The sequence below is a fragment of the Equus przewalskii genome, chromosome X (genome assembly GCF_037783145.1).
Source record: "Equus przewalskii isolate Varuska chromosome X, EquPr2, whole genome shotgun sequence".
Classification (NCBI taxonomy): domain Eukaryota; kingdom Metazoa; phylum Chordata; class Mammalia; order Perissodactyla; family Equidae; genus Equus; species Equus przewalskii.
The window spans coordinates 96,786,230-96,847,177 of NC_091863.1; the positions used below are offsets into that span (position 1 = coordinate 96,786,230).

At 40.9% G+C, this 60,948-nt stretch overlaps 2 protein-coding genes and 1 long non-coding RNA gene across 5 annotated transcripts; 1 reads left to right on the forward strand and 2 right to left on the reverse strand.

The window, feature by feature from the left end:
• Positions 1–10,451: 10,451 nt before the first annotated feature.
• LOC139081158 (testis-expressed protein 13D-like) lies at positions 10,452–14,712 on the forward strand. Its single transcript, XM_070606062.1, has 2 exons — positions 10,452–12,115; positions 12,927–14,712. Exons 1-2 carry the CDS (start codon positions 11,146–11,148, stop codon positions 13,364–13,366), a joined length of 1,410 nt encoding a protein of 469 aa, XP_070462163.1. The 5' UTR covers positions 10,452–11,145; the 3' UTR covers positions 13,367–14,712.
• Positions 14,713–16,510: 1,798 nt separating this feature from the next.
• On the reverse strand, positions 16,511–17,706 carry LOC139081159 (uncharacterized). Its single transcript, XR_011536221.1, has 2 exons — positions 17,575–17,706; positions 16,511–16,898 (listed from the first exon to the last, which is right to left on the reverse strand). It is a non-coding gene; the product is annotated as an uncharacterized lncRNA (long non-coding RNA).
• Positions 17,707–22,199: 4,493 nt separating this feature from the next.
• Positions 22,200–60,153, reverse strand: LAMP2 (lysosomal associated membrane protein 2). Of its 3 annotated transcripts, none has more exons than XM_070606063.1 (9): positions 59,635–60,022; positions 48,692–48,810; positions 47,558–47,771; positions 43,806–43,964; positions 42,648–42,853; positions 41,742–41,864; positions 38,036–38,099; positions 37,468–37,632; positions 22,200–25,252 (listed from the first exon to the last, which is right to left on the reverse strand). In XM_070606063.1, exons 1-9 carry the CDS (start codon positions 59,696–59,698, stop codon positions 25,110–25,112), a joined length of 1,257 nt encoding a protein of 418 aa, XP_070462164.1. In that variant the 5' UTR covers positions 59,699–60,022; the 3' UTR covers positions 22,200–25,109. The 3 variants fall into 3 exon arrangements, with proteins under 3 accessions (XP_070462164.1, XP_008538114.1, XP_008538113.1); XM_008539892.2 differs by lacking the exon at positions 22,200–25,252 and adding an exon at positions 27,527–34,931 and having other exon boundaries at positions 59,635–60,153; XM_008539891.2 differs by lacking the exon at positions 22,200–25,252 and adding an exon at positions 27,527–28,045 and having other exon boundaries at positions 59,635–60,024.
• Positions 60,154–60,948: the final 795 nt, after the last annotated feature.

Consider the following 60,948-nt stretch of genomic DNA (forward strand, 5'->3'; position numbering starts at 1 on the left):
TTATATTTTAGGTGGACTGAGAAATGTGTTCAGTCTGAGTCTAAATATCCTCCGCTACCAAGGCAAGAACCTCAGTACTGTACCCAATGTTCCATGAATTATGAGATTTTATGAATCTGGCTAAAGGGAACAGGCACCATTTCCAGTTCTATTTGTGTTCCAATCCTTTTGTGTGATTAATTCCTTAGCCTTGGGTAGTTTCCTCACATATGAGCACACATCAGTACCCAGGGGTACTCTCTGCAGGTCTCTGAAGTTCTCTTTCTATGTATACATCTCTCCTATCTGGTAGTGTCTTGCAAACTCTACCTGCCTTAGTCTCCCCAGATTCTCCACTCCATCTTCTCAACTCATGGAGTCTTTCATGTTCCACCTGAGTTCCCTCTCCTTATGCCATGGCCTGGAAACTCTCTCCAAGCTGTATGCTGAGCAAACATGGGGCTCACCTCATTTTTTTTCCATTTCACAGGGATCACTGTCCTTCATTACTTGATGTCCAGTGACGTGAAAACTGTTATTTCATATCTTTTGTCCATTTTTAAATTTTTGTTTATGGTGGGAGAGTGAATCCAGTCTCTATTATACCATCTTGGCCAGTAGTGGAAATCTACCTCCCTTTTTGTTAAATTTTATTTCAAAGTGTGTCAGTCAGGCTTCAATCAAAGTAGCAGAATTACTCTGTGTGTGTGTGTGCGCACGCACATGAGTGTATGTATATAGTGTTTAAGGGATTTGTTACAGAGATTTTACCTTACCCAATTGTGGGAACTGGTTAAGAAGTCTCTGTAAGGCTGTTGTCTTCACATCTGATACTGGAAATTGAAGTCCACAGTGCAGATAGTCAGGAAAGCAAGACGGACATAGATGTGAAGTGGGAGAGAACAAAAACAAACTGGAACCCATGAGCATGAGCTGGTGCCACCAAGGATAGACTGAAACCTGTGTCAGTTCTTGTTTCCTCTGACCTTGATGGAATGAGTATCATGCAGAGGCCAAGACACTTTGTCACAGAACTAAACTCACACACCTAGCCCAGGAGTCAGAGGAGCTAAAGGATAATCCAGGGGAAGGTGGAGCAGTTTTCAAACCAGCTGCTACCTTTTATCAATGAGGTGAGTCAGAGGAAAGCGGCAATGTGTTCAAGCTACAAAAATGGGTACCACTTCACTTGTGTCCTCCAAGTCTCCCACAATAATTTCTCTGTGTCCCACCTTAACTAGACATATAAAGGAAAGAAAATTCTGGGAAATGTAGCTGAACCTAAAGAAATTTACACATTACAAACCTACGACATGAAGCATTTTATAATTTGTCATTTTGGTGAATGAAATATTTCCCCCATTTCTATTTATCTCCATTTATTCCTGCTATAAAGAAAACATTTTTCTTTTATATTTAATTGTATCCAGCAACCTTTACAATGTTATTAATTGTAGTAGTATTCATTAGTGTCTCTTGGATTTTCTGGGTATATACTCACAACAGAAAAAGTTATGATTCTTTTTTTCAACATTTATTATACTAAATCATTTTCTTCCTTTATTTCATTTATTGGAATATCCAAGAATATGTGAAATAATAATTGTAATAGCATTCCTGTGTAATTCCTGATTATCTTGGGGATGTTTTTAGTGTTTCACCCTTTGGAAAGATATTTGTTGTTAGTTTTTAGTAAGGAGTATTTAAGTAAGTGCTTTCTATTCTCTTTTACCTTGTGTCTTTATTGGGGCTAGTTGCTGAATTTAATGAAAGCAGTTAAAGTGTATTATTAATATGTCCTATAATATTCTTCTTTAATTCATTTTGTTATGAATTGCAATGATAGATTTATTTATATTTGAACCACTTTTGCATTCCCTGAATATATAAAAAATGACAATAATTGATTATATCTTCGACAATGTATCAGTTCAGAATTATTTTGGCTGCAAGTATCAGACAGCCTAGCTAAAAATATCCCCAACCATAAAGACATTGAATTATTCAGCAATACTACAAGTTTGGAGCAGGTGGTTCCAAGGTCTTTTCAGAGGTTGAATAACATCCTCAAGGACCCAAGCTCTTTCACTTTTCCACACTGCCATCAAAAGCATATTGGATTAGAGTCTGATGCTCTTTTTCAGTGTTTGACTGCTGACAGCTTTTAGGCTTCACCCTCCCTTTTCCCTTAGAGCCACACATCTTGGCAAGCTGATAAGAAAGCCTGGATTCTCCTTCCTTTGGCACCAGCCATAGATTCAAACCATACAGGCCCTATCCCACGCCCAGGAACCTTCACTCCAGCCCACCACTTAACCACCATAAAAATCCTAAGCCAGTCTTCTTTCCTTGCTCTCTCAAGTCATTTTCAGATCAGTTTGAGATACTTGCCCTGATTGCCCCAGAAAGCCTCATTGTGTAAGTAATAAACTTTTCATATCCTCTAGATATATGTCAGTCTTAACATCCAAACCAAATTTTGCGTGGGGCTCCATCCTGCTTCTGTAGGGTGTCCACAATTGATACTGTGAGCAGGATGCTGCAACAATGACCACCATCACCAGGGGTCTGTCTTCTCTTGCTTTGACTTGCTAACTGACTCTCCTTGCTGCTGGCTAGCTTGCCTTTTGAGTAGTGCTGCTTTGTGCTGTATTTGCTGAGTTCTATTCAGCGCGTTATAGATTTAACTGACCTATGTCAGAAGTTTCAATAATTAATTGGTATTTAGGGACAGGAGTTATGGGATCAGGGCTCTCCTTAAAGTGACCCTGGGTTGTATGTCTTAGCCCAAAGCTATCTGTGTGTCTTAGAATGAATCATCTGTCTTGATTCTAGCAGAAGCTGTGACTAATGCTAGGCTCAGGGGAAAGTCTTACCCTGAGACCATTTGGTTGTGTGCCTAAACTAGGCCTCGGCTACTGTTCTTTAAAGCACTCATGGGAAAGACTATCCCCTGTACAATATATTAGTCCATTGGGTGGTTGCTCATTTGGAGCAAGATTAGTCACTATTTGAAAAGCAGCTATTATTTGAATATTTTAATTATTGAATCCACATTCCTAAAGACAGAGGGCTCACTAGGATTCTACAAAACGGCTTTATTGCTGTTGCTATTGTTGTAGCTTCTGCTGCCTATGCCACAACAAAGATCCTGATCCTCAGGGTTATAGGAAAAACCACCTATGGTACCCCTCTGGCACAGTGAAGGGGTAAATTCTAACGCAACTTAAGCTTGAGGTCCTTATGCTGTATAAAGCAACCATTGCCATGGAAGAGGCCCTAACACTGATGATACTTATCTGAGACTCTCTGGAGGAAGAAATTTATAAATATGAGCAGGGTAGAGAGAACTTCCCCAAAATATATCCAGTAATCACAAAACAAAGGAAAGAAAAGACAGAAAGCCAGGAAGGAAGGAAAGAAGGAAGAGAGGAAGGGAGGGATGAATCTGGATATCGGGGAGGAAACAAAATAAGTAAACAGAGGTCCACAATTTGACCCAATTGGAAATCCAAAATTTACTAGAAGAATTTTTTTTTTTGAGGAAGATTAGCTTTGAGCTAATATCCGCTGCCAATCCTCCTCTTTTTGCTGAGGAAGATTGGCCCTGAGCTAACATCTGTGCCCGTCTTCCTCTACTTTTTATATGTGGGATGCCCACCACAGCATGGCTTGATGAGTGGTGTGTGGGTCCATGCCCAGGATCCAAACCAGTGAACCCCAGGGTGCAGAAGCAGAGCACGCAATCTTAACCACCGTGCCACTGGGCCAGCCCCAACCAAAATAATTTATAAAACAAAAAGATGCAAGTGTACTGATCTGCTTTTGTGCCTCTACAACATAACTTCTGAATTAACTTTAATATCTGCTGAAATGCACCAGTTGGCAAACCTTGGCTTTAATGAATACTTGGATTCAAATTATAGTGATACCTGAGGATTCTTCTAAATTTGAATAACATAACCCCTATAATCTTAGAGGAGTTATTATAACATAAAACAGAGGATAAACAGTTGTGCCTCACCTTAACTATCAGAACAATAGCCTTACCTAAATTCTCCACGATGGCAGCACCCATTGCCCTAAAATATCCCATAGTGGGGGCATGGACACTCTGACCCAATGAGTAACAAATTAAAATTAAATCTTTGGCACTTACAAATTGGCTTTAAAAAATGGGACCACATGGACCTTCTCCTCTCCCTGTCTCTGTTAAAGTAGTTAATAAGGTCCAATGTAAATTTGAATAGGGCCTTCAAGGATTGAAACCCATTATACAAGACCTAGTTAGAGGGGCTGGCCTGGTGGCACAGCGGTTAAGTGCACACATTCCGCTTCCCGGCAGCCCGGGGTTCGCCGGTTCAGATCCCGGGTGCAGACATGGCACTGCTTGGCAAGCCATGCTGTGGTAGGCGTCCCACCTATAAAGTACGGGAACCTGGGCACGGATGTTAGCTCAGGGCCAGTTTTCCTCAGCAAAAAGAGGAGGATTGACAGCAGATGTTAGCTCAGGGCTAATCTTCCTCAAAAAAAAAAAATTAGTTAGAGAAGGAGTGGTTGTGACCACTGCTCCTTCATTTAACAATCCAATTTGGCTGGTTCTTAAACTTGGAAAGAATGAATGTGCCTCACAGTACATGACTGCAGCTTCAATGTTGTGGTCCCATTCATTAAGGCTGCCATACTCAAAATTATTGAAATTACTGACTCCATTCAATCAGCAAGTGGTAAATGAAGGTTTGGCTAATATGTTCTGTTCAGTGCCTATGTCAACAGCCTCTCACTTGCAGTTTGCATTCACCTCCTAAAGGACATGATACACCTTTACCTGGCTATCTATGGAGTAATTTAACAGCCTTGCCATCGCACACAATCTTTGCAGACGTGATCTTAACCACATCCAGCTTTCTCCAGGGGCACAGGTATGGCATTATATTCATGACATCCTCCTCTGAGGATATTCATTTGGCTTATTCAGGACATACAAATACTCCCAAGGGGGCTCAAAATAAAGGATGCACATAGTGCAAGGCCCCACCACCTCTGTAAATTCCCGAAAATTATTTGGTAAACCGAGAGTCCCTCCATACCTAACACTGTCAAGAAACAGCTATTGACCCTCTCAACTCACACAGTGTTAAAACAACCCAAACATTTTTTAGGCCTTTTGGGTTCTGAAAGTAACATATTTCTCATTTACAAATTTTATTTAAACCCATTTACACAGTTATTTGCACACCAGCCCATCCTGAATGGAGCCCCTTCCAACAAAAGGCGCTAGATTCTGTCAAAACTGCAATACAACAGCTACTCTACTTTACAAACTCTTGTTAGTGCCCCTCCACTAGACTCCTTTCATGGTAGAAGCTTAAGCAGTCTTCTTTCACGCCCCCTGGAATCTCTGGACTACCCATAATGGCCATAAGTTACCTATGGGCTTCCGATGCAAAAAAGACTGACCCCTCAGCCCTGTGCTGCATGCCATTAGAGCCGCAATTACTGGCTACATATTGGGCTTTCCTGGAAACAGAGGTCCTACAGGCCCTGAGTCCATATCCTTCCATATTCAGCTGCCCAGTATGCATTTGGTCAAGGGAGCAGCACCCCACAAGCTTGCCATGGCTACCAAGGCCTCCTTTGCTACAGAATAGAACCAAACCTAGGCCCTCTGGCATATCCCATCTGCAGGAGGGCTCACCTCCCCTGTCCTCAGTTCCTTGCCAGATGTCATAGTACTGGAGGAGGTCACCCTTCTACCAAACCCCTTGGCTACCTGAGGAGGTCCTTGGGATCAACTGAGTGAACAACAGTGGAAGTTGGCGCACTTTGCAGATGATGTAGTCACCATCACATGTGGCTGAAGTCCACTGGAGGGCTACTGCTTTACGTCCGTTAACCAGGACATCCTTGATAAAGGATGAGACCTAAGGGTCAACACAATTGGCCAAACTTCAGGCATGCATCTTAGCACTGTTTTCCCTGGCCAAAAATCTGTCCCATTTGTGCCATTTTACAAACTCTTAGACTGTTGCTGACAGTCTGACTCTCTGGTGCAGCCAATGGCAGCAATAATAATTCTTTGTCCAAGGTTTCCCCCTTTGGGGTAAAGAACTCTTGCCTCATAGATACCCCAAATATAAATCAAGGTCACATATGCCTGTACATACTGAAACCACAATAGAAGCCCTTACCAAAACACTCTTTATGCTCTTTGGAGTTCCAGACATTACTGATAGTGACCAAGGCATTCATTTCACTTCTCAGAATACCCAATACTGGGCTCTTGAACAGGAAATTCAATGGAACTTTCACCTTCCATAGAGGCTATAGACTAGAGGCCTCATAGAGTGACATAATGGCTTATTTAAACCAGTTCAAATTCAATTAAATGAATCATGGTACATTTTTGTCATCACTCAAACATCAGGGGTGAATTCTAATGAAGAGCCTGACTCCATTTTTTGATGTTTGACTACTGACAGCTTTTAAGCCTAACTCGCACTCTCCTCTTGCATCTCACATCTGGACAAGCTAATAAAAAAGCCTGACTGCTTCCTCCTTTGGTGCCAGCAGGACTTTCAAACCACACAAGCCCCTGCTCACACACAGGAACTGTCACCCCAGCCCCAACCTTAACTACAGTTAAAATCCCAAGCCAGTCTCCTTTCCTTGCTCTCTCAAGCCATTTTTGGACCAACTTGGGAGGCCTGGCTGTTCTCCCCAGAAAGCTCCATTACATAAGTAATAAACATTTTTATACTCTCTTAGCATGTATGTGGTGTCATCAGTCTTGACGTCTGAACCAAATTTTGGGTGGGGGCTTACCCTGATTTTGCATGATGGTCACAACATGTGCCTTCCACGTCTCCCCTCATGGTAACTTCTGCAACTCCAAACAACCCATCCTCATCCCAGCATCCCAGGGATGAGTGCTTGTAGTGAAAGGTTTTCACTGCATTGGTCCTCTATCTAATCACAAAGGAAAATCTTTCCCTGAAACATCAAGCAAATTTCCTGATATGTCTCATTGACCAGCACAGGGTTACATGCCCACCTCTAAACCAATCACTGACAAAGGGGAAAAAGATTGGCTGAGATCAATCATGAGAACTGCCCACAGCTTGACACATCACTGTCTAAGCAATGTAGAGGTTCTGTGGGCAAGAAAAAGAGTAGGATTTGCTGTTGGTTATTAACCAACAATATCTGCCACAGGAATGTTGATACAATCCCTTTTCAGATATTTTCTGTAGAATTTTTGCAGATGGGTCTGTGTGTTTGGTACTATATTATTTTGTACACTATTTTTCTGATTGGCTACTAAAATGTCATTGGCGGGGGCCAGCCTGGTGGTGCAGCAGTTAAGTTCACATGTTCTTCTTCGGCGGCCCAGGGTTTGCCTCTATGGATCCCGGTTGTGGACCTATGCACAGCTTGTCAAGCCACGCTGTGGCAGGCATCCCACATATAAAGTAGAGGAATAAGGGCACAGATGTTAGCTCAGGGCCAGTCTTCCTCAACAAAAAGAGGAGGATTGGTGGCAGATGTTAGCTCAGGGCTAATCTTCCTAAAAAAAAATAAGAATAATCTCATTGGTGGTCGGCCTGGTGGCCCCGGGTTCTCCAGTTCAGATCCTGGGTGTGGACCTACCTACTGCTTATCAAGCTCTGCTGTGGCAGGCGTCCCACATACAAAGTAGAGGAAGATGGGCACAGATGTTAGCTCAGGGCCAATCTTCCTCAGCAAAAAGAGGAAGATTAGTGGTGGATGTTAGCTCAGAGCTAATCTTCCTCAAAAATAAATAAATAAATAGATAACCTACTGTCAAATAAACTTTTAAATAAATAATAAATAAAATGTCATTGGCTTCACAAAATGAACTGGGGGCCTATCCACTTTTTCTGTGGTGTGGAATATACATCTTTAACTTACAATATGCATCTTTAACTTATCATAATATACCTTTAAGAGTTATCATACTCCTTCATGTATAATGCAAGAATCTCACAACAAGGAATTGCTCTTGGATATTAACCAAAAGTAACATAGAAATGTTGATACACTCTCTTTGCATCTATATTTATAAACAAGATGGGTCAATAGCATTCTTTTTGGTAATATATTTTTCTCATTGGTATTATAATGGCTATACAAAATGATCTGGGGGGCTTTTCATATTTTTATATGACTGAAATGGCATACATCATAATTATCTGATTTTAAAGGTCAGATAGGAATTAGCATGGAATCATTGTTGTGCTTTTAATGACTGACTATACTCTAGCTATGCTTCTATAAGTTGGAGTGCCCCAGGACTAAGTCCCCTGTTTTCTCCTCATCCCTCTTCTTAAGTGATCTCATTCAAATCCATGGTTGTTAAATACCATCAATTCACTGTTGATTTCCAAATGTATATTTTCAATCCAGTTTCTCCCCTGTGCTTCAGACCTGTATATCCCAGAAGACCTAATGATATCTCCACCCTACTCACTAAGAGACATCACAGACCACATCTCTGAAGCAGTACTCTTGCTTTTTCCTTTCTTCCCCCAGTCTTCTCCATCTCAGAAATGGTACCACTATCCACCCACTTGCTCAAGCCTAAAAACTAAGGGTCATCTTTGCCTCCTTTCTTTCTCTCAATCTTTACAACCCCCACCCAAACAATCTATAATACCTGTCAATTTAACTTTCAAAATATATTCTCAATCTCTCTCCCTATGTCCATATCCACTAACACCACTTCAGACTAAGCCAAATCACAATCATTTTTTGCTTGGTCAACTGCAACAGCTTCCAAACTGTTATCTCTATTTATATACTTGATCCCATATAATCTCTATTCTATGCAAGACCCAGAGTAAAACTTTTCAGATCTGACACTACCACTAGAAACACTACAATGTTGCCCCCTCATACCTAGAATAAAATTCACTCTTCTTAATATTGCTTCTGAGCCCATGCAAGATGACTCTTTTGTCTGTTTCCAACCTCATCTCATTCCACTCCCTTCCTAACTTACCATGCTCTCTTCACACCGGGATCTTTTCTATTCCTTGAAAAGCTGAAGCTTTTCTACACCAAGACTTTTGCCACTGGAGTTCTGGGTCTCAGCTCAAATGTTACCTTCTCACAGAGACCCTCCCTAAACTCCTTATTTACAGGGGACAATCTCAAATCCTCTGTAGTCCCTATCTCTCACATCAACTTATATATTAACTTGATAGCACATAGACATATCACAATTTATAATTACCTTGATTATTTATTTACTTTTTTTCATTTATTTTTCCAGGATGAGGGGTGGGAACTTTTCAGTATTTTTCACCACTTTTTGTCAAGTGAAGCTACCATGTGTTCAGTACCTATCAAAAAAAAATGTATGAATCTGATGATTAAGAGACAAGTCCAAGTTAGAAATATAGAGTTGTGATAGAGGTAGTATTTAAAATTATGAGAGTGAATAAGTTTATCTGAAGAGAGTATAGAGAATGAAAAGAGGAGGGGTCTGAAGACAAAACTGGGAAAACACCAACTTGGGGGCTGTGGGCAGAAGAGCAAGCAGTTCAAAGAAACTGAGAAAGATAAGCCAGAGGGACAGGAGGAACATCAGTAGAATTTGATGTCACAGAAACCAAGACAGGCTGGAGTGTCAAGGAGGGAGTGGTCAACAGAATCAAACCCTACTGAAAAAGCATGTGACAACTAACTTTCAAAGTATCCATTCACTTTCATACTGAGGTAGGGACTGCTGGTGACCTTATCAGAGAATTTTCACTCAAGTTTTGGAAGCTGAAAAGCAAAGTGCAGCAGACTGAATGGCGAAGGGAGTGCAATGAAGTGGACATAGTTTAGACCAATCTCTAATGAGAAGAGCGAGAGGTCAGGACACAGGGTAGAGGGAGGCTATTATTCTAAGCACAGAGGAAACTTGAACAGGTTTTCTATAAGGGAGAAAACTGTCCTGTAGCACAAGGGATGAGAGAGATGTAGGAAATACAGGAGGAATAAGATATACTGAAGTCCCTGAGGAAATGGAATAGGAAGGACCAGGATCTAGAGCATGAAGACAAGGTTTAGCAAGGAAAGCCAAGGGACTTCAAGGCTCAGTCACTTGGTTTCCTTGATAAGAGGAACTCCAGTCATCTGCTTGGGACTAGGAGGGAAGAACGCAGACACCTTGAGACTGTGTAGCGTGAAAATTAATAAACAGAAACCTCATTTAAAATGGAGTCAGGAGGCCAGAAGGGGGAGCTCGCACGCCCTACCAGATTGCAGAGCCGGATAGGAAGAAGAAAGATTCTTCTTCTTGCCCAGCAACAGCTCAGCTAATGAGAGACCGTCACAACTCAGCCAATGAAAAGCCATTACACTTCTTGAACTCTCAGTCTCCTCCAATGAACTTTTTGTTTACAATAACTCTCTCAAGTTCCTATTCCCCTCTATAAAAGTTTCTCCTCCCCTTGTTGCTCAGGGTTTGCACTGGCTCACCCTGGTTGCAGACCCCAAATTGCAATTCTTTGCCGATTGGAATTAACCCATTTTTGCTGGAGAAATAACTATTTGTTTAAGGTCAACAATAGAAAATTTGATATAACAACTGCGAGTTACGGGAGAGGGAGCTGAACCAAAAAGAGCCCACCCATGCGTCCGCTCACCTGACTCCCAGGTTAGAAATTCATTCTACGCGTCTGGGTGTTTTCCTTCAGAGGCTTTTGGAAACTAGAGTTGTCTCTGGGCTCACCGCAGTCCCCAGCACAGTCACTTAGCCGACCTGTCCTGTAGGAGGCGTTGTGCCAAGGAAAGTAGGTTCCAGGCAGAGCCCAGTGTAACCTCTCAACTTGCCCGCGGAGCAGGGGGCGCTTTGCCCAGGGAGATTTGTCCCAATACGCTTTGCGGCGTGACCCAGAGCCCATACTTCTGACGTGTTACCCCGTCGCCCGGGTAGGGGATTGGTGTGGTAAGTTAGGGGTTGATGTGATAAATGAATCGGCTTCACTCTTTGTTAGGAGAGCGAGTAGGTGAGAGAGGAGGGAGGCCCAAGAGGAGGCCAGGACTGGGCAAGGACTGAAGTAGGACTGAGGCAGGACGTGAGAGCGGATTAAGTTGGCGGCCACCGCTTACAACAGCCGCGGCGGCAAGTCCGCTGACTAGGCCACGGCGGCCATGGCCGTGGACTTAGGGGACCACAGGAGCGGTTTCCAGCACAGCGAGGTAGTCGTGTTTATCAACGAAGAGGTACTCAGTAATGGCGGTGGCCCAGACTTCTACTTGACCTTCTGCTCGAGGCCTTGGAACGAGATAGAGAACGAGCTGCGATCCATCCTGGCCGACCCGCAGGTGCCCTTTCCCATCAAGAGGGCCTGCGCCTGGAGCGCGCTGGCCTTGAGTGTGCGAGTGGCCGCGAGGCAGCGGGAGCAGCAGGCGCGCCGGGTCCGGCAGCTGCAGGAGCAGGTAGAGGAGCGCGAGACGGTAGTCTGGGCTCTGGCCTCCCAGCTGCAGCAGCTGCGGGCGGAGCGCGAGAAGATGGTCTCGCAGTTGCGTTGCGCGCGAGATGACCTGCGGCGGGTGCTGGAAGAGCGCGAAGTGCTGCGCGGGCAGCTGCTCCAGCCCAAGAGGTTGCCCCAGGAGGTCGCACGCAGGTCTCGAGCCCCGCAGCTCGGGATCGAGGTATGGCCCATGACTGCAGAGGAACGGAACAAGGTGCTGGCCGAAAGGTCTCAGCGTTGGCACGAGTCCCAGAGGGAGGAGGCCCAGATGGCCTCCACCACAGGTGTGCTTTACGTTCCAGAACCCCCGAGTCCCTGGGCCCAGGTCGTTCAACCCTCTCTGCCAATGCCATTCCCCACCCCACTGCCATACCCACCACCTCCCCTACCCAGAGTAGTCTCTGAAGCAGCAGCAGCAGCAGGAACAGCATTCCCACCCCGGATGCCTAACGGGGGGATCTACCCACCTGGCATGTGGCCTGCAGCTGGGTTCCAGGAGGAGACAGCCCTGCAGTGGCACCAGAGCAGCCAAGGCCAAAAGGAAGGTCCTGTGATGCCCCACTTCATAAACCCCTCAGTGTACAGCTGGAGCCAAGGAGACCCAAGGAACCAACAACCTCAGGGACAGATGCCCAGGCCACCAAAAGGTAAGAAAGCCTTTGAATCCCAGCAGGAGGAGAAACTTGTCCCAGACCTCAGGAGGAGGGATTGGGACTGCCTATGGTGTAGAGCATGATTAATTTTTCCTGACACTTGGCTTGTGACAAATGCAAGAAAATCTAGATACTAAGTGAGGTGGGAAGCCTTGATCCAAAACAAACTCCTCACTGAACTCAGGGGTGTAGAAAGAGAATGGAGATATATTCCAAAGAGAAATCCATTTTTGGAGGCCCCCTTCTGATCGAAAACTAACTCTTTTATTTACATCATAGAAAATTTGAAAACTGATGAAACAAAAATTTTCATTATCCTACCATCAAGCAATAACCATTTTTTAACACATTAATATGTTTCCACTAGGGATTTCTTTCCCCCAGCTTCATATTATACATGTATGTGTGTATATAACGTGTGTTGTTTTATAGAAAGATGACATTCTGTTGAATATGTTAATCTTTTAAAGCAAAATTTCTCCAATTGCATTTGCGTTCACAAGTGGTGAACTTAGGATGGCTGCTACCGACTGGTTGACACCCTGGAGAGGCTGATGTGATGAAACATTCTCCTTTTCTCCTTTCTATATTCTCCTTAACCATTTCTCTCCCACAATACCAGGTCTTTGGCTGAAAATAACCATGCTTTTAGAACATGAGATACATTGTATACATTGTATCTAGGAACACTGCTTTTCCTTGAGAATGCTATTGTTACGCTATAAACTGCAGCAGTGTTCATATTTCTTTCTTGATTTGTTTTTATAACATTCATAGGTGAGGGCCTCTTCTTTGTGTCTCTAAGCTCCAGGAACTTTGTCTGCAGCTGAGGAAGCTCCAGGAACTGCGTCTGCAGCTGAGGAAGCTCCAGAAACTGCGTCTGCAGCTGAGGAAGCTCCAGGAACTGCGTCTGCAGCTGAGGAAGCTCCAGGAACTGCGTCTGCAGCTGAGGAAGCTCCAGGAACTGCGTCTGCAGCTGAGGAAGCTCCAGGAACTGCGTCTGCTGCTGAGGAACCTCCAGGAACTTTGTCTGCAGCTGAGGAAGCTCCAGGAACTTTGTCTGCAGCTGAGGAAGCTCCAGGAACTTTGTCTGCTGCTGAGGAAGCTCCAGGAACTGCGTCTGCAGCTGAGGAAGCTCCAGGAACTGCGTCTGCAGCTGAGGAAGCTCCAGGAACTTTGTCTGCAGCTGAGGAAGCTCCAGGAACTACATCTGCAGCTGAAGAAGCTCCAGCTCCCAGTGTGTGAATCCTCATGAAATACCTTCTGGCTCTCAGCAGCTTTCACTTCAGTGAGACCTCAACTGGCTAGAGCTAAAAAGAATGTGAAGGAATCAGGGAAAAGGAGACATTTTGGCACACATCTTGGAACGAGAGCAGACAGATTTTGTTAGAACTTAGTCCTTCTGTTGTGGAAAAGGGATTGACGTAGCATAGTTCAAAGGGGGCTGGAAGGATAGTGTTAAATTTTAGAGGTTATAGCAAGTTTTTGAATTTCATTCATTAATTCACTGGACAAATAGCTATTGATTGCCTAGTATGTGTTAGGAACTACAATTATATGTTATTATCTGGTGCACACATTATAACCCAATTGGATGAGTTAGGTTATATGACAGGAGAGAGCCTAATTTGACATACAGTGAAGACCAGGTGTCTTCTTTGCCTAGCATGTAGTGTGGCTATTGGGTGAATCCAATTGAAAAAATGTCAAGATTCATTTCTACAATTCTGGGGGCAATGTCAAAGAGACTTTTATAGCAGGACTTGAATGACTGAATTGCTCATCAGATTACTCCCAGTGGAGATGAATGGGCAATGGCAAATATCGAGAAAGTAGCCTAACAAAAGTGCAGGCAGGACTTTTCTGATACTCGGCTGATTTCCTCCCTTGAGAGGGACAGCTATTCTCTTGGTTGTCTGAAAGACCACTGGGTGATGACTGACTTTTTTTTTTTTGGTAAGATTGGCCCTGAGCTAACATCTGTTGCCAATCTTCCTCTTTTTGTTTGAGGAAGATTGTCACTGAGCTAACATCTCTGCCAGTCTTCATCTATTGTGTATGTGGGATGCTGCCACAGCATGACTTGATGAGTGGTGTGTGGGTCCATGCCTGGGATCGGAACCGGCGGACCCAGGGCCGCTGAAGTCGAGTGCATGAACTGAACCAGCTCCCATGGGTGACTGCCTTAATGGACAGTGCCGGAGGAGTGTTGGCTACACACTCGAGCCCTCAGGCTCAGGTCACCACCATCCCAAGGTCCTTTTCAGTCAAGAGTGGATGAAGAACGAAATGGATTCCTGGGACTGACATCGTGCTGTGGATGGTGCTTCTCTTGGGAGGACTAACTGGATTAAAAACAGAACTGGACTGGGACAGGCACTCTTGAGAACGCCCCTGGGCCCCTTCTCTTGCACTTGGTGTGTTCTCTGTGGGCTCCCCCGAGGCAGGTGAAGACCAGGGGCTTGGGAGGAGTTAGATTAGCGTCCAATCTGAATAAAAGGTGTCCTGAGTTCCCCCACGAGATCCCGGCTCACCAAACTCAACCTTTGTCAGTTTTCTGATTCTAGCTAGTAATAAAGAGTGTGCGCTTGCCTGCTGTGTCTTGTGTAGTGTGCCTCTCAGGGCAGGTTTGCTCAGAGGTGGCAGCTTAAATCTGCATCTCCCTTTTATCCCACTGAGGTCAAGGAAAGTTCAATCTCATTCACTATTGAAGGGCCCCCCCTCTTCCTGTGGGTTACCAAAAAATGGGAGGGGAGGGGCTTCTATGGGGTCTTCAGTTCATTGTGATTGTCCCTGCTCCCCTCACTGTCCAAGTCCTCATGGTCCCTTGAAGGTGGGCATCTCGGCAGCTCCTGGGCTCGTGGGACACAACCAGTGAGGTGGGGAGGGGACTTCTGCCTAGACTGGGAGCCCTAATGCCTGGGGTCAAGCCTCCTTATCTGCACCAAGAAGCCGTTTTCTTGAGGCCCTGTCTCCCAGAGGCCCCACAAGCAGAAATTTCCTTCCTGCATTTCTGCCCTGCAAGGCACTGTTCCTTCCCTCCTATGCATAACCCCATCACGGTGCTCAGTATTCTAGAAAACAGCCAAGCTTAGATGGTCTGCTGATGAGATAAATATTTCATAGGACAAAGTGGGGTGGAGTCTGGCTACCTGCTTGGTATAGAGTCAGGGATGGGGCAGAGAACAGAAGTGATCCTGTCCCACCAGCTTACTCTCTTATCTTGGAGTCCTGACGACCAGGAGGCCTCGGTTACTTGGGAGGGCACTGGGGAGGAAGGGGACCATTAAGGGACGTCAGCCCAGAGGTAGGTTTTCTGCGTCAGAGACTGGTTTTGTGTGTGCTGATAGCTCCCTGGAATTTAGGGAGGATGGGACCAGATGAGATTTGGGAATATTATAGTACTTTTTAATCTGGTGGTTCTTTTTTTTTTTTTGCCTTTTTCTCCCCAAAGCCCCCCCAGTACATAGTTGTATATTCTTCGTTGTGGGTCCTTCTAGTTGTGGCATGTGGGACGCTGCCTCAGCGTGGTTTGATGAGCAGTGCCATGTCCGCGCCCAGGATTCGAACCAACAAAACACTAGGCTGCCTGCAGTGGAGCGCACGAACTTAACCACTCAGCCACGGGGCCAGCCCCTAATCTGGGGCTTCTTAATGTGTGGTTTCTGGACCAGCAGTATCAGGGTCACCTGGGAAGTTGTTACAAATGCAAATTCTTGAATCAGAATTCCTGACTTCAGAAGTTCTGGGGGTGAAGACTTAACAGGTGTTTCTGATGCCCGCTGAAGTTTGAGAACCTTTGTAACTCATAATGTAGTGTGAAAAAATCACCCCAGACCTCTTCATGGTTGATTCATTTAGGGCTTCACAACACACTCTGATGTCCACTGAATGTCTGTAGATCTCTATGAAAGCAGACTCATCCCCGGGCACAGCTCTTCCATAGCTCAATGTGATTACCCAATATTTCAGGACTGACTTTTTTCATTGCAACCTGCATGGATCTTTGGCCAGAATCGTTGGAGTTGGCTGTCAGTTATCCCTTCATTCTGGGCTGGGCACATGCAGGTAAAGCCAGTAAGTTGTTTAAGGGGAGAGCCTAGGCTTTGGAGCCAGAGAGACCTTGGTTTATATACCTGCTCTGCCATCTACTAGCTGTGCGACCTCAAACAAGCTACTGAATTGCTCCGATCCCCAAAAAGTGCTGGCTCCCTTTCCCTACCCTTAGGGTTCTGCTCTGTGATGATGGGTTCATGGGTATAAAGGATACCCATTGAGTGCCTACTCATACCACCGAGCACCTACCATGTGACATTGTGTGGCCATTATTCCACTGGTGACCATCACAGCTCTATAAACTATGGATATAATAGAGACGTCTACCAATAGTTCTTCAAGGAGGATGTTTTACTCCATTTTACAGATATGGCAACTCAATAATTTACCCAAAGTTATTCAGTTGGGTGTTGGTGAAGCCTGGGTTCTAACCCTAATCTGCTTGGCACCAAACTCCATGGCCTTTCTACTATATCACAGTGCCTCCAATTGTTACCCTTACCAATTAATAGCAGGTAACAGAGTCTGTCAATACCTTGACCAATAGAATTGACTATAATGGAAGGACTCTGAGTCACAGGGGCAGTCTGGTGGAGAGGAAAGTGGGTGGAGATGGCAAAAGAGTCAGACTTGGTCGCTGTGGAGTATTGGTGCTAGAAAAGAAGGTGTTGGAAGAAGAGGTTTGTGGACATGGCTCCTAGAGGTGTCAGCCAGGTGAAACCTGCAGAGACAGACATGCAGAAGATGGAGCAGCATGCAGTGGTTGATTATGCTCCCTGCCTCACCTCCACAGAGCCCCTTGCCAGCAACACTTCCACTCTCATTCGTCTCAACTACAGAAGTAGTGGCTCCAACCGGCCCCTTTCCTGTGGGGGCCTCTGCAGGCAGCCTGTGGAAAAGTGTAGGGATGGGGAGAAGCGCCTCTCAGGTGTCACTGGGGGCAACAACAGACCAATGACAAGTGTGCCTCTGCATCCCTTGGCAGGCAAGAGAGCTAATGATGCATGGTAAAGGCCAGGTGACTGGACTAATAAACAATGTAAAACAAAGGATTTTTTCTTTGACAAAAACATGTTTTAAACGAAGGGGGAGTCCTGATATCTGGTAGGAGTGGAAGCTTTGTCCTCTCACGGATCCAACTCTCATTTATGAGCAGAATGCAAGAGAGAGGCAAGGAGATGCAAAACCCGCTCCCTTGGGAAATCATTTTCTTGTGGTCCTTTCTGATTATCAAAGTAAATTGGATTCACCAAAACAGAAATGTGAAATCAATTAAAACCACCCACAATCCCAAAACCTGGTGGTGACTGCTGTTTATCTTTTAATGTAATAACTCTGTATACACACATACACATATATGCATATACATATATAACAAAACAGGATATGGTACATACTTTTTTTAGCCTCCTGAACTGTAGTAGTAGCTCCAATCTGGACCCCTCTTGTGGTGGACTCTGCACCCAGCATGGGGGAAGGTGTAGCGATGGGGAGAAGCACCTCTTGGGTGGCAGAGGACCAGCTATAGATGTATAGATGTAGACATAGATTTATTTTGTTGTTACGCGCTGCCAAGTCGGCTCAGACTACCGGCAACCCTATGAATGAGTGATGTCCACAATGTCCTGTCCTCAACAGCCCTACTCAGCTCCTGTAGACTCATGCCTATGGCTCCCTTTATGGAGTCAGTCCATCTCATATTTGGTCTTCCTCTTTTCCTGCTGCTTTCTACTTATCCCAGCATTATTGTCTTTCCCAAAGAGTCCTGCCTTCTCAGGATGTGCCCAAAGTAGGACAGCCTCAGTTTTGTCACTTTTGCCTCCAGCGAGAGTTCAGGCTTAATTTGCTCTAGGACACACTTGTTCATCTTTCTGGCAGCCCAGGATTAAAAATAGATTTATTTACCAAAACAGAATAATGGTACATATTTCTTTCCAACATTTGTTTTTCACTTAACAGACACAAGCAGAGTCTCATATTTATATTATTTGAGACTGTGATTTTAAATGGCTGCAGAACATTCTGTCATGTCAATGTTTCAATTTACTTAACTAGTTCTAATTGGGCATTTAGATTGTTTTCAAATTTTTATTTTCACTCTCAACATTATGTTAGTGTGCACAGTTTTCTGTACCATGGCCAAGAATGACTATTATCATTAAAAAAAATCTAACCAGTTTGAAAGCTGTCTTGTTTTAATGTTTCTTTCTTTGCTTACTGGGAAGATGGAACATTTCTTCAAGTCATCCATTTGTATTTCTTCTGTTATGAATTGGCTGTCATGCCTTACTCAAGTTTACTCATGGAATATTCATCTTATCTTGTTTTGTGACTGACTATTTGATAGTAAGGACATTAACTTAATAACCCTTTGTCATACCTAAGATGGCAAGTATTTTCTCTTGTTTGTAGTTTATCTTCAAATTTGTGTCTGGTGGCATCTTGATGGTGAGGAGAATTAAATTCTTACATATGAAAATCTTTTCTTTTCCACTGTCATTTCTTCTTTCTCTTCTCTTCTTAGGAAGGTCTTCTTTATTTTGAGATAATATATAGAGCCATCTACATTTGATTCTATATCTTTTATAGTTAAAAAATTTAACTCTTTAACCATCCTTGAATTTATTTTGGTACTTATTGTGAGGTAGGTGTCTAAATGTATTTTTCTCCAAAATAATTCACCTACAATCTCAGCATCACCGTTCTTTCCTCATTGATCTGAAAAGAACATCTGTATCAAATACCAACTACACACACACATATTGATATTAATGTGTGTGCTTGTGTGTGTATCTTGTCTGTTAAACTGGTCTATTGTTATATCCATCTAACATTTGATTCCGGCTTTCTAACACATTTTAATAAATGCAGTGTAAGTTATCACTCATTATTCATCTTTTTCTAAACTTGCCTGGTACTCATCACATGTTTATTCTCTCAGCTGAAGCTTTATAACTCTCTATTCCTTTGAGTCCCAGATGTACTTCCTTCAACTGGATTCTATGCAACCCTATAACCTCATAATTCATTCCTCTTTTTTAAACCTAGTTTGAGTGGATTTCTGTTCCTTAAGGTTTTATCTCAGCCCTATTCTCTCTTCACTTCCTCCTTCCGTGATCTTGTCTAAACATTTGACGTCTATCATCTTTAGAAAGATCCTGATGTGTATCATAAAAAAAGCTCGTGTTTATTGCTTACTATGTATTTGGAGGCATCATGTTATTTAATTCTCTTTAAAATCCTACAAGATAGGTAGTTGTATCATCTCCATTTTACAGATAAAGACACCCAGGCTCAGAAAAGCTAAGTAATTTGTCCGAGCTCACACTGCTACTGTGTGGTAAAAGCCAGGATTCACATTCTGTTCTGACACACCTGCCATGCTACACTATATAGCATTTAAAAGAAAGAAAATTGAATATTAAATATTCTGTCCGCTTTAAAATGGAAAATTATAGAAACCATAGATACAGACTTCTGTTTTGGGAATTGAAAATGACACAAGAACCAATATGCTGTACTAAAGGGAGGCTGTAATGGCAGAGTGCTTAAGGACATTGGCCCTGGCTGCTTGGGTCTGAAGCCCAGATGCACTCAGTGGATTAATGGCAGATGACAGAATCCATGTATAGCAGGCTCCACACTTCCTGGTACATAGCAATTCTAAGATACACATTTTTTCACATTTTAACATCTTTGAAACCAGTAGGCTTCTCACAACCAGTTCAATTGGCAGTATTTATCTTACAATTGATGGCATCTTAGATTTGATAAAACAAGGTATTAAAGGGCTGAATAAATGTTTAACTATTACACAAGACGACCACTCATCCATTCAGCAAATATTTATTCCATGTGAACTATGTGCCAGGAACTACTCCTCTAGGGACTGGAAGAGAGTAGTAAACACAGCAAAAATTCCTGCTCTCATCAAGTTTACCTTCTAGTGGAAGACACACATGAAATACAGATTAACAAGGAAAATACATAGTACCTCAGATGGTGATAGGTAATAAGTAATAAGTGAAACAGAGTAAGGGGAATGGAAAGTGGTGAGGGGTGGGAGTGTTATTTTAAATAGGGTGGTCAGGGAATGCTTCACTGACTGCGTGACATTTGAAGAGACCTGAATGAGATGGGAGGGTGAGCCATGAGGACAGCTCGGGCAAGATCTTTCCAGGTAGAAGGCAGAGCAAGCGCAACGGCCTTGAAGTGAGAGCACCGGCCAGCATGGCTGGAGTGGAGTGAGTACAGGAAAGTAGATGAGGTGGGGAGGGGGAGCGCTCCAGATTATGGCTGGAAACTTTAAGTATATGGGTAAGAATTCCTTGAAATCCTTTTAAAAGGCTCTAGATCTGAATAGGAACTGCGTATTGGGGCTCAGAACCACCTAGCAAGGATTGCTGAGTGTCATGGCTACACTGCATTTAAAGGTGGGGGGAGCTACGGGACAGCTAGGGGGTGGCAGTGGCATTAATTGAGCGAAAGCGAGGAGAGAGACAGTTCCATTTAGTCTCTTAAACACACTAATGCACAGTCAAAATGATTCATGGTGTAGAACAGTTTGAGGGCAGAATGATAATGATACGTGATCAGAATAATTAGATGAGGCTACTGTGAAAAAAGTGACATTCAAGGCTTAACATTACTGATGAGGCACAGCACAAACTGGCCTTGGTTTGATCTTTCAAAAGGCATGCTGCCACATCCATCCGTCCCTTGAGTGAGCTGGACAAAACGCCAGTTATTTTAAGAATACTGAAGAACATTTACAGGGTGATTATGTACAGGATAGAAGGGTACAGAAGTCAGATTTCTGTTACCATTTAACGTATGGTGTACATTTTTTAAAAATTTATTGTTTCTTAGAAACCAAGATGCATAGTGGTTAAGAGCATGGTCTTTGAAGGTAGACAGAGCTGGGCTCAAATGTCAGTTTTGTCACTTACTCCCTGTGCGACTTTGGTTAAGTAACCAACTCAAGCCTCAGTTACCTCATCTGTAAACTGGGAATGATACCACCCAAGCTCAAAGAGTTGCTGTGAAGATTAAATGAAAGAATGTGTGTACAGTGCACAGCATGGTGACTGCTTAATAGAACTGCAGCTGCTTCTTCCTACTGCAGATGCATCCTGTCCATTATGCTTACCCCTTGAAACAGAGGGACTTAAATTTACACCGCCATCAAATTACATAGGCTGGGGCCGGCCCGGTGGCGCAGCAGTTCAGTGCGCACGTTCCGCTTCTCGGCAGCCCGGGGTTCACCAGTTCGGATCCCGGGTGCGGACATGGCACCACTTGGCAAAAGCCATGCTGTGGTAGGCGTCCCACAGATAAAGCAGAGGAAGATGGGCACGGATCTTAGCTCAGGGCGAGTCTTCCTCAGCAAAAAGAGGAGGATTGGCAGCAGTTAGCTCAGGGCTAATCTTCCTCAAAAAAAATATATATGCAAAATAAAAAAATACATATGCAAAATAGTAAGACAGTAAAAGCAAAGAGAAAGTAAAACATTTCCTCAGGGTTCTAAAGGCAGTTCTAGCATTCAGAGTATACACGTTGAACTTAAAAAGAAAAGCCTCCAAGTTGACTTTTTAGATATCCAGTAAGTCTCACAGCAACATACAGAGCAGCACGCTTTTCGCCATCAGTAATCTTTCAGAGGCCCTGTGAGGTGCAGAGTTGTGAAGTAGCTCAGTGAAGCAGCTGAGACAAGAAAGACAGGTTCTATTGAGAACTCCCCCACCAGTCCCACAAATGCAAGGTGTGGCCGTTTTTTTTTTTTTTTTTTTTTTTTACTTAATTAGAAGCCATTAAACGTCTAACAATCAGAAAACTCCCTCACATAAAAAGAAGTGTGTTGTCATTTAATCCAATCATATAACCTTTGATCATTAGGCCGGGTTGTCAGGAATTTTCAGAGAATGGACAGCTCCCCCTCTAAGCAGGGCTAGATACGCCTCAGGGATGTCTTGCTCAGAACGGAATGAACTTCAACAATGAGTACAGTTCAACAGTGCACACAGACATTGCTGAAAGTACATTTATTAGAAAGCTCTTACATTCGTTAGGTTTCCATATTTTATTTTCAATGTTTTCTTGGAATTTTCAGGGCCACATAGGCCCCCATATTTGAAGTGTTTGTACTAAAGCTTCTAATGCCTTCTTAATGACGGCGCTTGGTTAGTCTGCAGACCTATGAGATCATATGATTCCTACTGACAATTCAAGAGACTAGAATTTGAGAAACTTAGATTAAACAAATCAATCCAAGCTCTTAAGGCTGAGCACATGGAAGAAAAATGAACTTATCCATAGTGATATGGATTGTATGATCTTTATTATTTTTTAATCCATTAATCTAAAAATCATACATATCAGATCAAACAGGAGTACCACAGTATGCTTTATTTTGCAGGTATTAATTAGTTCACTAAATTGATATATCCAAAACTTTAGGTAGCAGCAAGGATCAGTTCTTCCAAAGAAGCTTCAGTAAAAACCAATTCTTTATATTCATGAGTTCAAAGTCCTTCTGTCTGATCCACGGCTGTACTGACGTAAAAATGAATTCACTGAGCCTAGCTAATTGAATACTCAGGTCATAGATTTGGGGCTTCCCGTATTTTACTGGAGTTGAAGCAGCTTTTGTTTTAACTCTCTGTTGATATTTTGTATTTTAATCTTAATTCTCAAAGAAGAATTAAACATATGTTTGCTAATTCTCTAGGATAACAGCCAGGATACCTAATGAAGAATTAGTGATATTAGTCTCCTACCCAAATGGCAGAAAAACGTTTAAATGAACCCATAATTTTGAATGTATCCGTATTTCCAATTCACATACTTAACAAGGTCACAAGCTGATTTAAATAATCTGGCTTCTAGACATTCATCTCAAAAATATTTATTGAAATGAAGCCACTGTTCTTTATGGTGCCATCATTTTGACCAAATAACAAATAAGCAATTGTTTTCACAGGAGATTTTAAAAGAAAACACTCTTTATATACTTAGCAAATCGTGGAGAGCTTGAGTCTGCAAGTCAGAGCTAGAGCGTTCTAAGGGAGGTGTAATTGAGCAATCTGACTTGCTACTCCAGTTTGGAACACATGCTTTCGAGATGAACACATAGACGAACAGTGAAGAAAGATGTTGATGTCTTTTCTTTCTTTTTAACAAAAGTTTCTAATTCCAATGATTGGCAAAGAGCTCTGGCATCAGTTAATGGCAGCAACACAGTGGTGAGCATCTGCCTTGTGCTGAGAGGTAGTTTGGGACTTAATCCTTGGATTTAATAACAAACTTTATTTAAGGTTTACGCTTAATTTTTTAATCCATGGAACATTTTGAGCTAAAAGCAGAGATCTTTGGAAACTTTTGGTTTTAGTCATATAGAGATAAAATAGCCTGACAAACGTCTGCCTTATGCTAATAACAGGTGTGCAAAGCAATCATGTGGGACCCCAAGAAATACGACACTGTGCTTCCAAACGAAAGGGCAATTCAACAGCCTAGCCAATCAAGCAGACACCGGGATGAGTGGTCTCTAGTACCTTACTCCAGAGGCCAGAGCCATCAGAGGTGCCTTCATGGATATAAATCTATATCAAGACCAACACATTTACAGAATAATCCCAGTCCAGCTTTGGCTGGCAGCCATCTGACTGATGACACTTCAGGGCGCACTAGCCTCTAGAACTAGCACTTGCTGCTGTGAGCAAAAAGAAAGCAACACAGTAAAAATATCAGAACTTATTCACAGAGGGAATGGGAGAGTGTAGGAGGCACACAAAGTGTACAAGTTTTTTTGTTTTTTGTTCTGTTTTTAGTGGAGGATGAATCAACTTTGTGAACAAGTTAAGGCTCCAAGGGAACAAAAATCTAAATCATAACCCTAAAAAACCATAACCCACTCTATATCAACACCTTAATGAAAAGGTGAAGATCTTGCTTCATCTTTCAGCAAAAAAAAATGTCAAGTCTGAGATAATCAATATATTCCAAACTCCAGAAGGCAAAAAAGAGACATTCTTGTTAAAATACAGTTGTAATGAAGCAAGCAGCCAGGCTTTTGCTATTAAACACAATACTGTGAAGCCATTTCCTTTTTTTTAAAACTGACAGAAAAAACACTAAATAGATTTAAATAATCCTGATTAGAAGGTGAGGAGAGGAAATCTTATTACAAACTAAATTTTATGTTTGCCATCAATGAAAAATAATTCATTCTATTCTTGAATTTATTTTCTGAAGTTAAATTCTCTAACAGCTTTGATTTTGCAAGTAATGTTAAAGTAGCAAAATACAAGTAACTACAACATATAAAATTATACTTCAGCAGAAATGCTTTCATAATTGGATCCAGGGGCTTAAAATCATTATTTACTTAAAAGAAAACATATTCTACACCACAATTTTTCTTTCAATTACACTTTAACAAAGGAAGAAAAAAAACCGGTCCTAATACATTTTTTTCTTAAATAAGTGCCACTCACGCCCAAGTTAGCTAGCAACTCACTGAGGTTAGTCTGCATATCTTAATCAATTGCACAGCATTTCCTGGCTTTTAGCCAATGGAAACATAACTCCTGATGGCAAAAACAAAAAGCACTAGGGCTGGCCCAGTGGCGCAGCGGTTAAGTTCACATGTTCCACTTTGGCAGGCCGGGGTTTGCTGGTTTGGATCCCAGGTGCGGACCTACGCACTGCTTGTCAAGCCATGCTGTGGCAGGTGTCCCACATATAAAGTAGAGGAACATGGGCACAGATGTTAGCTCAGGGCCAGTCTTCCTCAGCAAAAAAGAGGAGGATTGGTGGCAGATGTTAGCTCAGGGCTAATCTTCCTCAAAACAAATAAATGTGGCTGTCATCTAGCTTGGTGATGTTTGAAAAAAAAACAAAAACAAAAACAAAAAGCACTAGATTGAATTGACTACACAGACTGATAACCAGTACGACTTTTCCTTCTTCCAATCATATAAGAGATAAAGACAACAATTATAAGGAAGCCCAAGGCCACACCCACTGCAACAGGAATAAGAAAGTTGAGGTCAGAGTCAGCAGAACATTCTTCAGCTGTTAGAAAAGAACAGACAGAAAGCAAAGAAAGGAAATTAGTAAGGAATGCAATTAGGCAGAAACAAGCAAACAAGAAACAAGCATTTTGAAAGTGTACACAGATTAGTCTTTTATAGCATTACGCCAATTTTCTTATTTTCTCTATATCCACCCAACTATTTCTAAGCAACTGATTCTCCTATATCTCTCATTGTCACTTCATCTCAAATCACACCTAATTCCTCAGTACAAAAAACAGAAGTGAAGGGAAGAACAGGAAGGGGTCCAAAACACAGAATTGAGCTTCCCTAATATTGGAAGATTTCATGTTTAATTGTCTGAGCGCACCAGGGAAAAGAGCTGTCATCGACACTTACAACCATGCCTGTGTATCTCCCCCACTCCTCTCTCCCTCGCTGCAACGATCATTAAAATATAAATAAGAATTCTGTATGAGTAATAAAATTTAAGTTAAAAAGGACTTAGGATCAAGAAAGTGCAGCATAATTTTTTTCACTGGGGCATTAGGTAGCTACCAGGTTATGTAGAATCCTCTGCAGCTAAGCAGTGCCCTGGAAGAATGACAGCAGAATCCAATACATAGCAGTCCATTCCATCGGACCACCACGAAGGCAATGTGCAGCGCAGCAGATTCTCCGGATCCAGACAGAACTGAGTTTGAATCTTGACTCCTTCCGTTATTGGCTAAAGGACCTTGGTCAGGCTATTTAAACTAGGCCTCACTTTCCTAATCTGTAAAAGGGGGATAATAATACCTAATCATAAGGTATTTGAGGATTAAATATAATTATATTTCTAAAGCATCTCATGCCCATCAGGTGGTCAACAAGTGTCCATTCCCTTCTTTTTTCCTCCCATGTTTGTGATCTCATCCAAGGGGGTTTAGGTTTTGAAGTAGCAAACAGAGATCAAAACAGGAGTGTCTCAGTGCACTATTACTGCAAAAGTCAATATGCAGTACTTTAAAAAGTACTTACGCAAACAAAGCAGATACCGTGTTATTTAGTCAAAGTGTCCAATTCTGATCTCATAATTTCAAGTTTAAACTAGTTTTTCCAGTGAGTAACTAGATTTCATTGGGTTAATTTTTATCAAAATGCTAATAATGGTTTTGTTGCCTACTAGATATGTAACCTCAGTGAAGTCATTCCCCATTCTGTAAAATTATGGAGTTAGAGTAAATAATCTTTAAGGTCCTTTCCAGTATAAGTCTAATGCAATTAATAAAATGTGCTATTTGGTGTGATTTATGATTGAATAATAACTTGCATTTTCCTCTAATTTTATTTTTTCCTCCCCTTGCACTTCTGTCATTCATTAAAAAAGCTGCTAAGGCTCTGAGTATATAATATGAATTTCAGTGACCTTAGCCTTTGGTGAAAGGATTTATATATTTTACTGAAAGCCTTCAGAGACTGATAGCTGGGTACCAAGATCCTGTAATCAGTGAGCTACAGAAATCCTGAACGAACCAATATATACACAGAATGAATTAACAGAACAATCACTTCAATGTGAAACTCTTCTCAAGTCTATTAAGCTTCCTTCTTACATGTCTATACATTCAATATCTGTGCCGCACTTATAACACGGAATATGCTTCAACGGGGGCTGATTATCAAGCTCGTTTTGATGCCAACAGCTCCTCTTTACACTCCCATCTATGCTCTGCCCCACAGGGGCTGTTTGGAAGAAGCGAGAGGCTAGTTGCTATGCTTCACTGCCTCCCTTCTGAGATTGCTGTTAGCTTACATTTCCTAAGTACCAGTCTGATGACAACACTAAACAGATTTTAATGCTCTAGAGATCAAGAAGATGAGGTAGAGAAACACAACACAATCTCCTAATTAGTTCATAGAATATTTCTATCTTTCAATGCTAATCAAGCATCCAAAGAGAAAAACACAAGGGGAAAAAAGGCAAGTGGTTAAATATGCTTGAATCTCTTCAGTCTATATTGCTGAAAAAGAAACAGTACTTTTAAGACTCTAATTCTGAAGCTAGTTTAAGTTCTGTTGTGGCCTCTTGGGTCTGTTTTTTAACCTAGGAAAAAATCACAAGCCTGAGATACTGACTTCATCCTTAGCTTGAACTCAAAGGTATCAGCACGTAACCTAAAAAATGCTGATGGTCCTGAGGACAGTCAACCGAAAACCAAGTCAGAGCATATCTGATGGGCGTTTACGCCGCATCAAGATTTATTTAATGAACTATGCAAAGGCACAGCGCTGAGTTCAAATCAGGATAGTTCTTATACACTGAAACAGAACACCGGGAGTGAGACAATATTTATTAATTCCATTAAGAGACAGTTATATATTTTATTCTTATAATGGCCATGTTAATAAGTTTAAGGCATCTTAGGTTAGGATCAAAATTTGGCCAAGGCTTCTTAAAATAGACCTTAAAACATTGCGCACCGATGTTCTTTTTAACAAGTTTGTCTTCAGGACCAATAAATACAATGTTTTATTTTAAGTTGATCAAAGAGAACAGTTTTTATTAATAAAGACTTATCTCAAAATGCTGGGACTGATTTAAGAATTAAAGTTTCAACATAATCTTTAAAGAGCAAAGTGTTTCAAAAGTGAGAGGCAAGAAAACCTTGTTATGTGCATGTGTTTTGATATAATCAATCAGATTGCAGGTTCTAAAATTGCTCATATCCAGCGTGATGGCGCTTGAGACCAATAAAGTAAGCCAGCAACACTAGAATAAGTACTCCTGCCAAGGCTGCTCCCACCGCTATGGGCACAAGGAAGTTGTCGTCATCTGCTCTGCAGTCTTGAGCTAGATGTGGAGAAAGGACAATTGAGAACAGAAACAGTGACAAAATTTCAAATCTGTAAATTTTAAATTAAAATGACAGCACTGTCCAACACACACATTTGTTTTTTACACCAAGGTAACAAGTCATTGGCATTCGTGACGAGCAAATGAGATGTTCCACAAAAGTGATTTTCCAAATAACCAAATCATACACTTTTAAGTACCCCCAAAATGCAGTCATTTTAGATGAAAGATATACAAAATGATCACATACTTCCCATATATCTTAAACAGAAGATAATGGATAAATATAATTAGCCTTTCCTTGATGATCAGGGCTGTCAGCTTTCAGAGGCAAGCTTATGATGTTAAAGAAGCACAGTGCCTGGAACCAAAGGAAAACTACACAAAGCAGACATAAGAACTCAACGCATAGCAATCTACGGTCATTTAGTATGGGAAAAGACACAAACTGGCCCTGATTATGTAACTGTTTGCCTCAAATGTTCAGTCTAGTGTGAGAGTCAGGCAAGAAAATCAATGGTTATAATTTCAAAATGTGCCATAATAGGGGCAGGCAACACACAAAGTGTCATGGAAGTGTTTCAGAGGCACACTCAACTCAGCTTTGTTACACAAGACATACTCTGAGAGAGGTGACACTGCAGCTGAGTTTTTAAGAATGAGTAGGAATTAACTACGCAGGTAATGGGGGAAAGGCATTCCAGGTATAGAAAATAGCACAGACAAAAATATGGAGGGTGAGAAAACACGGCACTTCAGGGGAAATGCAAGCAGGTTGGCATAGCTAGAACAATGGATCAAGAGGTACTCTTGGCTGGAAAAGTAGCAGAAAAAGAGTACTAGGACCAGCTCGCAAAGGCATTGTATGCTAGGTAGTTTGGCCTTATACTTATTGAGAAAAAAAAATGCAGCAGGATTTTAAGCAGGATATTTATTTCAGAAGTTATTGCAGATGGAAGACTGGTGGCAGCTCTATTGCTAGAAGCCAGATGACCAATAATATGGTCCTGAACTGGGTTAGCAAGGTGCAGATGCAGAAGGGACGGACTAGAGATCCAATTAGAAGGCAGAATTGATCACATGGATATAGGCAATGTGGTAAGAGGAGATAATAGAATGTTTTCCAATTCCATGCTTGAGTGATTATGTAGATGCTGGTGCCATTCATCATGACGCGGAATACAGGAGAAATATATGCATTTCAGTTGTTTGTAGTTGTTTTCATGGGGGGTTGATTTTTCATTTAACTGTTCTGTTTTTGTATGTATGGGGAGGGTGGAGAGGCATATGTGGAAGAGAGAGAAGTTCAATTTTGGATCTGCTGAGTTTAGGAGGCCTGTGTCCCAACCAAGTGGTTGATGAACCTAAGTGGTAGTTAAAACAAGGGACAAACATATTTCTCAGCAAGGGCAAATAGAATAAAAAGAGGACCAGAGACAAAACCCTTGGGAACACCAATACTTGAGGCATAAAGGAGCAGGAAAAGAAGTAGATAAGGCAGGTAGAAAATGGTGCCACAGAAGCCAAAGAAAGAAACAGTTTCAATTAGCATGGCAGAATAGTGTAAAATATTAGAGGAGTCTGAGAAATGTCCACTGGATCTAGCAATATGGAGGGTGGGGGGCTATAAGTCAAATTGCTGCAGCTTTAGGAGTAAATGGGAAGTGGTTGGTTAGATCAAGAACATGGGATAGAGAACGTACACTTACTATGAGAAGTTTAGAAGAGAGGACAATAGGGAGGTAGTTAGAAGGGGGACACTGTCAAGAAAGGGTATCTTCAAGTTGCAAGAGACTTAAATATGTTTATAGCATGAGGGAAAGAGCCATGAGCACTTTATAGGTTGAAGACGTTGAATGGTACAAGGCCTCCTAGGAGGGAGGAAAAATGGGATTCCAGAAGCACTGACCAGGAAAAGAAAACCTCCTGAGACTGGAGAGGAGGAAGGAATGGTGCAGATGGAGATGTTTGCAGAGAAGGGGGGAGGCTAAGGTGTTGAACCACCACTTCTCACTATTTTCCATTTCCTTATTTTTTATTGTCCCAGTTCTCCTCCTAGCTTGCAATCTACCAGGGATTGATAAATCAGATAATTACGCTTATTAGAATTGTGTCGAAAATAAGAACGAATAGGCTGCAAGGCACTTCTGATTGTGCCTGCATTTAAGAAATGTGCCAGGCTTTTGCTAGCCACTGGGGCAATAACAGAACAAGATGCAATCCTGGAGTTCATGGACTTTGTGACATTGACTTTAGCCGCCAGCTCAACGATCTTTTTTACTTGCTTCTTGGTTCTGTCAAGAATCCAGATAGCTGAGGTTGCCAGATGTGACTTGTGAATATATGATGTTAAGAGCACCTAGTTAGCTCCTCCCTTTCAATTTCCCAAATTACCACCCAGCATATAAACTATTAGGTGACACGTACCATAAAGTATTATGCCTTGGATTTAATATAACTTGGTTTTTAAAAAATTCATTAGTAGATTAATTTCTTATTCTGGCAACAGATTCACAGTCCTCTCTTTCTCAAATTGGGTATTTGACCTAGTACTAAAACGACTTTCATAAATACTGCCAATAAGGCTTTCATGTAAGACAAATATTCCCAGAGTAAATCAAAAAGGCAATCCGCTAATGTAAAGATCTTTCCAGATGCTGTCACTTACTTAAAATGCTCTCAATTAGTATGAAGTATTAATTTATAATAACTATGGATTTTACGAATTCAACTTTAAAAAATTCTTTAGGTAACAGAAATAAATTTTGGTGAAACAAGAATTTTAATAGATTCACATCCCGAAGAAAAGAAAATTTCATTCTATATTCTGATCATTTGCCTAATGTACACTTGAGACCATATTGAAAATATTTCTGGAGAAAGGAAAAGTGTATTTGTGGAAGAGTTTAACAGTCACAGAAGCAGTGAAGATTTTTAAAGATAAGTTTCACGGCCATTGAAATTTCAATGAAAAGTTTCATGTAGATTAAAAAATACTGTTAATCTTCAATTTTCTGTTAGTTCAGAAATTTTTCAAATACAATTTTCAGTGTGAGTTGGAAAACTGAGATATACATTTCTAACAAAATATAAAACTCCTCTTAACCAACTGTCAAAATTTCTCTTTGGAAGAATCAACGTTAACAACCACATTCTTAAGTGACATCTTATTCTATATTACATACCTTTTGATCTATAGTCAAACTGTTTGAAGTATATCACATGAACCTGAAAAGATACTTGAAGCTACTCAGTATCAACCAAACATGTCTATGCTAGTTTCAAAAACAAGACATGGTAATTATTGATGCAGAAAGTTGGCTAGCAGGGTAAAAGATAAGGAGATGGGTGGGAGAAAGATGAACCCAAGACAATTTAACATCATCTACCTGAGTAAACTGAGATGAAATGCTATAATCTTAAAAATATCTGAGTCTGATAAGAATTCCTCCTGAAAAATGCAAGAAACTTCAGATGGTGCATTTTTACACTGTATGTAAAGTATGTTCTTGATACATAACAAGTAGCTTCTTACCATCCCTTCTAAAAATACTCAGATCTTCATTGCAATGGAAACTATCACTCAAAGAAACAGGAGTAACAGGATTTTAAAGCCCTCAGCCCCCAGATGAAGAAACTGAGGCCCCAGAAGTTAAGAAGCTGGACCAAAGTCACAGGGTAGCAGAGTCGGGAGCTGTGATGATTAACTGGTAGTCACATGGCTTAACTGGGTAATCCAGAGGAAAGTTACTAGCCAGGTTGCTAAGTTTTTTGTGTGTAATATGCTAAGGTGACTGGGAGTATTTGGAAATTGGAAGGTTCAAGTATTTTAGGGTGATCTGAGAGAGAGATTGCCCACAATCCTATTTAGGTTCGGATCAATAGTTTGGTTTGTATGGCTGCAATATACAGCTGCTATGTATAGACACTATAAGTAGTCTAAATTTAGGAGTTGAGAAAAGTGTACAAAGAGATACTCTGAAGCTTTTACTATGAAATAAATAGTCTAGATCACTGGTTCCCTAATTGGCTACACATCAGATTCAGCTAGGGCGCTTACACACACAGACACACAGACACACACACACACAGACACAGACACAGACACACACACACACACACACACACACACACACACGCCTTGTCCCAGACCTGCTAAGTTAAATCCTCTAGGAATGGAGCCTGGAATCTGAATTTTTATAACAAGTTTCCCAGGTGAGATTCTTATTCTGTAGCCAGCCCAGCATCAGTAGAGACCTATGTATGGGATGACTCTTCCAGACAGCAATACACAGAACATTTTGCAAATAATTTAGTTCTACTTCTAAGCATTTTTAAAGTTTTTCCTTTTGGAAGAAATTGCCATTAGGTAGTATACAAAATCTTGACTTTAACCAACGGGAAAAAATGTGAGCAAATTTCCTTACGAAATAAACGAACCTTTATTGTTTTTTTAGAAGCAATATGATGAGCAAATGAACAAGCAAATATCTAAAGAGAAATACCATACATCAACTAGTGGTTTAAACATTTGAAAAAGAAACATGAGAAGTATTTACATGGACCAGTTTCTTTATACAAATGCTAAAACATGAAACACACCTAGAACTAAATAGAATGTTAGATTATCAAGGTGTAAACCCACTAAAACAAACAAAACTACAAAAGGTACAAAGAATGTGGCTATAAGAAATAATAGTGTAAATAACAGTATACAAACTGGCCCACGTAAAGTACAAAAATATTCAATGAAGTCAGATTTTCTATAAAACAGTGCTAATTAGAGGTATTTTAATATGAATCAGGTATGTAATCTAAATTTAGAAACTTTTAGAAACATTAACAGCGTAAAGCCAGTGCCACCCACTTGTGCTTCCAATTTTTATTTTTAAAAAAAGCTGCTTTGTTTTGACTCATGAGAAATATCTAAGGCCCACGTTCTCATAAGCATTATCCATTTTTATAAGGTTAACAATCTTACATTAAAACACTATTTAAATAAAAAATAATTTTTAAAAATTAGATTTATATTTAGTCTTTAAAAAGTACCTTAAGCTGGCAATGCAGCTCAATGTAGCTTTAAGAGAAAGACTAGTCAGAGTCTGATCCTGAGTCAGTAAGATTTTCAGGCTACTCTAAATGGAGAGCAAATTTAAGTGGGAGAAAATATTTATCACACCAATATAACTCGAAAGATAGTTACAGACATACATGTGCTAATATGCAATTGTCTGTGTGTGTGTGCACGCGTGTGTGCATGTAGGTAATCTGTCAAATTAATTCAACATCAATAATATCGTGGAACCCAGAGATCTCATTTTCTAGTGAATGGGGGGTTGGGGGGGACACACATAATCTCCCACACACAAAAACACAGGAACCTTCCATATATGCTGCATATTAACAATTTTTTAATATTTGCTCAGCCATTCCAATAATAAAAATGATCTCTCAGAAGCAGCAAGAACTACTTGATGTGTTAACTATCAGGCTGAAATGTTTTGCTTTCTCATATAAACATTAGGTGGTGCACAGTAAATGGACAATTGGTGCATCTCCCCAGAGCACAAAACTGAACACAAAATACATGAATTAATAATGACTCTACCATAATGAACAATAATAATGTAAGTTTTGATTAGCACAGAACCATTTAAATGTGAAAGCCAAATTAGTAAATGTTGTGGCAATCAATGCAAGCTGGAAACAAAGAACTACCTTTTAATGGACTAAGAGAAGACCAAGACTTTTGGGTTAGGTGCAAGTTACTTTATAAGAAGTGTAAGTGCACTTCTTTATCTAGGTTCTAGGACATACTGGCATTTCTTCTTAAGGAAAAGAAAAGAAGAAAACATACTACCACCAACAAGGATACTGGAAGGCTAAAGAGAAACCTACATTAATCTTAGTACTGCAGGTAGAGGCCAATTTACGGGTACAAAGGACTAATGCCCAAAACTGGCACTACCTAGCAATTATCTCTAAAGCACCTAGAAAATGGATTGAAATGCCCAGTTGGAATAGTCTTGTGTCTTGCAATTTAAAAGATTGAAATATCCAGTTTTTTTAAAAAGGATTAAACAATAAGATTAACACCTATTCTAAAACTTAAAAAGCTTTTTTATCTTTTGTCATTATAGCCACATTGAATACAAATGTATTCAAAAGGCATTAGAAAAGCACTCATTGCTAAGAACATAACACTACTAGACCAGACCCTGTTGAAACCTACTGGCCTATCTCTCATAGGTCAAATACGCAGCCATGCCAAAGCAGCTAAGTTCACCTGCAAACAAAATCACCAAAAAAAAGCAAAAGGAGCAAGTACAAATCCACTGCAGAATTTGTCGTCTCAATATGACTACATGCAAGAAATAATTTCTTTTTAAAAACTGGTTTTCTTAAACTGTATATTTCTAGTCAGAATACCCAAAGTGAAAACACCGAAGTAGTAATTCAAGACAATAAAATAGAACCTATAATCCAGGTGATTTTGCACATGCCTTTTGCTGTAGAAATAACAGCTTTAAATTTCTTGGTAGGGGAAACCCAAAATCACGTGACTAATTTGTAGTTTATAGTTTTGGGGGTGTTTCTATTTAAGTTCAAAATCCCCCATACCATCCATTCTAAGATCAGAACTGCAACTAAATATACCTTAAATTGAACAGTATTGCATACTGGAACTTGTACTTGCTTTATTGTTTTGTAACAGAGATCACTAATCCAGAGATGGATTAGTGTTACAGAGTCTGATATCCAGCATAACTTTTTCTTCTGCCAATTAGGTAAGCAATCACTATAACGATAATCAAGCCTGAAAGGCCAGCACCAACTATAATTGGTATTAGAATGGTGTCATCATCCAGCGAACACTCTTGGGCTGTAGGTGAGAAAAAGTGTGTAACAAATAATGAGTATAATCAAAAAAGAATGTCCAAAAGTAAAAGATGTTGATTCAAAAGTCAGAAATGTTCTTACAAGATCAACTTCAAGTAATTAAGACAGGTATACAGTCATGGGTCACTTAACAACAGGGCCACATTCTAAGAAATGCGTCGTTAGGTGATTTTGTCGTTATGTACTCACAGAGTGTGCTTACACAAGCCTAGATGGTATAGCCTACTACACACCTAAGCTATACGGTACTAATCTGATGGAACCACCATCATATACGCGGTCCATCATCAACTGAAACGTTGTTATGCGTCCCATGACTGTATTTTAATGATAAAGTTACAGAAAACTATGGATTGTTCTAGAATTAAAATCCTAAAACTTATCTGTCCTTTCATTATGCATGTATGTGCATATACAGATATTCATATATATGAATACATATTTACTCATTTATATCTATGACTAAACAAATACATGAGTATATGTGTTTCTTTGTTTATATTCCAAGTCCTTTCCAAAACAGAAGTGAGGTATTACTTTATTGGAAATGAACAGAGCTAATCTAGCCAGAGTAACCTCTTAGTAGTAGAGTGAATGTCTTTTGGGAAACTAGGAACAGATCAGGAAGGTTTAATCATGGGATCAGAACAGCCAGGCTGGCTCTGAACTCCTTTAGAGCAGAGATAGTCCATGGGCCAAATCTGGCCCAAGAGCTAAAAATGGCTTTTAAACATTTTTGAATGGTTGGAAGAAACAACAAAAGAAGAATATTTTGTGACACATGAAAATTACATGAAATTCAAATTTCAGTATCCATAAATAAAGTTTTACTGGAACTCAGCCACACTCATTTGTTGACTGCCTATGGCTATTTTCGTGCTACAACAGCAGAACTGAACAGCTGTGACAGAGCTCGTGTGGCCTCCAAACCTAAAACACTTACTGTCTGGGCCTCTACAGAGAAAGTCTGCAAATCCCTGACTTGGAGTATATGATTTTGGTGGCTGCAAAAGTCAAGAAACTGGGACCTCTCACTAATTTGAGTGTGTTCACTACATTTATCAATGTGGTTGGGGCTGGCTGCCCACAGGGACTATTCTTTTCTATTTCTAGAGAGTAGTCCGATCCAGTGAAATCTAATCAGCACTCTTTCACCTCGCTGTGAGTCTATTTCCTCCTCGACGCAGTCCAGTACTACAGCGTGTTGTATTTCTAGGCACCCATAGTCAAGAACCTAGTTCCACAAATAGATTATGCTTCTGTGATCAGTAAGAAATGTATACTCCTTTGACCGACATTTTTAATTCTATGTGCATAAAAACCAAAGTTTCAAATTCGAGAAAGAACATAGCTCATCTCTACTACAGCTGGCAACAGGCTTGAGCTGATATTACACTGCAAATAATTTTAAATTCTAAACACAAATCTGGGCCTAAAATTAGGGCAATGATGTAGGGAAGCTAGATAAAGACTTAAAAATAAAACTATTACATGATTAAAATAATTGAAGTACATAAGTAAAACTGACAAAAGGGAAAATGAATTCTTGAAAAAAATTTTTTAAGCGTGATTAACCTCTCCAGTCACAAGAACGGTAGGGCGAAGAGTCCCATTTATCTGGGCCCAACCAAGTGAGGCTAGGTATTCAGCACTATCGCAAAAGCAGTTGAATGGCTCACAGCATATTAACTTTGAAAGACAGCTTCCACATTTCCTTCAAAACCGTAGAATTAATTGTTAAAAAGGATGTGGATGACTGGAATAGCTCTGCTCAGCAGTGTTGCGATCCATAAACCCCCAATTTTAAGTAATCAGTTTAAAAGGACAAGTCAATTAAGGAATTTTATGTACTTTCTTTTCTTCATGCAAATTTTAATCTTGTAATGCCAAATGCATCTTTCATATTCGTATAAACATCCTGTAATGAGTCCTTCACAAAGGTTTCATTAAAAATCTGATAAATACCACCATTAGCCCTGAGTAGATCTTTAAAAAGCCTCACTCATATTGGCACATGCTTTTAAAACTCTCCAGATCAATCCACTGGTCAAAACATAATTCACGATATTTGAGGCTTTGCTACCGCAATCTTTTGTCTTAACAAAATAACACCAAACTGCTTTTATTTGGGTATGAAAATGTTTCCAGCAAGAAGATGGCCGTAAGAAAGCAGATGTAAGATGCTCAAAGCTGTTGCTTACAAGTGCCATCCTCCTCACAAACTAAAACCTACGAGGGACTGCTCTACCCGAAAGCTCACTTAAAGCTTCTGTCAGTTTTTAGCTTTAAGAACTTTGTTGCAAACCGTTTTCAGATCACAAAAAAAAAATCTGGTTGGAGCAAAATGATGAGCCAAATATAGTTACACAACTTGCTCAGGCTATGAGAACTCCACAACAGAGTTGAGGTGAATTTCTACTTCTCTATTTCAATGCTTAAGTTGCCAAGACTCAAAGGGAAAGACGCCTATTGGTCAACATAAGGATATAAATTATTAATAAACCTTGCTTGACTCTTACCTGTAGAATACTTTCCATCCTTCACATTGAAAGGCTGAACCCTTAGATCAAAGGTATTTATCTGAAATTCTCCAGACACTGAAACAGTCTGCTCTTTGTTGCACATATAAGAACTTCCCAGGGGTGCATCCCAGTAGCTAAGGTTGTTATTTGCAAAGCTGAAAACTTTAAAGAAAAGAAACATGTTAGTAACTTCTTATCCTATCAACATAAAAAGGGGGACAGTCCTCAAGATTTTTCAGTGAAGTATGGGAGCCTGGGGTACAGGGTCTACCCACAAAAAGCAATGCTTATGATCACCAGGTTCTTCATCTTTTTATAGATGTTTCTATACTTTAAAAATCAGTCCCACCCTTAACCATTATCTACCATACTTTGAAAGTATGGGATACTGCAGAAGTGCCTTATAGTTCTAAGTTACTGATTTTTAAGTTGTGGTCAAGGTACAATCTTCCCATGGAATCTTCTGTTCCATTAAATAAGGCACTATTTGGTAACAAGACAATTATGGTTTCTATTCCTTCAGTGTCACCCACACTCTTTTCCCCAAGGTCAATGCTTTGCTTACCAGAGCCATTAGCCAAATACATGCTGACATTCACCTCCTTCAGATAGAACCGGTTTTCATTTTTCTGTTTGAAAAAGAGCTTCCAGTTAATCAACACATCACAACTGTCTACAGGCACAGTTAATATCTACAGAAGAAAAGCAATCTAATACTATTACCCAGAAGATAAAAGCCGGTATTAGACCTGGGCCAGTCTAATACAACTGCAACCAAGTAAAGAGAATGCAAACCGTGACAGAAACCCTTTCTCTCTGCATTTTGTTTCCAATTTTTGGACCAGAGGCGTGGTCATGTGGTTCTTAGACATTCGGAAATTTATTCCCTCCATTTCATTCGTCCTGTCACTTGCTGAGCCCTCACCACCCTCTAGTCTGGATCAGGAGAGCCTTGTAACTGGGCTCCCCGCCTTTCAGCCTCTCCAGCTCGAATCTCGCCTTGGCTGCTATTATCTTTCTGAAGCACTCATTTGATCAACCTGTCATTCTAGTAATTTCAGGGCTTAGCATGCACAAGGTAACATATCTAGTGCTTCAGGGAGCTAGCAAAACAAACCAGACCGGGATCCTGCCTCCACCGTGTTTGCAATCCGCCAGGGAAAATAAGATAAACACATAAATAAATAACCATATTACAAAAAAGAAAGTAAGTTAAGAAAAGTAAAAGGAGACAAGTTACTTCTAACTAGGGGAGGAACAAAAGTAATACAAGCTTAGGGTATGACTCCACTCATAGGTGGTAGTTAACATCTAGACAAAGAGAACTGATCGGTGGTTACCAGGGGAAAGGGGGGGTGGGGGAGGGCACTAGGGGTGAAGTGATGTACCTACAACATGACTAATAATGAAGTACAACTGTAATTTCACAAGGTTAACTATCATAATCTTAATAAAAAAAAAGTAATACAAGCTTAGGGATGAGCCATTTGAACTGGGTAGGATTCAATTAGGAAACAAGCAGAGAAGGGTATTGGAGAAGGCAACAGCATGAGCAAAGGTAGTCAGAAAATAAGCATAATCACAAGTACGCCGGCATTTGAGAACTTACTGAGTGCCAAGCGCTGTTCTTAAAACTTCACATATGAGGCTTCACTGAACAATCACAACACCCCATCCTGAGATGGGGTAACAAAGCGCAGAGAGGTTAAGTAACTTTCCCCAAGGCTATATGGTTAGTAGTCAGTGAGCTGGGATTTGAACCCAAGAAGTCTGGCTGCAGAGCCTACGTACTGGTTACTACTATGCTTTCCTGCCTCACTGGATGTGCACAGGGAAGAGGGTGAGGGGAGCATGAGATTCATGAAGAGGGAGAGAAGGAAACAAGAAGCTGGATATGCAGGCTACACTGCACAGGGGGCGGAGGCGGCCTGAACTACCCTGCCATGGAATTGAGATGTTATTTTGTTGGCAAAACAGAACCACTGAAGGTTTTGGAGGAAGAGCTGTGCTTCAGGAAGATTAAACCGATGCAGAACATTAGGGGAGAGGAGAAAGAGCGGGGACTAGTTAGGAGGCTGTGTGAACAGTCCAGGTAAGAGGGACTGCAGGCTGGAATCAGGGCGAAGGCAGTGGGAAAGGAAACTGAGGGGAGAGACTCGGAGAAATTTCAGGAGGAAACATAAAGGACGACTTGACAACCTCACTACATCTCTCCCCCACTTAGCCTATGTCTTGGCGCAGCATTCAAGGCTCTTCACAATTTGTCTCAACTACTTTTCCACACTTATCTTTCACTGAACACGCCGCAAGCCTTGTTCTCCCAGTTGGTCTTGTGTTCCCTTATCCAGGGATAACCTGTACTTGCCCTCTTAGGCCCCTTATCTCCACACATACAAATGTGACTCATCCTTGAAGGTCCAGCTCAAATGCCAGCTCTTTCATTAAACCTTCCTGACTCTCCCCGAGCCAGAATTAACCACTCCCTCCTCAATACTCCCACAGCACTTTGTATTTTCCCCTGGTCTAGCACTCTTCCCACTTTGTATGTACCTTCCATAGTACTCTAATTGCTCACAGAATCAAGTTCCAAAGCCTCAGCGTGGCATTCAAGGCTTTCTACAAAAAAACAGTAATTATTTATATATTTCTATCTTTACCACTAAAGTGTAGGCACCTTAAAGATACAGGCCTTCTTCTTTGTATCCCACCATAGCATCCTGCACAGAACACACTCGAATTCAATAGATTCTCCTTAGAAGCATCTATTATGACAGGGTTGAAGGTGAGATGGGCCCCACTGAACTCTGGTGACACTGCAGGAGTTTCCTGGGTTTTCAAAGTGCTTGTAGCATGGTTAAAATGTCACTATTTTGGATAGCATTTTAAAATAGCCTGCTGGGCAAATTAAATATTGTAATTATTATATATTTCCCCATGAGAGTAAGGAGAAATCATGTTCCTTTTAGGATCCTACCACAGCTAGAAAGATTAAACTCAATCACTCAAAAGGGAATGAACCTAAAATATTACTTTCCTCATTCATATTGACTACAATGTAATCCCTGTGAGATAACTTTAAAAGAGAATGTGTCTGGGGAGGCCTGATCTTACTGCATTGAAGAGGACAAGCCTAACTAGACGTTTTTAGTACTAATTCACTGGCCATGCATGTACTATAACCGAGGAATGATTTAAGTGTTGGAAAAGGGAAGATTTCTGTAAACCTTTCTAAACTATAATTGCCTAACATACTCCTCAATTACTCAGCACATATTCCATAGAAAACAAAGGTTTTAGACTCAAGATACCAAGTTCAGACACGAAACAAATAACAATATACCTACTTTTTATATATCAGATGTTGAGAGTACTTCCCCATCCCTAGATACGGTAATCTGATTTAAAAGTAGAACTGTTTTTTATCCACTTAACAATAACTCTTAGTTTGAGAACTGTTGGTAGCTCAACATTTTCCCTCACCAATAGCTATCCTCTCTTTTCCATTCCCATTTGCTCTAATGTGTACACACACATGCGTGCACACCCCCCTCAGAAAATTATGGGAATAATAATTGCTTCTGAGAAGGTGGAAATAAAGGTCCTCGATGATTAATTTATGCTACAAGAAGTAGAACATGCATACTTAACCTGGAACCTTCTGTTTAGGGCTCAGCCCTTGATACAAGCATGAGCAACAAAAACCTGAATGCTGCCATTATAAACTATCCTGATGTAATGAATTAATGCATGTAAAGTACTTACACAGAGCCCTGTACATAGCAAGTACTCAATAAATGTTAGCTATTATTACCGATAGAATTACAAATAGTATAGCCTCCAAAAAACCTAAAGTATTATAACAGACAAACATGAGTTTTCCAACCAATAAAAGAGAAAAATACTGTAGAAATTACTGTATATCTTTTACATAGATACTTTATATATATACACACACTTCATTATTACACATATCTATATGGATGGATTAGACAGTTTTTTTGATGTGGGTTAATTCTTGTTCCTACCCTTAGGTCTATACAACAACAGAACAGCCACTTTTGGTGAACATTAATACAAGAGTCCAGCCCACAGGCCATCGAGGTGACCCTAAGATATTAACAGGAATCGATGGACTACATTTTATAGATAAGTAGTGTTGAAATGGAAAACAGAGCTAAACATCCCCCCAACACATACACACACACAGCTATTTAGACTTTCAGACGTGTTCTAAGGGCATGAACTCAATTTTAGAAAAATCTGTTACTCACCACAGCAAAGACAAAGTCAAGATACTTGATGTTGCTGCTGTTCAGCCTAAGTAGAGCAGTTTGAGGATGGCAGCTGCCACTGTAGCCAGTCACATTGGGGTTGATGTTAATAACCGAAGCAACCTTTGGGGAAGAAGAGAGGGGGGTGGTACAGATTCATCATAAAAGTCTATATAGCAAAACCTTACACTCTAATAAGACCAATTTCAGTGAAGAACAAAAAATCCTTTTGTCTGGATACTTAAGTTTATGGTGTCTTACTTTCAAACAAAGTGGCTCAGGCCCTCAAGCTATGACTCAGACGACTTTTTAAAAAAAGAAAACCAAGAGAGAAGCTTCCTCAGTAAAGAGCTAAATGAAAACACACAGTTTTTATGGCACACAAGAGCCATCTGTGTAGCTTCAGTCGCAGGACTCTGGAGACGGGATTTGCTCACTGGCACGCCCTCTGTAGCCTCAGTGGGACACTGCAACTAGATGTACTGTTGTGTGCTTGAGCATATCTATACGGTCCTAGTCATCGAATTGCTGGAGAAAGAGCTGCACTGCTTCTGCGTATCAACCTACAGCGCACTGTAGATAAAAGTGTGAAGGAGTTGTATTTTAAACTGACTGAAATAAAGATCAACTGTTTGTACTCTGATCTACTGATGGTAAACAGAATCTAAACCCCAAAGAGTCCCTTAAACTGCTAGGTCTCCTGCTAGCCAAGACAATACCTTGACAGCGACATTAACTCTTCATGGCTACAGTAACTCCAAATTAATCAAACCTCAACAAGGCAACATCAAATCTCCATTTAAAATGGAATCATTCTAGTAACACTACTCTTAGACTAAAAGTAGGATATACCCTATTTGAAAGGAGATACAAAAAGAACGTATCAATAAAAATAGACAAGCATACCTTATCGTGAGTGACGTTCAGCTGCAGCCCCATGGTAGCCAAAAGACAAGTATCACTGCCATTTTTAACCAAATAAGATCCAACATCTGGTTTTTCCTTTGGGGAGGGTGTTGTAGTAGGAGATGACGTTGTAGTAGGAGATGGCACGGTGGTGGGAACGATGGGGGCCACTGTGGTTGTAGTATTATCTTTCTCACACAGATACTCTAAAACAAACAAAGGACAAAATAACGTAGATTTTTTCCTTCGATCATAAGGCAAGGGAAGAGAAAAATGTTTCTCACAATAGAAGTCCAAAAGGGTTATACTAAGGGAAGGGAATACCTTGGCAGGATATTTTCAACTAGATGAAGCAGAGGTTCTCAAACTGCTGCTTCATATGCAGGCAATCTCTAAGAGTTATGACACAGCAGACAAGCTCCGAGACATACACTTTATCTACTCACACATGGCCACACATTCATCTTTTCAGACCCTTAATTCTCTTTATTTCCAAAGAACTTCACCTGCCTCTGATGTGAAAATCAGAGATTTAAGTCTGAAAACTTTTCACCCCTATGTAAGCCTGCCCTCTTCTTGCCGGTATACAACCACTATAAGGAAGCATAGTGTTTACCAGAAAAAAGGTTTAGAAATCATTAAAGGATTTAAATACAAAGGAACCTTTTATTTATGTTACCCCTAAAGCAAATCACAGGCAATTCAACCTCTTCTTAGAAAGTGTTGGTAGTTTTCCAGAACTGGTGAATAAGAAATTACTGCATTTCCATAAAGTCATATATAAGTTACAAAATCAACTTATAAAATTCAAGATTAGAACACAGAAATCTAATTTCTAAGCTTTGGTCTTGGATCATCAAAAGCCAAAGAGCTGATGATCAAACTATTTGAGGATCTGTTCAAAGATTAGGTTTTATCAGCTGAAAACATTATAGGTAGAGCATTTTAAAAGACCACTCCACAACATGTACATCATAAACTTAAAATAGCAAGTTCCACAAGAATAAGAATTACTATTATTTATAAAAACTTTACAGTCCAATGTAGGCTATGAATAAGTCTGAATATATAAATGCTTTCAGATAACGACTTCAACTAAAGCCACCAGCTACACCCCAATCTTAAATCAGGACCCAAGTATGGAAATACTTTACCCACCGTTTGTGCTCACTGTGCCATTTTGGACAAAAGCTTGTACATGAACATCCCAATAGTTCTGGACAACATCATTCTTTACTAAAGTTGATAAACTATTGCATCTAAAGATGTCATTCAATGGAATTTTGAATGCCACAGACTCATTGACAGTAAGAATTCCTGTAAAACAAGATTAACAATAGCTGTTTCCAGGAAGGTAGAACAGTAATAATATAAATATATATCAGACTTTCTCCTCTTCTGTCTTCCCCATCCTATCCCCAAAGTGAAAAAGGACATAGCATGTTCAGGGAACGACAAACTCACTGTGGCTCAAACATAGGGATTAAGAGGAAAGATGTGATGGGGTTAGGAAGGAAAGACGAGTTGCAAGTAGTCACAATTTGAAGCATCTTCTATGATCTAAGGACAGGCTGGGCTTTATTTTGTTAGCAATAAAAGGTTACCTTCAGTTTTTAAAGCTGGAAATAAGTATCACACATATAATTTATTTTAAGGAAGATACCCAAATTGTAGAGGATAGGCAGAAGAGAAAAATTTAAGGAAAGTCATTTAAGAGGGAAACTCGTTGGGAGGCTGATGACCTAGCTAAGGTGAAACGCGAGGGGGTGCTGCCTAAACTAAGGTGGTGAGGGACCATAGGAAAACAACAAACAGGCCAAACTGAAAACACCCGTCTAAGGGAGAATCGATAGGACTTAGTGACCAAACAAGGAAGAGAGATGGATTCTTCAAGGATTTCATAATAAATCCTTATTTTTGTGCTACCATCCTAAAGTAAGTTAAAGTCACTAAAATGAGTTTTTGGAATCTTCCTGGATAGAATTTAAAGACTATTCAATTTCAGGAAATCTTCAGAATGTGAAAGCAATAAATTACAGCCATTCTGTACAGAGTTTTTATTATAATGTCTATAGTGAAATTTCCAAAGATCATGATCACACTTATCCACCGAAATGGCTTAGTTTCTTCTGGAGAAGCAGCAAGGAAGGTAGGTATTCACGGGCCTTAATATAGGCTGCCTTCTGTGCCTCTCCATTACGAAGCAAGGCAGCCAAGTAATGCTGCCTTGGCACCCCCTAATGGCCAAAGGAGATCTTTTTCTTAACCAATGAATTAGAGCATTTTTCTCTAAAACTGTTTCTCTCCATTAATATAAGTGAAGAGAAATATGAACTGGCTATATATAGATGACCTCAAAACAAATGGTGAAAAAAACAAGTTGTAGATATATTGGAGTTACGCTATAAAATTATATCATTTTTAAACTATGTATTATTGATAAACATATATATTAGTCAAATATAAACACAAAGACAAGAAGGCTACACCCCAAATTTGTCAGAGTGGTTGCCTCTTGGGAGGAAGGGAGGAAAATGGCAGTGGGGTGTGGGTACAGAGGAAACCAAGTGTAAGATTTTCTTTCTTTAAATAAATAAAAAGATGAGGCAAATATGAAAAATGGCATTAATTCCGAGTAATGGGTGCACATGGGTCTGTTACATCATTCCCTTTACTTTTCTGTATTTTAATCACGAAAAATTTTTTTAAAAGAAAACAGGAGCTTTAAAATCACTTCAATTATCAGATGCTTAAAAATAAAACACTAAATTATTTCAAAAACCATTATCAACAGTCCATTTAGGAAGCCATTTTTAATTTCAAATAGTTTCAAATATTACACAGAAGCTAGTAATAAAAAATTGCATCCTCCCTTGTTTAAAACAAAAAGGGGGAGAGATAGGCATTAACATTTTAGAGTCCATAGTTTCTCCATCAAATCTGTCAGATTAAACTCCACCTGCTTTTCCCACTACCCCCTTGGGTCCAGGCACTCATTGCATCATCCCTTAATTACTCTAACAGCCTTTTAAGCTGGCATCTCTGCCTGCCGTCTCCTCACTTTCAAATTCACCTTGCCGAACATTCTTTATAAACTACTGTCTCTGCTTTTGTTATATCATTCTCCTGCTTAAAAACCTAAATGGTTCCCCAGTGCCTACCCCATCAAGCTAAATGCCTTTCCTTGGCTTCCAAGGCCCCCTTATAATTTAGACCCACTGCACCTAGCCAACTTGATTTTCCTTCTGCTACACGCACAGCCTCTAAAATCAGGCAGCTCTCCAATGACCGCTGCACAAACTATGCTTCCCCCTGCTGGAAATACTCTGCTCAAAATTCTCTGCTTACCCAAATTCTATCATTAGCCGAATTTCAGCTCAGGTCCTACTTTACCAAACTTTCTCACTCCTCCAACGCACATGGACCTCTCCTTTCTCTCTGCTCCTAATCAGGACCACTCATGAGAACAACGTTTAAATCAGGCACTCTTAACCACAGGCATCCACAGATGGACTCAGGGACTATGTACCATATGCAAAGTTTACTCTGTACTTTGAGAGAGAGGGTCTAGAGCTCCCCTCACATCGTCAGAAAAGATGCATGAACCCTCCACCCCCCAAACACAAACAACAACAATTTACACTATCTCAATGCTTTCCAATGTTTCCATATAACTTAGGAAAACAATTTCACTTTGCCTCTCCAACTAGTTTTTAAGCCCCTTGAAAGTGAGGGGCAAATCTTATACTAGTTCTGAAAGACAATGTAGGCCAGAAAGCTGAATATATAAGATATGCAATAACAAACCTGCTTTAGTTATCCTCTCAAGCTAAGAGATAAGTAAAAAAACTAGGATGTGATTTCCAAGTTTCAGTCTGCAATACCTCCCAAGTTTTACATGAGCTCATTCACTTCTGGGTCTTTAAAATATGATCTTTTGATATCCATAAATCCAAATGAGTCATTTATCCCCAGGTCTAGGCAACTGAAGCTCATCTACCTATGTTTCTGGAGACAGAATGAAATACTATCTGTGAGAAATGCTAAGTTACTAAAAACACCATGTTAACCCCATCTCGATGGAGGGGGGAGAAAGAAGAGAATTATATCCCTAACAAAATTGAAATCTCTATTATCCATGCCTTCAAACTATCTTAATATCCATTTCAGTTCTAGTAGTTACTAGGATGGCCTAATTGTCAATGCTTTCTCAAGTTCATTTTGATCTGAAATTGTCTAAAGATAGCAGTAAATGTTGACTTCAGTCATTTTACCTTTAATTAATCATCATTAACTTTTCAGTCAAAATCCTATCTAAATGGTAAAAAGATTTGAAGATGAAGCATTTCTGCTGGTCTCAGTTACTGAACTTGTACACATTTAAAACAGTCATTAGTATAAAGGATTTTCTCATTCACACAACGTTTGGTGAGTGCCCACTACTGAATAAGATAAATAATAATAAAATGCATGAACTCTGTAGCTCAAGAGACTTTGGTTCAAACACCAGCTCACCCACTTACTAGCTTGTGTGACCTCTGAGAAAGCCACTTACTCTCATCAAGCCTCATTTGCTTCACCTGTAAAGTCAGGATAATATCTACTTCCCAGGCTTGCTGTTAAGGACTAAGCAAGACACTGCCGGTAACACATTTAGGGTGCTACCTGGTACAAAGTAAAGTAGTCAAGCAATGACGGCAAATCATCATCACCTTGTACAATGACGGCAAATCATCATCACCTTGTCAAACACTGTGCTACACGTGGGGCTGGGGGATACAAAGACACGAGGTTTCCATTCTAGTTAGGAAGACAGACATGCATAAGGATGATTTTTTCGATTATTTACATTTTTCTTATTATTAATAAAGAGCAAGAGAACATAACACAAATCCAATTTTTAAGGTTACCTTTATCTTTAGCATCAGGAAATGTGGTGTTATCACCAGTATTGTAGGAAAATGAGATGCTGTCAATTGAATAAACAGACACACTCTTCGTAAAATTTACAATCCAGGAAAAACCAGATCCAAATTGCACTGCTATTCTGGAACCATTCTGGTTATCCCCACAAATGCTTCCATTGTATGTTGGAGTGCCAAAGTTTGAAATGGTTACAGTTTTCTAAAAGAAAAAGAAGTTTGGGGTAAGGCACAGACAGACAGTACTGAGCACCCAGCATTTAGGCAGAGTGTGCCATTTGAGCCTACATCACACATCCCCCATGGCCAGCTTGCCCTCTGCCTGGTTTGCTGTGGAAAGCAGTCTCAGATTCTCCAGCTACACACCAATCCTCTGGACAAATTCATGTATGTCTAAAAGGAAAAGAAAAATGGGCCTGAACTTCTCTTCTTAAGTTGTTTTTTTTTTTTTTTTTTAAATCAGGCTGTAAGCAGGCAGGACCTTAACTAAAAGAAAATAAGAAGGTAAAAGGATTGAGAGAATACCTCCCAAAAAGATTTTAATAGCAAGCTATTAAAAAAAAAGGGCAAAGGGCTGGCCCTGTGGAACAGTGGTTAAGTTCTGCGTGCGCCACTTCAGCAGCGTGGGTTCAGATCCCGGACATGGATCTACATGGCTCCTCAGCCATGCTGTGGCAGCAACCCATATATAAAGTGGAAGAAGACTGGCATGGATGTTAGCTCAGGGCTAATGTTCCTCAAGCAAAAAAAAAAAAGAGGGAGTTTGGCAACTGATGTTAGCTCATGGCTAATCTTCCTCAGGCAAAAATAAATAACTAAATTAAAAAAGGACAAGCTTTGATGTTAGTACCTGTAAAAAACATTACAGTAGTTAGACCTGAACACTATATAGTCTTCAGATCACATGTCCTAAATCAACTCCAAGAAAACTCCAAAGAACTAATGAATTAAAATATTCATTCCAACACCAAACAGAATACCTTCAAGTGTCTATGTTTACAAAAACCCAGAAAATTTAAGTGTTAAGTCAGTTAACATATGAAATCTTATTTGTATAAATGTATGTAAAGAATGAAAAAGAGAATTAAATTCCCACTATAAAACTCAAAGAAAAATACTTACATAACTTTTGCTTGTAGTCTCATAAGGTATTGTGAAATTCATTTGCCATTTTGCATAAAGGCAAAGGGCTTTTTCTGAATCTGTCAAATTAAGTTCCAGTGCATAGGATGAGACAGCTCCTAGATTTATTAAAAAGAATAAGATTTTAAAATTGTACTACAAAAACATATATAAAATAAAAACAAGCTCTATCTACCACTGAAGTGTGATAAGCTCTAAAATGAAACAGGATTTTTAATATATATGGCATCTTGGTGATTGTTTTTCTTTGTACTTTTAGCGGAATCCTGTTGATAAAGTTAGCATCACTCCTTCTCAAGAGAATGGTTACTCGACCTAGGATGCTTGGGTAATGGCACAGACTGGTGACATTTGCCGTTTGCCTCCCAATAATCATTTCCACCTTCACCTGTGCCTTACTCGTTTTGTTTTAGGCAATTATAGTTTGTCTGCTAGGACTTTTGTTTTTTAAGGTAAATGAGGTAAGGGGAAGCTTGACAGGGATATTAAACTCCTGCTTCTCTCAAACCAGCTGGGGAAACTTTCTCTACAGAAATGATAGATGTTCTACGCTCTTGTTGCTTTAAATCCTGCCACAAGCTACATCACCTATGACACACGGATGTCCTGGCATCCGCTTTTTTCTGAGGTGAAGATGTGGGATAGCTCTTAGCATGTGTACCGTGTGAACAAAGGAACAGAGTTACAAAAGCTGTTAGATCCATAAGCAAAAGGTTAACTTTTATAAATGCAGCATTCATCACTTTATTTCATTTTAAAATCCAGTTGATTAAAAAAGGTGATGACTCTTTCGACATGGACTCAAAGTCACTTTCCACGTTCTCAACCTGCTGCCTCTTTAGGCAGAGAAGCCTTTCGGGGACAGAAAAGCCTTGGGACTTTTCAGCTAACTTGACTCCGATCTTCCAAACCAGGCTAAACACGGGGACATTACCTAGTAAACTGAAGAGCTTGAGGACTCAAAACACTAGATACCAGCCAACACACCAGCAGCCATAAATGATGGGCCACCACCGAAGGATTTTCTTCACTGTCTTACACACTCCCCAAGGGGTGAGCTGTTTCCTGTTAAGACAGCTACAGATCCTTTAATGATATCTGAGCAATCCAGCGTCATCTACAAGCAAGGACATGCTATAGACTACAGAGAATCAAGTCCCAAGAGGAATACCAAGAAGGCGTGCCTCAGCAACAGCTTTCAAGTCGTACACAAAAGCCTACCACCATGCTCGGGAGACCGGGCTGCCTTGCCAAGCCTGAATATTATGCTACAGCTTGTGGTTACTGACAGTGCCTAAATATCTTGGCTAAGGCTCGAAAAGACCTTGTGAGGCCTAAGTAGGTTTTACAGCCTTTCTTTACGAAGTACAATATGAAATGGAGCTGTCATCACTGGTCCAAGGCTACCCTGTAGTGGTGCTGAGAACTCCAGCTTAGAATTTTTCTAACAACTGGAGATCTGCTTTTCATATGCTGTCTCTCTGTCTTGTTTCAAGTCCCTAGCTTTAACATATTCTCCCTGTATTCAAAGCTATCAGAAATAACCAAGAAAAGTCTCACATGTATTAATCATTTCCTTTCCAAAGATATTAGAGTAACAGAAAGAAACTAGCATAAAATGGTAATGGTATCAACGTGTGCCCAGGTGGGAGAAGTGAGGCTTTATGAAGTAGAAGGCACAGGTTGTGCTTCAAATTTACCACTACATTAAATTCAAAATAGTCTACCTGCCAACCCATAATACATGAGAACTGAGAAATGCCCTGAGGGCTCCAGCACATTCTGTTCCAGTCCCATCACAGCCTCTCTCCCCGTGAGAGCTTTTCACTTCACATAGCTTACTTTGCTTCCCAGTTTACATCTCCAACGGCACAGGGACCACTTTTACTCAAATACATATCATCTCAAACTCAACAATTTCGCAACTAAAATTCACCCTTCTACTTCCTCCAAACTGGTCTCCTTCTCAGCCTCTCTAGCTCTAAATGAAAGGCAGGACCACGTACAGTCACTCGGGCTCAAAAGTTTGAGAATTAGCTTCTACTTCATTCTCTTCTTGAAGTCCTATTGATTTTTTGTCCTTCAAATTCTCTCTTAAATCCAATCTTCACCTTTATTTCTACTCCCACCCCACCACTCCAGCCCTCAATTACCACAGACGCCTCCTAGCTGCCTTAATGGTCCTTAAATACCTCTTCCTCCCAGGACACTTTCTTGTTCAAAAACTTTTACTAGCTCCCAAATTCCCATATTAAATTTAAATTCCTCTGCCTGACTTTCAAAGTAATCCTTAATCTTGTCCCATCTTAGTCTTTCAACTTCTCTCAAACCATTTTCCCAGAACACACCCTTTGATCTGGTTAAACTTGTTCCACTCAACCCCAGTGCCATGCTCTATTCAACCTCTAACCCTAGGCTTTTATTGTTCCCAACATTTGAAATCTACTTTCTTCTACTGACCTAAATGTTCAACCTCAGGAAGGTTTTCACTCTTTTCGGTTCCCCAAGATCCGAAATATCCACCCTCCCACCTTGCCTTTTTTAAAATTTCTGGCAGATATCACCACCCACTATAAAAGCTGAAAATGCTGGATTCTAGCTTTCCCAGCCTGTCTTGTAGCAAGGATGGGCACTTGTGTCAGGCTCTGCCTAACAAAGGCATCCACCCCAGATTTTGAATAGGAAGCAACAGAACGGAGCCAGGAATGGAACTATCACCTCAGGTGGAAGTAGCTACAGCAGGACCAAGCTGCCAGGGAACAAGGCTGCAGAGCTAGCAGTGGCCGTGGCCAGCGCTGCAAGCTGCAGCTCAATGCTTGGCAGTGGTAGTACAGTTCAGTAGCCTTGATCTGAGGTACTGAACCAGGTTTTGGGATATACAGCTAGGAGCTCCAGTAATTCTGAGTTACCTAATATATTTTTTATAAAGTAAAATTTTATCGATGTGTAACATGCAGCAGAAAAGTACACAGCATAACATATGGAAAGGAGTTTACATAACATCAAGTATACAGCTCAAAGAATTTTCATTAAATGAACCCACTTGTGTCAAGAAACTGAACATTCCAAGAAGTCCCCTTATTCCCTCTTCCAGTTACTATTTCCCTCACAAGGGCAACCACGATCCTGACTTCTACCAGTATAGATTAGTTTTGCCTGCTTTTCAACTTGATGTAAATGGAATCTTTTACTATGCTCTCTTTCGTGTCTGGCTTCTTTCAGTCAATACTGTCTGTGAGATTCACCCAGGTTGTTGTGCGTAACTGCAGTTGGTCCATTCTCACTCTGTATAGCTTTCCATTACTGAGTGAATACTCCACTCCTTATCTATGCTACTGTTGATGGGCATTTGGACAGTTTCCAGTTTGGTTCTATTAAAATGGACACATCAGTGAACACGTGTATGGCTGTCTGTTGGGTATATATCTGGGAATGAAATTGTGAGGTCAAAGGAGTATGCATGTCTCAATATCTTTTTAATAATGATAAATTCCTCTTCTGCTTAAAATGGATCAGATTTTATTTCTGTTGCTTACAATTAAGAACCTGGACTGATCTGCTCTCCATTGTTCAGCCGCCATTTTCTCCACAAAGATTTCCTTGACTAGAGAGGCCCTCCAGCAGCAGTCACAGTGCATGTCCCCACATTTCAGTATATTTTATACTATCCTGAACTATTCAGTTATTTTACGCATGTAAATCCTGTCTTCCCTACTGTCATAAGCTCCAAAACAGCAGTTTTCAACTGTCACTTTGCAACAAACTGATGTGCCATGGAAAATTATAGTATACAGCAAGTGATTTGTTAACTAATAAAAAAGTACCAAAGTCTATGAATGAATGATACATATGGATAGATTCAAGATTCCCTTTTGATAAGGTCTCTGCCACTCATTTGAATTCTAATATGCTCCCTTAAACAGAAGATCTTATCTATGCCACAGCCCCTAGGAGTGTGTCTTTTATATGAATATCATCCATCATAGTGTCATGGTGGGGGAGACCATGTCTATTATCTTTCCTCTGTCTCCTATTCTTCCTAGTAGTGTGGAATACATATTGGATTCTCAATAACTACTGATCGATTATATCAAGGTCAAATACCCTGCAATAAAGACCTGAAATATGGCTTAATCTAATTACAGGAAGGCCAATCTTTTCGCTCTTCCAAATCAGGAACCTACCCTATCGGTCTTCTGGATACTCTCTCAACTCAAATTGTTGAGTCAATTTTCTCAACAAATTTTGACACAGATTTCAAGCTAGGAATAATGCTTTTCCCAGAAGGTAACTTTATAGTTGAAACATTCACACTTTGGTAAAAAACTTCTGGCAAGCCATTTCCATCCCTACTGCTGTGCTTGATTTTAGAATAGCCAAACCATTTTTTTTTAAAAGGCTTTATGACATTAAAAAGCCACAGCTGAATATATCCTAGAGTGTGTAATTATAGAGCTGAGAGTTTATTCTCCCAAGAAAAAGGCATACCTCAAAATCAACTTTCTCAAATTCAAATATCCTCTCGATCTTGTTTCCAAAGAGATCATTTATAAGTTCTTTTAGAACTCAGAAATTATTTCTCCAAGCATGACATACTGCAAAAAATGACTAGATTTTTACAAGTCTATCTGACCCAATGTAGCTGAAAAATATACATTTGTAAACAAGATGGGGGTAGTGGTAAACAAAACCAATTTACTGATGGTAAAACAAAACTGATTAAAAAAACAAACAATGATCTAAGAGGCAATATAATGAGGCGATTAAGAGCCCCATCCCTGGGGGCCAGCCCCGTGGCCAAGTGGTTCAATTCACGTGCTCCAATTAGGCGGCTCAGGGTTTTCCTGGTTCAAATCCTGGGCGCGGACATGGCACCAATTGTCAGGCCATGCTAGGCGGCGTCCCACATGCCATAACTAGAAGGACCCACAACTAAACATACACAACTATGTACCAGGGGGCTTTGGGAGAAAAAGGAAAAACAAAATCTTTAAAAGAAAAAAAAAGCCCCATCCCTGGAGGTGAAGAGCTAGAATTCAAATCAAGCAGTCTAATTTATTAGCTGTGAGACTCCGGGCAAGTCAACCTTTCTAAGGATTGTAGTGTGGATCTCTCCAATAGGTTCTTCAAAAGCATGTAAACCCTTCAGAGCTAAGAGAACTTTAACTTTGCCAAGCAAATAGCAGAATCCAGCTTACAAGCTTCTCTTCCAGTAAACACAGCACCTAAAGGGATCCTTCCCAAACTTTAGGCATATGTTTACTTTCAGCACATCAAGGCATGGACTCTTGTCCTCAAACTTGTCAATTCAGAATGATATTGAGCAAAGGGTCTTAAAAAAACAAAGCAGGACATAAGCATACAATACCTATTTACTCTCTTCTCTATTTATAGGTTTGTTAAATCAGATTAACTGTTCCTCATTTACAATTCCTAATATGGTGCAATCACCACATTTTCTTGCTAATACTCTAGAGTTCTGGTAAATCTCTTTTAAAAAAGTAATAAAATTTTAAGCCACAAAATAATTTCATTTTTTTTAAGATCAGAGAGTGGGTAAGGAAGTAAGATTCAACAGTATTCAACTAACGGAAAGTGCTTATTGCTGAGTGGTGTTTGGCACATCTCCAGAATTCTTTTGCAACGCACAGCATACCAACAATGTTTATGAAGTACACTCTTGGATCTGAGGAGATCTCTGATCACTTCAATAGGAAATTATGACTGGGATGCTTTGGTGACTACATGAGGAGAAGCAGCCTTCCTGCACCAATGATCACTTAAATCAGCTGCAGTGCTGGGAGACAATCCTTGACCGCAAATTCCACCCAGGGACACAAGGGAAGAAAGCTGCACTTGCGGGAACCATTGGACTATCTATAATCCCTGCAGATGTGATAACCAATGACTAATGGATGAATAATAAGCCTGTCCTTTCAAGTATCTCTATTATAGCTAGAATAATTTTAGAACTTTGGAATCAAAGCTATCACTTTAACAAAATGTGGTAAGGCCACAGAAAAATCTCAATGCACATTTTCTCTCTTTTACACCACCTCCAAAAGGAGACATTGATGCTTTATGACAACCTTATTCTCTTTCTCATCAAGGACTTCCTAGTCTTCCATGTGAACCTTCACTACTATGTTGGTATATCTGAAAGGGTACAAAGGCAAGATACTAGCATTATTATATGACATTATACTTTAGTAAATTGGTTTATAATTATCTGTACTGCTTAGCACCAACCTTGAAGTTCTCAAGCCAAAGACACAAAAAACTTCTTGCAAAACATAATTTAAGGTTCACAGAAGAATAAGGAGACCAAGTTGGTCTAGTTCACCATCATGTCCCCAATGCCCACCAGTGTACACCCTCAACAAAAATTTACTGAGGGTTAACCATCTACTAGGCCCTGCGGTAGGCAGGCAACGGGAAATAGTACACAAGATAGTCTCCGCTCTCAAAGACTAATACCATAAGGGAGGCTTGACTAGTACTGGAAGGGAAAAAAAAGAGTGGAAAACAGGCTAGCCTAATAACCTAAGAGTTTGGGAAAGACAAGATTGACTCCTATTCCTCCAGATGGTCACCTGGCTGGCTTCCTTCCTCCACCCCTCGGGTCTCTGCTCAAACGTCCCACAACAGGAGAAGGCCTTCCGACTACATACTGTAAAGGAGGGTGTGGACGAAAATAACCCATAACCAATCTATAAATGAAAATTTGGGTGAGTTTATTCTGAGCTGAAATCTGAGGACCATGGCCCAGGGCCTTTCTTCCTGAAGGAAGAAAGAACACCAAGGAAGTGGGGTGCAGAGTGGTTATATACCCCCAAACAGGATGTTTCACACAGGATTGAATGGCCCTTTTACAATAGTCGTGAGAATGCTCTGTCGGCACAGCGATTGATGGAAACAGCAGGTAGGTCTGCCGTCTCTGTGAACACAGCAGGATGGCAGGTCAGTTGTCTCCAGCTGAGTGGTCACAGGTGAGCGCTGCAATCAGCTCCTAGCCTAAGGAAAGATGCGTAATCTTTAAGGAAATGCCGATGCTGGGAGGGGGAGGGAAGTTGCACCTTTATCTCAAGGGCCTTTATTCTTGCCATAGGAAATGTATATACAATGCATGCTCCTCGGCCACAGTCAAGCCCTTTTGGAAAAAGCAAAGTCAGGCTGAATTAGGTTTATACCAAATGGCTTCCTCAGATACTCCAATATATCCTATTGCTTGCCATTTTTATTTGTCAAGGGTCATCCCCTCTCACCCACTCTTATCATCTGCTCATTCTTCTTCCTCATTACCTGCTTCATTTTCTTCACAGTGCTTATCACTATCTGAAATTATATTATTTACCTGTGGGGCTGTCTTCTACTAAAATGTAAGCTCCATGAGAGGAGGGCCCTCATCTGTCTTATCCATTGCTCCATCTATCCAGTTCACCTAGTGTAGTGGCTAGGACACAACAGGCATTTAATAAAACTTTGTGGGAGGGAGGGGCTCCAACCAGTGAAGCACACACTCAGGATATTTATATGGGTTTTTTCCCACACAGAAAAGCCTTAACTCTATAAAAACCAGAAGTCAAATTAGTTATAAGAATCAATAGCCAGGGACTGGCCCACTGGCGCAGCGGTTAAGTTTGTGCACCCCGCTTCAGCGGCCCAGGGTTTGCCGGTTTGGATCCTGGGTGTGGACCTACACATCGCTTATCAAGCCATGCTGTGGCAGGAGTCCCATGTACAAAATAGAGGAAGATAGGCACAGATGTTAGCTCGGTGCCAATCTTCCCCAGCAAAAAGAGGGAGACTGGCCGCGGATGTTAGCTCCGGGCTAATCTTTCCCACAAAAAAAAAAATCAATAACCATAGAAGAATTCTGAAATCTATGATTATCACAAAGGGAACACAGTGAGGCAATAACACTAGGAAAGGATTTTCATTGACCACTCTCTTTATAATGCCTCTATATGGCTTTTCTTCAGAAAAAAATCACACAGCTTTTCTCCAGAAAGTTCTCTAGTCAGTTATAATTCATTCAAGTAAATATCAGCATAATTTAATCTCTGAGAAAAAGACCAATACATAGACTCCAAGAACTCTTTTCTATACTTACTCTAAAGCAGCTATTTTTAAAAAGTTACCGCTGGAGCTGGGCTAGAGACAGACAGTTACAAAGTGAAACTGGCACCGCCAGAGCGCTCATCGTAACCAGACCATAAATTCAAGACAGATCCTTCTTCACTGGTACCCTCCAGAGTACCCAGGAAAAGCACGAGATTCATAAGAGGTGCTTTACAAATATGTATTAAGTTTTCAAACACCTACTCTTGGTATCCATTTTGATATATAAAAGTAACGTGCAAAATCTACCAGGCAGTTAAAGACCTGCTCAATTCTTATAAGAGAAGGCCACGGAAGGAGCCTGAGCTCCAGACTGAACCAACAGCTGTCAGAAAAAGCAGCTGCGTGGAAGAGACGGTTTCTATTTTACCCTGGTTCCTTTTAAAAATCTGATCTACGTACATTATTAACTTTTGCTCCTCCAAATCCTGTTCTGAACTTGTAAGTGGAGAGAATCAATCCTGGAAATCTTCCAAGCGCATGAATCTAGTTAGTCCCAACCAATAAATGGCAAACTAGCAGATGAGCCGACGGATTCTTTTATGTGCTTTTTGCCTGTTTATTTTCTGCAATGAGCAAGCATTGCTTTTGTAAAAACAAAACAAAAAAAGCTTTCATTCAAAAACAAAAAAAACTTAATGACACGAAAGCCAACAAGTAGGACAACTATTATTTTTTTTCACTTTCTCTAAACAATAACACTGTTGTGTTTGTGCAGATTCAACTGGCAGTGAACTACTGATTAACAGATGTGTTGGTCAGATGTGTTCGAGTCACTGATAAGGTGCTTTTCGTTGCAAACAATGCTCTCTTAGGGTGGCTCGGCCCTCAGGAAGAGCTTCACGGCAGCGCTAAAGCTTCCAGTTGTGCTTGAGCATCGCCTCCATGGCCCCCTTTCAGAAGGGCTACAGAAGTTTCCGGCACCGTGTGGACAGCTGCACGAGATCAGGGAATCGCAAATGTTTTGCTGTCAGGAGCCCTTTACTCATCCACTGAGAACCTCGGAGAGCTTTGGTTTATGTAAGTTCTATCTATTGGTATTTGCCATATCAGAAATTAAAGCTGAGAAGTGAATAAAACACAACATCAGAGCCATGAGAGTGATGATGTCATCACACATTATGTAGCCTCTGGAAAACTCCACTGTACACTGGTGAGAGGATGAGAGTGAAAAGGACAGGTAACTTCTTAATAGTATTTTGGAAATAGTTTTCATCTGACAGACTCCCAGAAAAGATCCTTGAGAATCACTAGATTACATCAAGAACCCTTCCAACGCCATGGCTCTGGAGCAAGATTTCTCAACTTTGGCACTACTGACATTCTGAGGTGGATAATTCTTTGCTGTATGTTGGGGGTGGGGAGAGTGCTGCTCTTTGCATTGTTGGATGTTCAGGAGCATCTCTAGCCTCCACTCACTAGATGTCAAAAGCAATCCCCAGTTGTGACAACCAAAAATGCATCCAGATATTGCCAAATGCCCCCTGGTTGAGAATCCACTGTCCTAAGGTGCTGATTGTGTCCTACTGAAATGTGAATTACAAAACGTGCACCTCTCACTGCCTTCTCAGATCCCTAAAACATCTATTTCCTCTCCACTCCATTTGGTTTGTTCCTTCTGTTCTTTTACTAGGTCACAAACTCCAAGTGCCAGTGTGGGTGGGCATCGACACGCATAGGAGGAATCAAGTCAAGAAGAGACTTTCTGATCAAAGTTCACCCTTCAGGCATTAAAGCCCGCAGGGAACCACTGCTCATGCGGGGGAGGGGGTGGCAGGAGGCAAAGCGCTAGGAGCCAGTTCTTAGGACCTGGAAACAACCCAATCCTTAGGCCGTTACCTACCCTCCGCCTCCAAAAACGAGATAATAGGCCAGTTGTGTGATACGGAAGAATAAAAGGAGCTTCTGAGGGCCAAGAGGCAATATACAAGACAGATATAGCACCCTCCAAACCTCAAATCTGGGAGGCCCGCCCAACCGAAGCATCTGGGGATTTTTTTGTCAGGGTCTGGCTGGGAGGAAGCAACAAAATTGGAAGAATACCACCATCTTCAACACCTCCAAGGCAGATATTCACTCCCCACCAAAGTTCCCACTGATCCCTTCAGTCTCCAGAGATTGGGTCCGAGTTTTCTCGCCTGGAAATTGCCACAGCCACCTTAAGTCTCTTCTCCCTCAAAACTCCAACTACCCAACTCAAATCCAGCATCATTCCTCATCTCTTTGATCACCCTTCCTCCACAGCCTCAAATTCCTACCCACAAAAGCCCCCAACCCTCTCACTGCCCCTCAGACTCTACTATCATATCCGCCCCTCCCTTCCCTCGAGCTTCTCCATGCATGCACAGTCTCATTTCCCTTCCCAATTTTCTCTCTGGCCCCACAGTTTTCCACCATCTTCAAAACTATTCCGTGATCATAGGAAACCAGGACTCTCCTAATTGTCTCTGCCACCCCAGAATCTGCACGTACTGTCCTCCTACGCTCACTGCTTAGTATCTTTCCCAAGTTACTCTTTCTACCCGGATCTGCTCCACTCCTCATTCTTCCCTACCTACTCCCTCGGCGACCACCCCCCTTACCAGCCCATTCCTACTCTCACGGGCCCTTCTTCCCCGCCAGCCCTTGGTCAGGCCTTCTCTAGGTCACTGCTCGCCTCCCGGGGCCAAGCGCCGCCGCCCAGTGTCAGTCGTTCAGCCTCTCAACCCCTCCCCCCGGACCAGTCTTTCAGGTTGTGGCCTTTGAACTAGGCGCCCTCGGGCCCAGGCTGGGGGACTAGGCAGGAGGGCCCGACAACTCACCCAGGACGAGGCAGAGCAAAACGAGCCCCGAGCCCGGAACCGGGGAGAGGCGGAAGCACACCATGATCCCGCAGATCAGGAGGTGGCGGTGGCGGTGGTTGTGGCGGCGGCGGTGACGGCAGCGACTGCGACGGCAACTGCAACAGCAACGAGAGCAGCAACACCAGGAAAAAGGCTCGCCGGAACTGAGGAAAGACGGCCACTGACCACCGACCACAACGCTGCAGAAGCCAGGACTAGGCGCTCCAGTGCGGGTCACAAGACTAGGGGCGTGGCTCTTTCTTGTCTTCAGCCAATCTCTGCGCTCGAAAGCGGCGAGAGGGGTGGTGCTGTAAGGCTCGGTGGGCGGGGAGACCACGCCCTGGCTTTTTGGTTCACATTCGTTCTTATGCTCCTAAGAGAGAAGCGCGGACGGCCTTTTCTAAGGCAACAGAGACAGGATGAATTTGGGGGGGGGGGTGTAGACAGTAGAGATTATTTCAGTTCCGACTCCTTGAGGAAGAAGAGAATAATTTTGTTGGAGTAAAAATGGTTGCTAGGCATCACAACATAATACATACGAAAACAATACATGATTATTCGCCAAACACTATTATTACCTATGCAGTTCATGCAATGAAATGGACAAAGGAGCTAGAGGGTAGTATAGAGTCGCTGACTGCCAGAGCAGGATGTGGCCTTGAAGTTCATCTAGTTACAACACCCTGTTTTTCAGATGGCGAAATTGAACTCAGAAAGAGGAAGTCTTCTTTAAACACAGAAAGAAAAACAAATGAGAAAGAGAAATAAAATAGAAGGATAAAGGGAAAAAAATAAAGATCGTCCATATTCCTAGAGAGAAACATTATCTACCCATCCATTCACCCTTCTAGTTGTTTTTCCTATGTATATACACATGTAAACATTCTTTAATGAGTTCATACTAAACATACTATTTGGCATACTTGACAGTTGAACAGATGAAACCTAAAATATTCAACAAATGAAAGCATTCAAAAATTATAAAAATCTCAAACTGGGATAAAGCACTGATTCTCAAATGCCGGTTTCTAAAAGAAGCATCTGGGGATTTTTAATAACATACAGATTCCTGCACCTCATTCTCCATAGATTTGGAAATGGTAGGTCGGTGGCAGTCCTAGGAATCTGCTTTTTTTTAAAACAAGCACCCCGAGTGATTCTGATTCCTATGGTCCCTGCACTACACTTTGAGAAACACTAAAATAGAGTTTCAAAATCATCTAGTCCTGATCTTAATCTGGTGTCAGTAGATGAACTTGGGGGGTGATGTCTGTGAATCCTCACAAAGTACAT

Coding starts and splice junctions, on each gene's coding strand:
- LOC139081158 (XM_070606062.1), top strand. CDS start 11,146: ATGGCCGTGGACTTAGGGGACCACAGGAGCGGTTTCCAGCACAGCGAG. Junction 12,116..12,926: donor GATGCCCAGGCCACCAAAAG/GTAAGAAAGCCT, acceptor TGTGTCTCTAAG/CTCCAGGAACTTTGTCTGCA.
- LAMP2 (XM_070606063.1), bottom strand. CDS start 59,698: ATGGTGTGCTTCCGCCTCTCCCCGGTTCCGGGCTCGGGGCTCGTTTTG. Junction 43,965..47,557: donor TCCTGATGCTAAAGATAAAG/GTAACCTTAAAA, acceptor CTTGTTTTACAG/GAATTCTTACTGTCAATGAG. Junction 41,865..42,647: donor TGAACGTCACTCACGATAAG/GTATGCTTGTCT, acceptor TCTTCCCCAAAG/GTTGCTTCGGTTATTAACAT.